At 40.1% G+C, this 72089-nt stretch overlaps 2 protein-coding genes across 7 annotated transcripts in view; one reads left to right on the top strand and one right to left on the bottom strand.

Annotated features, from left to right (window-relative positions):
• Window positions 1–1520, bottom strand: part of Zfp967 (zinc finger protein 967) — a 12818-nt gene extending 11298 nt beyond the window's left edge. For both annotated transcript variants that reach the window (NM_001177406.1, NM_001177404.1), the window contains exon 1: window positions 1409–1520. In NM_001177406.1, the coding sequence (NP_001170877.1) occupies window positions 1409–1468 (60 nt within the window). In that variant the 5' untranslated portion in view covers window positions 1469–1520. The remainder of the gene's footprint in view (window positions 1–1408) is intronic.
• Window positions 1521–35670: 34150 nt separating this feature from the next.
• Window positions 35671–52155, top strand: Gm14434 (predicted gene 14434). 5 transcript variants are annotated; one of them, XM_030251963.1, is made up of 6 exons: window positions 35680–35854; window positions 39312–39366; window positions 40672–40773; window positions 46391–46517; window positions 46723–46783; window positions 47941–52130. In XM_030251963.1, exons 4-6 carry the CDS (start codon window positions 46484–46486, stop codon window positions 49244–49246), a joined length of 1401 nt encoding a protein of 466 aa, XP_030107823.1. In that variant the 5' UTR covers window positions 35680–35854; window positions 39312–39366; window positions 40672–40773; window positions 46391–46483; the 3' UTR covers window positions 49247–52130. The 5 variants fall into 5 exon arrangements, with proteins under 5 accessions (XP_030107824.1, XP_030107823.1, XP_030107822.1 ...); XM_030251964.1 differs by having other exon boundaries at window positions 35671–35826; window positions 46723–52130; XM_030251962.1 differs by lacking the exon at window positions 40672–40773 and having other exon boundaries at window positions 35693–35826.
• Window positions 52156–72089: the final 19934 nt, after the last annotated feature.

Here is a 72089-nt window from a genome sequence, read left to right as displayed (position 1 = left end):
CTTACAGGGATAAGTGGAAAGAAATGGAGACCTCTATGAAGTCTGCAGAAACTAGCATACACTGGGAAAAACTCAGTAGAAGTCTAATAAAACAACCCTGCACAAGGGAACTGCCAAGTATCTGAAGAAAAACATTACTGACCAAGCCCCCAGTGGACTTGGGGACCCTACTCAGTGAAGGGAGGGACAGAATTATGGCATAGCACAGCAGAGACGGAGGTGGAGTTGACTGGCACAGCAGAAGCAGGTTTGCAACTTCCCCTCCTTGCCTGCATTTTTTTGTATTTGCTGGAACCCTCGCACCAAGGCTGGCCAGAAATTTCCGCGGAAAACCTTTGGTACCCAGGCCCATACGATACTAGGGCTACTGAGCTTCCCACACCCCTATTAATCCACACTCAGGAAGAGTCAAAGGACAAGGGCCTCTGCTATGATCACCACATGGACCAACAGAACCACGGTCCTTGGTACCAGCAGATCTGACTCTAATAGCTCTGCAAACTTGCTCCTTCTGGCCTGGCAAAGGAGACACTTTACAATCACCATGACATGGCTTTTGGCCTTCTTCACAGTTTGCAACAGATGGCTCTGAAGAGACTCCCATAAAGAACCGCATAGTACCTTCCACTAGGGTTCCTGATAGAGAGGCATGTACAGAGTCACTCATTAGCCTGGAAAACACAGCTGGGACTCAGACAACAGCAGCTCCTCCACTGTAAGATCACAGAGCAAATAATTCAGACAGCTGAAGCTTTCCTGGCTCAGCAAATCTGCCACAGTTGCAGACAGAGCCCTAGTCTGGGAAATTTAAATTCGATAGACTATTCCAGTCTCCCAGAGCACTTATTTTCCTTTTTAAAGTCACAGAGCCTTTCTTTGCAATTAAAGAACATTATTAAATTATACAGGCAATGTCCAGTGCAGCCATCTCTGCTTCATACTTGGGAAGATCTGCGGCCAAACTGCAATCAAATTCACACAGTAACAAAAATTAAAAAGAAAACCTCCCGCCAGAAGGCCATCCTGTACTCCAGCCCCGGACCTGACCAAGGACTCTCGCTCGCGTGGGAATCATTCAGCGACCCCTCTCCCCGACTTCTCCTCCTTTTGGCCCCGAAGCCTAGTTCCACCCCGGGGACCCCATTCTGTCTTAAGCTCTTCCGTGGTATCCCGCGTGGGATGCTGGAGGCTGGGAACCTGGTGCCTAGAGCTGCCCTTGTCCTCCACCCACCGAGTTGGGTCCGTGCCTTCCCAAGGCCAGACAGCCAACCGGGGCCATGTGGAAAGCGTCCTGCAGTCCTCCTGCTCCTGCCTGCCCAGAGCACTGGAACTCTGGCTGGAAGTGAGCTCTCCCACTCCCCTTTTTTCCCCACACCGACGGCACCGCAGGAGATTACCTGGCACTTACCATGTTTGGAGTTCTGAGCTTGACTAACCTCCTCTCACAACACCCAGTAGAGTCACGCATAACACATCACACAGAAACTCTCATGACTGCTGAGTTACAGAAAGGAGCTTGCAAGCTTGACCCGGAAGAACCGCCTCCTCTTCTGACTGGCAGGTCCATGTGGAGGTTCTGATTGGCTATTGAGTCTTGAGTGACATGAGCACCACCCTTAGGGTTAGAGTGTGTTAAAGAGACACAGCATAGAGGTTCCAGCTTTGGCCAAAAGTTTTCCAGATCTGTAGATTTGAAGTTCATTAGCACAAGAACCTCTCGTCCAATTGCTTACCGGTCTGTCCTCCCATCAAGCCCCTGGGAGAACGTAAGACTTCACATCCCTGCTATTCAACTGCCTGCTTCTACCCCCATGTGGGCAGTAACACTATGCTCACTGCTTTGCAAATTTGGAGCTTGCTTGAGCTCCAATCACAGCACTCAGAAGGTATTTCCACTTCTTCCTCCTGGATTCAAGTTGGATGGCTCTCACAGTCAATAAATCAGATTAGCTTCAAAAGATTTTGCAATGCATTTCTTCAAGTGTGGGAGCATTGAGATTTTACTCAGGGAATCTAGACACATTTACACATTGGTTTGCCAACTCCTATGAATATCAAGTTAAATCCTTTTCTGAAGATGGTCAAATATAAAAACTGAGATATTGAAGGGCATTCTTACCTCATAGTCATCCACAATCATCCATAAATTATAAAAATGTAGGATATAAATGCATCTAGAAAGTACATCTTGTAGTACAGGTCTTAGCTGTAAATCAAGGGACAGCTGAGAACTCATAATTTGAACTCCACGAAAGTGGGAGCTTGCAATATGGGCGTGGTCAGAAGATGTTAAAGCCTGAAAATGCACCCAAGTGTCACACCTCTTCCAAAAAGGCAGACCTGTGTTCCTTCCCAAACTGTTCCACAAACTAGGAAACATGTATTCAAACTTATGAGTCTACGGGAGCCATATTAATTTAACTACCATCTGTCTCCTCAAACGTGAAAACACCTGTTTATCTAACATGACTCTACCATATCCTAAAGAGAGACTATTATGCTTTCAACATACAATGTCACAAAAGAAGCCTTACCAGAAAGAATCAGAGCATATAAACAATAAACAGAACAAACAAGACCAAAATTCAACAGGGAATCCATCAAAACTTACAGTTTCTTGTTCAGCAACTTGAGATTATGATGAAATTGCCTTAGCCACAAGGTCTTAGGAATTCCCACTCTTCTAGCTCTGTCACCTGAAGCACACACAGCTTTGTTTCCTCAAAGTCACTATCTTCTTTCAGCTTTCCTCAAAGCTGGTGTTTGTATCTCAAATCTATAATGTATAGCACTCTCTCTTATTTTATTGAAAGTAGGTTAGTGGGCTACGGGGATCATTCAGTTGTTGTTAAGAGCACTGCTCAAACCCATTTCACTTCCTAGCACTCAAATGGGAGTTCACTCATCTGTAGCTACACTTCTATGAAAATACTTGAGTATAAGCTGGTACGTGGCAATGACTTGGATGGTTACATAAGTGGTACATTTGCTCTAAATCCTGACATCTAGATTTAAGATTAATGATATCAAAGTGTACCTCTGTTGCCAAGGACCAAGCCTGGGCTTGGAGAGTGGTAGAGAGAGAAGGGGTATCTGGGAGCATGAAAACAAAGGACTGGTAGTCAAGTCCTGTGACCAAGCTGTCAGTCTATGCTCTGCAGGAGACAGCTTCCCATCCTCCTTTCGCTGTATTCTGTTTTCTTTCTGATCTGCTTGCTCTGCAGGTCTCCAGACAGCTCTCTGTCTATGTTCTGCTGGAGACTCTTCACCAAGCAGCTATCTCCTGCTATTCTAAAAAATTCACTCAATAGTTCATCTCCTGCATACCATAACCAGAATCTATTATTATATCTCTCAACCCAGCCATTTACTCCAGGTTTCCTTTTGATGGTCTTAAAATAGCATCCTGTGTCCACAGGAACTTAATTCTTATGAGATAGCAAGCACACATTTTCTTTTAAACTTACAAAAGCAGATATCTGCCTGCCTCTGTGAAGCATAAAGGCTAAGCTCAAACTGGCTGGGTGCGACCCAGGCCTGAAATTACCATTTCTACCACACATGAGACTAAATTTGCTCTTTCCCAGGCTGATCCTGAAATCAGTAATCTGTCAGCCTTTCTGACCCGTCTAGCAGGTCCAGGTATTCGAGGGTCTCGAGGGGACCTCCTCCTAAGAACCAAATGGGGGGTAGAGAGGGACGAGGGCCTTGTGCGAATAACTACACGGAAACCGTTCTGGAATGCATCAAAGCCCCCAAATGTATTAGCCAGGCCCGAGGTTTAAATGCACAATCAAAAGGGGAAGTACAGATACTTATCAGTGGGAGGGGTAGGGCAATACAAGCAAAAGGAGAAGTACTTATGTGAGGGGGGCAATAGAAATTCTTTTGGCAGCTACACGGGGAAGCAGGAACTTGGTGGTATCAGGGTGTGGTCAGGACATCGGTGATGACCTAGGGCTGGAACATCCCCTGGTTCTCGGAATCCATGTGTCAGTGTCCTGCTTTTGACCCCTTTTTCTTCTCGGGGGAAGAGGCCCAATTCAGAGATCAAGAGTTGTCTTAATAGCTCCCAACATCTCCCCCATTTTAATATTTTTATAAAGGCATATTGTATAATAAATCTGTAGCCACGTTTTTAACGATCGCCTAAACGTCTGTTTGCTCACTGGGTGATTCTCTAAAACCACGAAGGACCCAAGGACAAGTCATCTATGAGGCTTGAATTAATGGTCCCAGTCTGTTGGGTATAACCTGGGCCAGCAAAGGGATTTAGGAACGAAGCAAGCTCCATGGGTAGAGGTAGAGGCCTGATCCCCAGTGTGCAATGTTAGGGGCCATATACAGGATTGACTCTCATGCCCACAGATTTTTACCCAGAGTAACCCTGACCTGCTCCTGTGCCATTTTTCTTGGGGGAAGGACCCTAGGGCACTCAACCTTCATGCAATCAGACATGCCTCTCAGAGATTAACAGCTTCCAGACTAATCTCTGTGCAGTACTTAGTCTTACAACTCTCACGGGCGACTGCTTCAAGTTCCAACTTTTCTATGTGTCTAGCCTGGGAGGACTGTTTAGTTTCCAGTGTGCCGAGAACGTATATTACCATGTCGGAAGCACAGACTACGGCAATCTATAAATGATTTGTGGCATGAGACTGATGGCCGAATTTAGGGGGAGGGGAATGATCTTACTTAAGCATTTTATGGAAATTGAGTCTCTCTCCCTTAAATGAGGGTGATGAAGCAGTATCTACGTCTGACTCTTTTCTAGTAACCTGCTTGTTATCGCCAACGTCCAGCCGATGGTAATGAACTGAAACAAATGTACTTGAAAGAGATGAATCAATTTGAGATTTAACAAATTTGGTCAATTTTTGAAATGCCCAAGGACCGAAGGAGATCAATAATAGGAGTCCCAATAGGGGCCCTAAAAGGGAGGGCAACAAGGTCAGGGGGAGGTTGAAAACCAGTTTTAGTAGTCCACCTTTCTCCTAGGGCATTGTAAATGCGTGTGTATGGGTGTAACTCAGCTATCTATAGTTCTAAGTATCTACTCTGGTTCCTCTTTAGGTCTTAAACTTCCTTCTTCGTAGGTGATAGTAGATTCCTGTGTAAGGCAGTAACCTAGCCTTTATTCAAAGTGATAGTGTAATGCCAGAGGTAATTCTGAATGTCACTGAATAGGCAACTTTCTTTCTGAATTCCAAGCCCATGGTCAGCTCAAGGACTATCTAGGATGCTATCTTTTGCCTCCAAATTTTTATCTATATAATATGTTGCTCTGACAAAGCTATGGAAATATTTCTATGCTTATCATTAACAAAATGGGCAGTACGTAGCTGCTAATCTAAAGCTGTGGTAGATACGTTTTTAAAGTTTGCATTTTCAGATTATTAAACCAAGGATCATTTTCTAACTCTAATAGGTCGCAAAACATAAGCAGGTCTCTTACAAAACCATAACAGTAGATTTCTTATCTAAATTAGGATCTACACAATAAATTGATTGACAAGAATTATAATGAATATAAAAAGACTTGCCAAGATTGGCGATCTTATCTCTTAAAGTTATCTAACAATAAGCATATAGGTAAGGTACACAAACTTTCATAGCTATAAGGATCTGGCCTGAATGGCCAAAAACAGTGTCTCTGATGAAAGCATCTTGTACATTCTCTGTACCAGTCTTTTTGCCTCATTAGTCAGCTTTTTTAGTTGTTTTTATTTTAAGTTGGCACCAGGTTGGTACCCCTTGCTGCAGCCCATGGTGGAGATATGAAGTTTCTTTATCTGTTTGTAAGTGGCTGCTCTCAGATTTCTCCTCTTTTGTGCACTCAACACAGCTTTCTGGTCATCACTGTCAGGGCACTCACAGGTCACAGGTCAGCCTGTCACATTGGAAGCTAGCATGCTCTTGTAAGCATTCTGTGGAAAAAACAGAAACATTCCCTGTTTTCCCCATATTAAGTATCTGAACAGGATCATGGCATGTGCCAATAAGTAGATCCTTATTATCTGCCCTAGACACTATTATATCCAGTTTTTCCAAAAACAAAAATGTGATCCAAATAATGTGCACGGGGATATAATTTCTCACAAAAATGTGATCCAAATAATGTGCACGGGGATATAATTTCTCACAAAAATGTGATCCAAATAATGTGCACAGGGATATAATTTCTCCCCTTCTTTGTTTTTAAAGAAGATATAGTTTTTAAAGTTTTATAATACCTTGTCTTTGAGAATCATAAAATATCTCAGTAACATGTGTAACATTAAACTGTTGACAAAACATCTCAAATCTTGGGTTGTAATAGCCAGTTTTAATTTGATTTAGAACACCAAGAAAAAAAATCAACACAGGCAATGATTAACTATACTTTTAGTTGTTTTTCTTGTTAAAGTAGTTGTAATTAGAAAGACTAAAAAGGTATCAATAGTCATGTGTATATTTTTTTTATTAAAAATGAGTATCCTTTTGCAATAATTGATGAAGTATAAATCCTCGAGAATTAACACCAATGTGTGGAACAGGTAGAAACTGAGGACACTGAGAGCAAATCTTTACAATATGACATGCATATTTATTTATTTATTTATTTACTTATTTATTTATTTAATTAATTTAAGTACCAAATTATTATTTTAAGCCATTACTATTTTGATGATGGAAAGAATGAGATTATATGGCCAATTATTTTTGTATAAGATCCATAATCTACCTGGGATATAAATCTAGCGTGGCATTGTCTTAAGAGATCTTTTACAGGCAATCTTTTACATTTTAAAACACCATCTACAGCACATAATTTAATTATCTGTGCTGAAGCAGGCAGAAACTCGAAAGAATAAACATGTGATCAATTCACATATACTTTTTTCCCATAGAAGGGTTGTTTTTAAATACAGTAAATGGGATGCATGCATGCATGAATTTATAGAAGATACAAAAGCATGTATATAAGCAATTTTTAACCTATTTTTAGGATGAGTATCAATTTTATTTAAAATGATGGTATGCAATAGGTCAAATATCAATATTTTGCAATAAACAATTGCTGTTTGGAACAAGGAATTCTTAATTAGCACCACAGCAGCTTTATAATAGGATGTTAAAACTTTAAGGTGAAGAAGAATGATTTTACTTTAATGATTTTTCCTGCCAAAGAATAGCTGTGGACACATTTAATAACAATAACTAGAATATGTAGCTAATATTTGATTACCACCAATTATAATCGATACCAATAGATTATAGACTTTTCCTCTACTTTCTCTTAAAGCCTTTTTGGTTCTCACCAGTTAATTTGAATCACACTTGATAGCACCTAACAAAGGCTTAGGTTCTCCTGTGGTGAGTTTAAGGTAAGGTCTTTAGCCAATTAACATCTCCTGGAAGCTTTTGAAAATAAAAATTTAAAGCAAATTTTACCACAATTTTCCAGTATAACTAAAACCCTAAATATTAAAAATATTGCCTCTGAATCTTATGGAGCAACAATTATTCCCCAGAACTTTAAACTTTCCTTTAGAGGCATTGGCTAATAGAGTAATTTTCATTTAAGAAACAATATATACTGAAAGAGTTAAACTTTGTTTCTTGTATTGAAGCAGACAATAAAAATTTCTTACATATTGTAAAGCTATGTTAGCCATACCTACAGGCAAAATTATCTAGTGATCACCAGTTCATTAAAAGCAAAACTCTTCGAATTTAAGCATTATTTTAAACATCTGAAAATTCCCTTGAACACAGGGCAAACTTTGTCAGGCACTGTTTGCAAGATAAAAGAAGGTTACAAGCTTTTTTTGGGCTGCCTTGAGCCCTGCATTAACTCAAACATAAAATATTTTTTAAACTGAGCATTTTGGCCTTCCTGTAATAAGGACCGATTTTAGAGGAACAATTTAACTGTCTATGCCTCTAATTTTTGATACTCTTTTTTAAAGATGATTACTCTTATAATTATCTTAATTACAATATACAGGTGAAATAAAGATCTTAAATTTGAAATTAAACTGCAAGCTGCAGTCAATGGAACACTGGCAATTTTAACCATAATTTTTAAGTTTCTGTTGCAATATTAGAATATATCTATAACTTTTGGAAAGCAAGACCCAATTTTAAACAATTTATTCTCCTTAAAATCAATACTAGAAACATCACTATCACGTTACGAAGTTTGGCTGCCAATTCATGAATGCATGACACTGTAAATTTTAATGTTCTATTAAAGAGACATTGTTTTAAAAACTTATCTCTATAAGTCTACCTTTTAGGATAAGAATTACATAAAATATTATCTCAATTTAGGAGTATCTTTAGAGGAGTAATTTTCTGGGCAGGTTTATGCCAGGTGCTTTTGTTTGAAAATGACTCTAGCCCTGAGTTACTACTTAAGCTAACTTTGTAACCAGTGTTATACCTTTTTAATCATACCCAAATAACTTATTAGCCAATTCTCTATGACCAAGATATGCAGATTATATTTATACCTTTAAGACCAGTCAAAACCCAAATGAAGTGGCTACACGAATCTTATAAATTTAGATCAATCAAAGAATTTTACTTTTTATAGCTATACTTATAAGATAAAAACACACTTTGTCATTTGCTAAACACAATACTCAGAAAATTGTAGAGAATTTTTTAGGAAAAAAAAACAACTATCAACTCATTTGCCTTAGAACTAAGAGTTTGCAGATTCCTTTTCTTTAAAAACAAATTTTTCAGCAGGACCTCTCCTGCTGTGCTTGATGTTTGGCTAAAGGGAGGGGCCTCTGATCCTCAGTTGTGCAAACTGAGAGTGATTTAGCAGGTAAAGTTTTAACCATTTTTTTTTTCTTTAACATGAAACATAAAACAGTCAGTCATTCAGACAACGAAACAATCATTCAGACAATGAAACAGAAAACTTACATGAATTGACACATGATTGGTGCACCAAACATAGACAATAGAAAGAGGGTAGAGAACTTCTCCTGTAGGGGCCAGAGAGAATAAAACAGGGCGTCCCCCGATTTCTCTCTGTCCCTGGGAGAGTTCTAAAATCCATTTTCCTCTATCCCTTCCTTTCTTTTCCTGCTTGTAAGAGGCAGCTTGTCAAACCAAGATTAAAATCCAAAATTTTCTAACAGCTCTGGCAAGCATCTAAAACTTCTAATTTATTTAATCTGAGGGCAAATTTTTGAGAAAACACACAATCTCTATACACTAAATGTCTCAAATACCCTAAAAGTTTACCATGCTAAATCTTTTTTGAAGCCATTATCAGTGCACACTTAGTCAAATATTTTATAGCCATCTGGAAAAACGCTCTCTATTTTTTGCAACCAACAAAAACACCATTGGCAAAATGAATTATATATGTTTTAGGAAATGCTTTCTTAACTTCCAATAAAACCTAATCTATGAATTTTTTGACACAATGTAGGATTGGGGAGTTGTAAATAAGGTAACAGTAATAATTGAGCTATATTTTGACCATTATGAAGTCTCTTTAAAAGCCATTTTTATTTACTCAAAACATGTTACTGCAAATCTCTAGCAAGGGCCTTGCGGAAGCATGCCTGGCCCAACACACAACTTCCTACGCCAGAGAGTTCTGTCAAGGTAAGCTGAACTGACTCAAAGGGAAGCTGCCTAGCATCTGAAAGCAGGGTAAAATTTCCAAATAAAGCTATGCCCTCATAAAAGGGCGCGGGGAAGCAGAAAAGCACATCCAGCAATCTTTAAATTCTGACGCATTATCTCTTTGTGTCTTATCCAACAAGGCTAAAGCAGAAGCATTCAATATAGACCACAGTAAATCAGTGGAAGAGCCCCCCCCCCCCCCCCCCCGCCTTTCTCCAGGCCCATGGAGGCCTCGGTTTATCCAGGTCTGCGTGCTTGGCCATGGGCGGGCCTGTGATGGCAGAGTGTTCTTGCTCAGACCCTCCGCCTTAGGCCGCAGAAGCCCCGAAGGCCCAGCCTTGGCCTTCAGGCCTACCTGTTGGCTGCCTCGAGGGCGAGGGCTCCTGGCGACTGCCAAGGTAGGGACCTAGGCTGCTCCCGGGCCCCTCGGGCTCACCTGGCACGGGCCGAGGCCATGAGAGGCTCGGGGCAAAGAAGGCCGCACTCTCGAGCTTGATGTGCTTTCTGCTGAAACCCTGCACAATCTCCCGTGGGGGGTAGGGGGTTGTCTGCAGTTGTTATTAGGGGAGACGGGCCTCGCAGGGGGGCCCTCTGGTCGTTTCCCTGGACCTTAGTTACTAGGGTGTTCTGTCTTTGTGTAGGGCATTCTCTAGCAAAATGTCCAGGTTGGTTGCATCTATAGCAAGTTTTTTCTCCTTTATTTAGTTGTAGAGCAGCCCCAATGGCCAGGTTAATAGACTTAGAATCTTGTTAAGAAAACACATCTACCTCATTACAAAGTTTGAACATATCATTTATATCTAAACTTTTACTTTTACTTCTCAGGGCAGCCCTAAACTCTGACTTCCAAGTTAAATATTTGTCTCTAGTGAGGACAGACTGAACAACTTTATTTCATTCATTGGGTATCAAGTAGCCTTCCCCTGCTAAACCTTCTAATATAGATACTGTGCGCCAGCAGCTTAGTTTAGCTTTTGGGAGATGGTGATCGGGAGTTTTCTAAAATATCTTCAGTAAGGACTAGGAGGCGAGCACCTTCTCCACCCTCTTCTGCCTGTTTAAGGAGATCTCTGATGATTCCCCAATTGCTAAAAAAAGGACTCAGGGACATCTTCTTGTTTTATCAAAGCATTAATATCTTTGCCTACTTTATTCTAAGTTAAAGGGTGTATTTCGGAACCATTCAATACCAGCCATGGACATCTCTTGTCCACAAAACAAAAAAAAACTTTATTAAATCCTTTTTTTTTTTAACTCTTATCCCTCTCTCCTTAAGAGAACCCTTCATCTCTTGAATAAAGACTGCCTCTTTGGACAGAACCTTCCCCATGGTTAATGGGACAACAACTGAATGCCTAGGCTTACCTCTCCGATGTCCGATGTCCATCCGTGACACTCTAGTGAAGTGGTGGGGGACTCTCCCACTGTCTCACTGTCTGTGTGGTACCTCTTTAATCCATTGTTTGGAGGGTGGTCGTACCTCGTGCCCCATGTCTGGGGCCACTTGACCGGTCCAGCAGGTCCACTTATTCGAGGGTCTTGAGGGGACCTTCTCCTAAAAACCAAATTGGGGGGGTGGTGGTAGAGAGAGACGAGGTTCTTGTGCAAATAACGACACGGAAACGTTCTGGATTGCATCAAGACCCCAATGTATTGAGAAAGGCCCAAGGCTTAAATGCACAAGCAAAAGGGGAAGTACAGATACTTATCAGCCGGAGGGGTGGGGCAATACAAGCAAAAGGAGAAGTACTTATCAGTGCGGGGGGAGGGGTCAATAGAATTGCACATTCTTTAGGCAGTTACTCCGGGAAGCAGGAACTTGGTGGTATCAGGGTGTGGTCAGGACATCGGCAATGGTGTGTACGTGGCCAGCTTTTGACCCCCTTTTCTTCTCGGGGGAGAGGCCCAATTTAGAGATCAGGACAATAGTGTTGTCTAAATAGCTCCCAACAGATGTGAAGTAAAATTTTTTTTATTTCCAGGCCAATCCTGCAATCTCCTCAGAATTAGGAGAGAATAGCAGCCCTGAGTGAAAAAACAGGAAATTTTATATTTAAACTCAAGGCCAAGGTTCATAGTAGGTGATTACAAAGCTAGAATTGCTTTGCAGTTAGTAATTTAGTTAAAAACCTGGCAGCTCTAAAAGCATACCATGAACACTGGAAACAATTTACACCATGTAAATCTCAAGATTATTGGGGAAAAACAAGTCAAAACGAAAAGTTGTCCTTTAACATAGAACATGATTAGAGAAAATACCATAGTAAGCATAGAAATTACTGAATGTTTTTCTTTAGGATTAATTTGGAACAGGAAAAAGAATAGTCTTCAACTGGCTGTTAAAAAATATAGTTTAGAGATAAGCGGTGGTGGCACATGCCTTTAATCCCAGCACTTGGGAGACAGAGGCAGGCAGATTTCTGAGTTCGAGGCCAGCCTGGTCTACAAAGTGAGTTCGAGGACATCCACGGATATACAGAGAAACCCTGTCTCGAAAAACCATATATATATATATGTTTGGATTGTTTATCATCCTTTTTATTTTGAGACAGGCTCTCATTTAGAATGCAGCTGACCTTGACTCAGTAAATAAACTACAATTTAAAACACCTATTGGATCTGTAATAAAGAGTAGTATATATTTAATCCTGTGTTTTGGGCCACCATTACTTAAATGAGAGTCTTCAATACAAGATGGGACTGAATCATGATTTGGTATTGGTTGGGTTAGAAGTAAAGGAGAATGTTCATAAAGGGGTTGCTTCTTCAGGGAAGTCTATAATTGTCAATCTTGGGATTATTCCTAACTTCAAAGACACAGGACAGATTATAACTGCTCTAGAGGTAAAGTTTGAACAATATCCCATCCTGGTTCCTATAGTTGGAAGGGGTGACTTTCTGGGTTCTGACCTTCCATACAACACGTGTGTATATTGACTTTTCTATTGTTATCAAAAAACACAGCATGGACAAACAAATTATAACTTAAGGTATAAAATCAGGCTTACAGTGCCAAAGTGTTAGAGTCAATCATGGCAGCATAAACACATGGCATCAGGCAGAGATGAGAATTCATATTTTGAACCACAGGCAAGAGGTAGCTAGCAATATGGGCATGGTCAGAAGATGTTAAAACCTGAAAATGCACCCATGTGCCAGACCTCTTGCAAAATGGCCACATGTATTCTCTCTGTCCCAAAGAACTCCACAAACTAAACGTAAGTTTTCAAACATATGAGTCTATGGGAACCACTCTCATTTAACTACTACAAGTTTTTTCAGAAGTAAAAACTATTTTTATCTGACCACACTGTACCATATCCTTAAGAGAGCCATTATGTTTCCAACATACAGTGTTATAATAAAACACACCTTACCAGAAAAAAGTCAGAGGATAGGAAAGAATGAACAGACCAAACAAGACCAAAATTCAGCAGGGAAAACACAAAAACTTACAGCTTCTTGTTCAGCAATTTGAGATTATGATGAAATTGCCCTGACTCTAAGGTCTTAGGTAACCCCACTCCTCTAGCTGTGTCACCTCCTGCATACATAGCTTCTTTTTTAAAAAAAATAAAAAAAGATTTATTTATTATTTTTATGTATGTACACTGTACCTGTCTTCAGACACCCCAGTAGAGGATGTCAGATGTCATTATAGAAGGCTGCAAGCCACCATGTGGTTGTTGGGATTTGAACTCAAGGCCTTCAAAAGAACAGTCAGTGTTCTTAACTGCTGGGCCATCTCTCCAGCCCCAAAATAGCTTCTTTCCTACAAATGCCACTACCTTCCTGCAGTTGTCCTCAAAGCTGGTCCTTGTATCTTGAATCTTTTTTGTATTGTATTCTCTTTTATTCTATTGAAAGGGGGTTAGTGGACTGAAAGGATCATTCAGTTCTCTTTTTTTTTTGGCCATTTTTTAAAGATTTAATTACTTATTTTATGTAAATGAGTACACCATAGTGGTCTTCAAACACACCAAAAGAGAGCATTGGATTCCATTACAGATGGTTGGGAGGCACCATGTGGTTGCTGGGAACTAAATTCAGGATGCCTGTAAGAACAGTTAGTGCTCTTAACCACTGGGCCATCTCTCCAGCCCACAAATGCCATTTTAACATTTGAAAATCTATTAAAAACAAATTAATTAAGTCATTATCTAGGCTCATATACCTCAAATTTCTGTTTATTAATTTTCTGTATTTTTCTTGAGCATTGGTCATAGTACACAATAAATAGTATTTCAATCTGACGAATGCTTATCATAGAAACACCAGCTTTCTGACAGTATGAAGTCACCGGAAAACTGAGTAATAACTAAGCAAAAGTGTTAAATAAAATAATACTCACACCTACATTAAGAACCTATTTGTTGTCAGATATTATCAAATGGATATACAGAAAATACTCATAGTGAAGAAAACGAAGTCTTCTGTGTAACATAATGTATAAAACTGAGAGACAGTCCCTAAAAACAGAAAAGCTAAACATATCCATGTAATATTAGAACTCATTTAGGCACAATTGTTTCAACAAAGAGAAAAAACAAGAAACATTGTCATATGGCAACAAAGAGAACAAAAAATTTGGATGGTGCCTCCATAAGAGACAGAGAACAGCACTTGCCATTGACACCAAAAATTGAAGGTAAAATAGCCAACCTCTCCAATACGTTCAACAGTCAATCCCTGGTGAAAGACTTTTTTTTCCTTCCAATTTTTCATTAGGTATTTACTTTATTTACATTTCAAATGCTATCCCGGAAGTCCCCTAAACGTTGCTTCCCCCCTCCCCCCATGCTCCCCTACCCACCAACTCCCATGTCTTGGCTCTGGTGTTTCCCCTGTACTGGGGCATATAAAGCTTGGAAGACCAAGGGGCCTCTCTTCCCAATGGTGGCCGACTAGGCCATCTTCTGCTACATATGCAGCTAAAGATATGAACTCTGGGGGTAGTAGTTAGTTCATTTTATTGTTCCACCTATAGGGTTGCAGACCCCTTCAGCTCCTTGGGTATTTTCTCTAGCTCTTCCATTGGGGGCCCTGTTTTCCATCTAATAGCTGACTGTGAGCATCTACTTCTGTGTTTGCCTGGCACTGGCATAGCCTCACAAGAAACAGCTATATCAGGGTCCTTTCATCAAATTCTTGCTGGCATATGCAATAGTGTCTGTGTTTGGTGGATGATTATGAGATGGACCCCCGGGTGGGGCAGTCTCTGGATGGTCCATCCTTTCATCTCATCTCCAAACTTTGTCTCTGTAACTCCTTCCATGGGTGTTTTGTTCCCAATTCTAAGGATGGGCGAAGTGTCCACACTTTGGTCTTCCTTCTTCTTGTGTTTCATGTATTTTGCAAATTCTATCTTGAGTATTCTAAGTTTCTGGGATAATATCCACTTATCAGTGAGTGCATATCAGTGAGTTCTTTTGTGATTGGGTTACCTCACTCAGGATGATTTTGTTGACAGGACCCTGACTTAGCTCTCTATTGTGAGTCTATGCCAATGCCTGGGAATACAGAAGTGTATGCTCACAGACATCTATTGGATGGAATATGGGGCCCCTACTGAAGGAGCTAGAGAAAGTACTAAAGGAGCTAAAGGCGTTTGCAACCCTATAGGAGGAACAACGATATGAACTAAACAGTAACCCCAAGAGCTCTATGCCTCTAGTTGCATATGTATTAGAGGATGGCCTAGTCGGCCATCAATGGGAGGAGACACCCTCGGTATTGTGAAGATCATATGCCCCAGTACAGGGGAATGCCAGGACCAAGAAGTGGGAGTGGGTGGGTTGGGGACCAGGACGTGGGGAATGTATAGGGTACTTTGGGGATAGCATTTGAAATGTAAATGAAGAAAATATCTATAAAAATTGTTTTTGGAAAAAAAAAGAAATGTTCAAAGCCCTTACTCATCAGAGAAATGCAAGTCAAAACAACTCTGGGGTTCCATTTTATACCCATCATAATGGTTAAGATCAAAAAACTCAAAAGATTACACATACTGGCATGAATGGGAAGCAAGGAGAACACTCCTTCATTGATGTTAGGATTATAAACTTATACAACCACTCTGAAAATCAATTTGGTGGTTTCTGAGAAAACTTGACATAGTTCTACCTCATGACCCTGCTCATGACATTGTATTTTAAATGCTTTATGTTCATCAAATACCACCAATTGTGTGCAGAATTTCATTCAAATATTTGTACTGGAAAGGAATTCCCAAAAATATTTCTAAAGAAATTCCAATGATCAAGTTTTTCTGCTCAAAATGAATCATAGAGTCAGATGAATATGTTTGATTGTCAAAGGTATTTTTGTTGCTTCCTTCTCACATCAAAATTTGGGAAGATGCTGTAACCACATGTATAACCTTCCACATGCAAAGGTTTCTCTGTGTATTAAAAAAGGCTGTTATACTAAGTGCTTTAGAAAACATCAAAATGATTAGTCATCATCATCAAGGAAGCTTGATCTCTAGATTGTACTAAAGTCCTGGTAGAGGTGAGAGAATCCCAAGACACAAAGGGAGGGACCATAGATGAAATGACCAACAATGGGGAGAGGGAACATGTAGAATCCACCTACAGTATAATGACTGGACATTACATGGACGGATGGGATTGCCATCCAAAAGTCAAACATTCTGACCCAGAATTGTTCCTTTCTAATAGAACTTCAGAGACAAAAAAGGAAAAGAGACTGAGGGGAAGGCGTTTCAGTGACCAGAACAAATTGGGATCCTTCTCATGGGGGGTCTCCAAGGCCTGACACTGTTACTGATTCTACAGTGTGCTTATAGGGTGGAGCCTAGCAAGGCTGCCTCCTGAGAGGACCAACAAGCAGCTGACTAAGCAGATACTTGCACCCATCCAATGGTTTGAAGTCAGGGACTCCTGTGGTTGAAGTAGGGAAAAGCTGAAAAAGGCTGATGACCCTGAAAAGGTCAGCTCAGGAACTTTGGGAAGGTCATGAAACACTTGCCCTTACAGAAGGGAGAGGCCATTAACATTCCTCAGACCACAGGGCAGGGACCAACCTAGGGGTGGGGACACATTCCACAGGATAGACCTTTGTACACCTTCAGATGTGGGACATTCTAGTTACCTCATTCCCTAAAGACCAATCAGTTTAAATGGTGCACTATTTTACCAATAATATTGTGCCTAGATGTTGGTGCTCAATTTTTTTAAATTTTTTTTTTTTTGAGACAGGGTTTCTATATATAGCCCTGACTGTCCTGGAACTCAGGCTGGCCTTGAACTCAGAAATTTGCCTATCTCTGGAAGGAGAAAAGAAGGAAGAAAGAAAGAAAGAATGAAAGAGAGAGAGAGAGAGAGAGAAAGAAAGAAAACAAGTCAAATCAAATCAAATCAAAACAATAATATGTACATATTCCTTTAAGGAATGTCCAATGTCCTCCCAGTTAAAGCTAATGACTGCATGGTGATCACAAGTCCAGGAGGCAAAGGTGTGGCTAATGTTTCAGCAAAATGGTAAATGCTGGGACCTTTGGGACTTCCCTTTAAAGCTTGGAAAAGACATATAAAAACATGGGTTCAAAACATGTTAATTCCTCAAAAAATAATGATGCAATTTGAATCATGAGGGTCTTCACAAATCTAAAGGAAGAAAAGCACTTGTCTTGTAGCTAACTTGTCAGAAAGATACCAAGGAAGGAGATAAAGAGATTTAGGGAGTGGTGATCACAGGAGATCCCATTCTCCCATTCAGCTTTTTTTTTTTTTTAATGTTTTTAAAGGCAGACAGATTCCTGAGTTCAGGATCAGACTGGGACAGAGCAAGCAGAGCAAGGTTAAACCCAAATGTTATAGAAAAGGTAACTTCAGAACTGTTTCAGCTAGTTTAACATCCCTGCTTAACAAATGTGGGTTCATTTCTGGGTCTTCAATTTTATTCCATTGGTCTACCTGCCTGTCACTCTACCATTACCATGCAGTTTTTATCACAATTGCTCTGTAGTACAGCTTTAGGTCAGGCATGGTGATTCCACCAGAGGTTCTTTTATCATTGAGAAGAGTTTGCTATCCTAGGTTTTGTGTTATTTCAGATGAACTTTCAAATTACCCTTTCTAATTCATTGAAGAATTGAGTTGGAATTTTGATGGGGATTGCATTGAATCTGTAGATTGCTTTTGCAAGATAGCCATTTTTACTATACTGCACCTGCCAATCTATGAGCATGGGAGATCTTTCCATCTTCTGAGATCTTCTCTGGTTTCTTTCTTCAGAGACTTGAAGTTCTTATCATACATATCTTCAGTTCCTTAGTTAGAGTTACACCAAGGTATTATTTGTGACTATTGAGAAGGGTGTTGTGTCCCTAATTTCTTTCTCAGCCTATTTATCCTTAGTGTAGAGAAAGGTCATTGATTTGTTTGAGTTAATTTTATATCCAGCTACTGAAGCTGTTTATCAGGTTTAGGAGTTCCCTGGTGAAATTTTTAGGGTCATTTATATATACTATCATATCATCTGCAAATAGTGGTATTTTGACTTCGTCCTTTCCAATTTATGTCCCGTTGATCTCCTTTTGTTGTCGAATTGCTCTGGCTAGGACTTCAAGTACATATCGAATAGGTAGGGAGAAAGTGGGCAGCCTTGTCTAGTCCCTGATTTTAGTGGGATTGGTTCAAGTTCCTCTCCATTTACTTTGATGTTGGCTACTGGTTTGCTATGTATTACTTTTATTATTTTTAAGTATGGGACTTGAATTCCTGCTCTTTCCAAGACTTTTATCATGAATGGGTGTTGGATTTTGTCAATTGATTTCTCAGCATATAATGAGATGATCATGTGGTTTTTGTCTTTGAGTTTGTTTATATAGTGGATTATGTTGATGGATTTCCATATATTAAACCATCCCTGCATCCCTGGGATGAAGCCTAATTGATCATGATGTATGATCCTCTTAGGAATGCTTTCATTGTGTCCCATAAGTTTGGTTATGTTGCGGCTTCATTTTCATTAAACTCTAAAAAGTCTTTAATGTCTTTCCTTATTTCCTCTTTGACCAAGTTATCCTTGAGTAGAGTGTTGTTTTCAGCTTCCACCTGAATGTTGGCTTCCTATTACTTATGTTGTTATTGAAGATCAACCTTAGTCCAGTGGTGATCTGATAGGATGCATGGGATAATTTCAATAATCTTGTATCTTTTGAGGCTGTTTTTGTGATTGATTATATATGGTCAATTTTGGAGAAGGTACCATGAGGTGTCAAGAAGAAGGTATATCCTTTTGTTTTGGGATAAAATGTTCTGTAGATATCTGTTAAATTCATTTCTTTCATAACTTTTGTTAGTTTCTCTGTGTCTGTTTAGTTAGTTTCCAGGATCTGTCCATTGATGAGAATGGGGTGTTGAACTCTCCCATTATTATTGTGTGAGGTGCAATGTGTGCTTGGATCTTAAGTTTCTTTAATAAATGTGGATGCCTTTGCATTTGGAGCATAGATATTCAGAATTGAGAGTTCCTCTTGGAAGATTTAACCTTTGATGTGTATGAAGTGCCCCTCTTTGTCTTTTTTGATAACTTTGGGTTGGAAGTTGATTTTATTCGATATTAGAATGGCTACTCCAGCTTGTTTCTTCAGACCATTTGCTTGGAAAATTGTTTTCCAGCCTTTCATTCTGAGGTAGTGTCTGTATTTTTCCCTGAGATGCGTTCCCTGTAAGCAGCAAAATGTTGGGTCCTGTTTATGTAGCCAGTCTGTTAGTCTATGTCTTTTTATTGGGGTATTGAGTCCATTGATTTTAAGAGATATTAAGGAACAGTAATTATGCTTCCTTATATTTTTGTTGCTAGAGTTGGCATTCTGTTCTTGTTGCTATCTTCCTTTAGGTTTGTTGAAGGATTACTTTCTTGCTTTTTATTGGGCATAATTTCCCCCTTGTGTTTGGGTTTTCCCTTTATTATCCTTTGAAGGGCTGGATTCGTGGAAAGATAATGTGTGACTTTGGTTTTGTAATGGAATACTTTGGTTTCTTCTTCTATGGTGTGATGGTTTGTATATTCTTGGACCAGGGAGTGGCACCATTTGGAGGTGTGGCCTTGTTGGAATAGGTGTGACCTGGTTGGAGTAGGTGTATCACTGTGGGTGTGGGCTTAAAACTCTCACCCCAGTTGCCTGGAAGTCATGCTTCCACTAGCAGCTTTTGGATGAAGACATAGAACTCTCAGCTCTGCCTGCGCCATGACAGCATGGATGCTGCCATGCTCCCACCTTAATGATAATGGACTGAACCTCTGAACCTGTAAGCTAGCCCCACTTAAATGATGTTTTTTATAAGACTTGCCTTGGTCATGGTGTCTGTTCAGAGCAGTAAAACCCTAACTAAGACATATGGTAATTGAGAGTTTGGCTGGGTATAGTACCCTGGGGTGTCATTTGTGTTCTCTTAGTGTTTGTATAACATCTGTCCAGGATCTTCTGGTTTTCATAGTCTCTGGTGAGAAGTCTGGTGTAATTCTACTAGGTCTGCCTTTATAGGTTACTTGACCTTTCCCCTTACTGCTTTTAAAAGTCTATCTTCATTTAGTGCATTTGCTGTTCTGATTATTATGTATCGGGAGGAATTTCTTTTCTGCTTCAGTCTATTTGGAGTTCTATAGACTTCTTGTATGTTCATGGGCATCTCTTTCCTTTGGTTAGAGACATTTTCTTCTATAATTTTGTTGAAGATATTTACTGACCTTTTAAATTGAAAATCTTCATTCTCATCTACTCCTATTATCCGTAGGTTTGGTCTTCTCACTGTGTCCTGAATTTCCTGGATGTTTTGAGTTAGCATCTTTTTGCATTTTGCATTTTCTTTGATTGTTGTGCCCATGTTCTCTATGGAATCTTCTGTCCCTGAAATTCTATCTTCCATCTCTTGTATTCTCTTGCTGATACTCCCATCTATGGTTCTAGATTTCTTTCCTAGGGTTTCTATTTCCAGCGTTGTCTCACTTTATGTTTTCCTTATTGTGTCTACTTCCCTTTTTAGGTCTAGTATGGTTTTGTTCATTTCCATCATCTGTTTGGATGTGCTTTCCTCTTTTTTTTTAAGGACTACTACCTGTTTGATTGTGTTTTCCTGTTTTTCTTTAAGGACTTGTAACTCTTTAGCAGTGTTCTCCTGTATTTCTTTAAGTGAGTTATTAAAGTCCTTCTTGATGTCCTCTACCATCATTATGAGATATGCTTTTTAATCTGGGTCTAGCTTTTCGGGTGTGCTGGGGTGCCCAGGACTGGCTGAGGTGGGAGTGCTGGGTTCTGATGATGGTGAGTGGTCTTGGTTTCTGTTAGTAAGATTCCTACGTTTGCCTTTCGACACCTGGTAATCTCTGGAGTTAGTTGTTATAGTTGTCTCTAGTTAGAGCTTATTCCTCTCGTGATTCTGTTATCGTCTATCAGCAGATCTGGGAGATTAGCTCTCTCCTGAGTTTAAGTGGGTAGAACACTCTCTGCAGGCATGCACTCCTCTTGCAGGGAAGGTGCACTGATATCTGGCATTTGAACCTGCCTCCTGGCAGAAGATGAAGGCCCAAAACAGGGCCTATCCCAGAAGCTGTTAGCTTCTGTAGTCCACACTCTCACCTACTCATACTAGTCTCGGTGGGTTATTCTGAAAGTTCCCAATACCCTTCCTCAGCTCTGCTTCCCTACCCACCCACTCCCACTTCTTTGCCCTGGCATTCCCCTGTACTGGGGCATATAAAGTTTCTAACACCAAGGGGCCTCTTTTCCCAGTGATGGCTGACTAGGCCATCTTCTGTTACATATGCAGCTAGACATATGAGCTCTGGAGGTACTTTATACAGGCACTTAGCACTATATACTTTACTCTTAGGGCTGCTTTCATTGTGTCCCATAAATTTTGGTATGTTTTGCCTTCATTTGCATTTAATTTTATACAGTCTTTAATATCTTTTTTTTTTCTTTCATTTCCAGAGATCATTGAGGTGTTCAATCTCCAAGTGTATTTAGGCTTTAGGTTTTCTGTTGTTATTGAAATCCAGCTTTATTCATATTGTCTGATATGATACTATTACTTCAATTTTTTTTCTTTTTTGAAGATTTATTTATTTTATGTATATGGGTACAATGTCGCTGTACTAATGGTTATGAGCCATCACCTGGTTGCTGGGAGTGAAGGTTGCTTACTTTGATCAGCCACGATGGCTCAGAATCTGCTTGCTCCAGCCTGAAGTTTTATTGATTATTATATGTAAGTACACTATAGTTGTATTCAGATGCAACAGAAGAGGACATCAGGTCTCATTCTGGATAGTTGTATGTTGTGGTAAATCTCCAACCCAAATATGCCCTGTCAATGATAACACAACACAGTTAATATGAATACAAGTTGTATGCTTAGACTGGGCAGATCTACTGCTACACAACCATCTTCTCCATCTATGAGACCCCATAGAACTTGGGTTTCTCTAGGCCATGTGCTTTTCTGCTCTGCTTTTCTTCTTCCTCCTCCTCTGCATCCTCTCCCTCTCAAATTTTCTCCTTCTTCTCTCTCTCACCTTCTGCTCCACCTTCCCTTTTATCTGCCCAATCATCAGCTCTCCTATATTTTACAAATGAAGGTGGGAAGCAGGTTTACAGGAAATCACCTGAGTGCTGACTCATTCCTTATTCACAACCACTCACAGGAGAATGGAATTAACATCTAATATAATTAGCTCCAGGGCTATTCACAACAGTTGGGAGCCACCAAGTGGTTGATGGGATTAGAACTCAGGACTTTCAGAAGAGCAGTTAGTGTTCTTAACTGCTGAGCCATCTCTCCAGCCCCACTTCAATTTTCTTTATCTGTTGAAACTTGCTTTGTGGGTGACTACATGGTTCTATTTGGAGAAGAATTCATGAGGTGCTGAGAAGAAGTTATATTGCATTGTGTTTGGGTGGAACATCCTATAGATGTTTGTTAAGTCTATTTGATTCATAGTGTCTGTTAGTTTCATTATCTCTCTGTTTAGTTCTTGCATGTTCACATGCATGTAGGGATCAAGGCTGGGTGCCTTCTTCATTCAGACCCCACCTTCTGTATTCAGCCAGTTCTCTCTCTGAACCTGAGTAGACTAGCTTGCAGGCAAGCCCTGAGGTTGCTCCTGTCTCTGCCTCACCAGTGCTGGGATTACAGCAAGTGCTACCACTCTCAGATTTTATGTGAGTACTTGGGATCTGAACTTGGGTCCCTGTGTTGATGCTTGTGAAAGAACCACAACGTGAGGACTCCCCCACGTTCTGACTCAGGAGAGGTGACACCCCAAATCACTCATGAGTAAAGGTCTTACTGCAAACTGCAAGAGGACTTTTATTATCAAGAGTGCTCTCGGGCTCACGGTCATAAACCACACAGGGGTAGAGAACCGTGGCTCCCCGAGTATCTGGGTAAGGGGGTATTTAAAGGAAGAAACCACAACTCAAAGGGGTGGGGAGAAAAACACCAAAAATACCAGTTAAGAATTACAAGGAAGTGGAAAGTCAAGACAGTTACAATGAACCTCTAGCAATAGCACTTTTGGATAGCGGATTCCAGCCATGGTCAGGGTGGGTCATGGTGATTTTCTTTGAATGAACACTCTCAGAACCCAGGAAGCAGGTGCGTCACAAGGAATGTTGCTATCTGTTTTATGATTAGCATACCTGGGAGCATTGAATCACAAAGGTCACATTCTCAAGCCTGGGCCTAAGGCCTAGTTTTTATGTTATGCTCTTTCAGTGCAAGAGCTTTATATAAAGAGTAAACTCTCTAGCTCCAATATACTCTGTACTGTGTAGAGAATGCCCAATCTTTGAGAAGACTTCAAGAAGGAAAAAGAAAAATTCTAAAAATTATGTTAAAACATCAACATGGAATTAATAGACAAGAATTGTAAATGTCTCCTCACCACTGGAAACAAAAGATCTTCATGTTTACCATGTGAGAAGACCAAGTTCAAAAGGAGGTCAGCATGTTTCAATGTATGGATACAGAAAAAATGGGGTTATTTGTAGGGGTAAACATGTTTGAGAAAAAGAGAGGAATTATAGACTACAGTTAAGTATGGTTTGCCCATTTATGCATGATGGGCTCTGTGGTGTTTGCATAAGCTTAGCTCAAAAAGCAGCACTGTTAGGAGGAATAGCTTTGTTGGAGGAAATTTGTTACTGTGGGAATGGGCTTTGAGAACTATCCTGACCTTCTCCCTGTTCCACAGGAAATAAACACAGGACACGCCAGGTTCTTCCATGGTTAACTTTACTTCAATAACATAGTGAGGTACACAAAGAAGGTTCAGAAAGTGTGTGGCTTAAATACTTTTTGGTGACGTGTCTAAACTAGGACTGGTAGCAACACCCACGATTCTCATGCACCCTAGGGATAGGCTAAACACCCCAGGGGTTGGGCTAGTGCCCTGGGGGATGGACTGGTGCCTGGAAATGGGCTGGTGACTTTTGGCGGGTTTTTGCTTTTAGCACATGTGCATATAGCTTGTTCTTTGTTTAGGTGGCATAAGGCACTGCGGAGCCAGCGCCATCTTAAGATGGTAAATGTTATTGCGGCTCTCCACAGAGAACATCCTCCTAGTTGTCTGGGAGACAGTCTTCTGGATAACTTTCGTACAAGATGGAGAACTCTCAGCTTCTTCTCTAGCATCATGTCTGCTTGAATCCTGACATGCCTCTTGCAATGATGATATTGGATTGAACCTCTGAACCGATTAGACACCCAAATAAATTCTGCCTTTATCAAAGTTGCCTTGGTCATGGAGCCCCTTCACAACAATGGACACCCAACTAAGACTGCCTTTATATTGAATCTGTGGAACTATTACATCGGTGATTGAGGAGGAGCCTTAGCAGCAAATGCAAAATAAGCCTTTAATAAAATGAAGCAAAAGTTCATAACTGAAAAGAGCCATGCAGCACACTGTGAATAAATGGGAAGGTGCAAAACTAAAACAAAACTTTGCATTACTTTGTAAGTAAATAGAGGCTCCCTAAATTAATAGGGCCTTTGGGTGTCAATAGGAAAGCCAGGGTACTACTCAGATGGTGACAGAGATGACAGGCTGCCCACATGAAGTGTGAGGGCATATTGGACATCTTGAAAATCACTGTGTAGACCAGAGTGGCTTCAGATTCACAGATATCCATCTGCCTCTAGCTACAAATTGGTGGGATTAAGGAATGTGCCACCATGCATGGCTAAACGATTATTTTAATACTAAAACAAGAACAGTGAGATGTGGATTAGGCAACAGGATTCAAATGTTATAAAAAATAAAGGAGAGCTGCACAGTACTTCTACTGTCCTGTTGCTATTTCATTACATGTGCCCATGATGGCTATTCCTGTTTGTCAACTAGACTATAAATGGAATGAACTAGAACCCAGAAATGGAGGCTACACATGTGACCCAGATCCTGAGGCAAGAAGGCATAGGTTTCAGATTGCATCTTGACATGAAGAGTTTGAGGCATAGTGACCATGAAAATCTTAGGCTCAGGAAAAGTAGTTCATACCTTCAATCCCAGAAGATTGAGGCAAACAGATCCCAGAGTTTAAGGCCAGCATGTTCAAAGAAAGTTCCAGATTCAAGCAGGGTCTTACATACCTCCGTGTGATCAAGACTTAAGTTATTTATTCAACTATATACTTAAATTTTCCTTTCTATAGAGATTAATGTATCTGTCACTAAATATGTCCCCTTTATGATTATATAACTTGAATTAACATAAATTTCTATCATCTGTCTGAGATAAGGTTTTTCAATTATCCCCTGTTAACATTTGACCTATAATTTAAGTTCAAAACCTTTAAATTTTTTCTCACCCATGTACTTTCATTAAATTCCTGTGTCCTTATTGTATAATCCTAATTCCCAGGTCTAAAATTGTCATATGTGCATGAACAATCCCAGAATTCTGTATGGATCACATTCAAAAGAATCTAAGTGTTTGCTCTGCCATAAATGTGTTCAAATTTTCTTTAAAGCATTTTTTTTTCATTCCATACTAGGGTTTCTCTGTATAGCCCTGACTGTCCTGGAACTCACTTTGTAGACCAGGCTGGCCTCGAACTCAGAAATCCCCCTGCCTCTGCCCCTCAAGTGCTGGGATTATAGGCATGCACTGCCAAGCCTGGCAAAAGAACACTTTCTTGCTTTTTCTAGAGTGCACTTTCCCTCCGTGTGTTGGCATTTTCCATCTATTTTCCTTTGTAGACCTGGATTTGTGGAAAGTTGATGTGTAAATTTGGTTTTGTCACAGAATATCATGGTTTCTCCATCTATTGTAATTGAGAGTTTTGCTGCGGACTGTAGACTGGGCTGGCATTTGTGTTCTCTGAGCATCTGTATGAGATTTCTAGGATCTTCTAGCTTTCATAGTCTCTGGTGAGAAGTCTAGTGTATTTCTGATAAGTCTGCCTTCATAAGTTACTTGACATTTTCTCCCTGACTGCTTTTATTACTACTTCTTGGTTTAGTGCATTTGGTGTTTTGATTACTATGTGACAGGAGGAATATCTATTTTGGTCCAATCTCTTTGGAGTTCTGTAGGCTTCTTGTATGTATATGGGCATCTATTTCTTTAGGTTAGGGGCGTTTTTTTATATAATTTTGTTGAAGATATTTACTGGCTCTTCAATTTGGGAATCTTCACTCCCTTCTATACCTACTATCTTTTTGTTTGTTTGTATGTTTGTTTGTTTGTTTTGTTTTGTTTTGTTTGGAACAGGGTTTCTCTGTGTAGCCCTGGCTGTTCTGGAACTCACTCTGTAGACCATGCTGGCCTCGAACTCAGAAATCCACCTGCCTCTGCCTCCCAAATGCTAGGATTAAAGGCGTGTGTGTGTGTCACCACTGTCCAGCTATACCTCTTATCCTTAGATTTGGTTTTCTCATTGTGTCCTAGATCTTCTGGATGTTTTGTGTTAAGAGCTTTTTGCATTTTTGCATTTTCTTGAATGTTGAATCAATGTTTTCTGTGGTATCTTCTGCACCTGTGATTCTCTTATGTATCTCTTGTATTCTGTTGGTGATGCTTATATCCATGACTCCTGATCTCTTTCCTGTTTTCTATCTCCAGGGTTGTCTCCCTTTATGATTTATTGTTTCTATTTCCCGTGTTAGATTATGGGCAGTTTTGTTCCTTTCCTTCACCTGTTTACCTGTTTGGTTGTGTTTTCCTGTAATTTTTCTTTTCTTTTCTTTTCTTTTCTTTTCTTTTCTTTTCTTTTCTTTTCTTTTCTTTTCTTTTTTCTTTTCTTTTTTCTTTTTTTTTTTTTTGGTTTTTCAAGACAGGGTTTCTCTATATAGCCCTGGCTGTCCTGGAGATCACTCTGTAGACCAGGCTGGCCTCAAACTCAGAAATCCACCTACCTCTGCCTCCCAAGTGTTGTGATTAAACGTGTGTGTCACCATGCCCGGCTTCCTGTAATTTTTTAAGGGATTTTTTTTCCTCTTTAAGGGCTTCCTGACAGATACCACAAGGCTCCTGTCCCAGGCTGCTTCTAGGTTTCTGTGTCCTGAGGCTTTCAGGAGGGTCCCTGTGACCAGTAGTAATGGTTTTACCTGTACTCACAGGTGTTTCAGTACTCCTGGGAGACTAGCTCTCTCCTGGTGCTATTTTGGTAAGGATCTTACCAAATGTGAATCTTAAAGCAGCCAGATTCTTCTGCAGGTAGCCAGAAGTTGATGGTCTTCTGTCCTGGGAAGAGCCTAAGCATAGGAGTTGATTTTTTTCTTAATTACAAATATGGGTGAATTAACACTCTTGAGCTTGTGATCAAATTGAATACTGTAGCTAATGGGACATTGGCAGTGAATCTCTATTGTTAAGTTTCTTTTTAATATTATAGCATAACCATAATTTTGGAAAGCAAAACCCAGTTTTTATCAGTGCAAACCATCTGTTCTCTTTAAAATCAATACCAAGAGCATTACTTTGCCATTACAAAGTTTGTTTTCAAGTTCATATATATGAATGCATGACAGTACAGTTTTAATACCTCATAAAAGAGATATTCTTTTTAATCCATTTTTATTAGTTTAGTTCTAGGATAAGAATTACATAATATATTACTTTCATTTAGAAGTATGTTTAGAGACCTGCTTTCCTGGGTTGGCTCATGTCATTAGTTGTTGTTTAGAATGACTCCATCCCTGAGTTACCAGTTTTAAGGTAACTTTCTCTTACCAGTGTTCCAAATTTTTAATCATACCCAATGAGTTATAAGCCAATACTCCATAATGGAGACATGGAGTAAATATATTACTATTAAAACCAGTAAGTATCAAACATGATGTGGCTACACACATCTCATATAATTAGAACAGAAAAAAAGATATTAATTCATCCCTTAAAATGACAACCAAACCATAATTTATAAAATAACCACACCCAAAAGTCAGGGATCAGCATGACAAGACTGCACAATGTCGTCCTGCTGAGTTTAAAGGGGTGAGTAGGGGTGCGAAAATTAGAAAACCTGGTTAGAATTAAGAAAGCATTTGTTTTCCAGTCTCTGCATGCTTAGAACACTCAGGTTTTGACTGAAGTTCAGTTATCTGTCTGAAAGGTTGGATGAATCAAGTCCATTTTGAATCAGCAGCAATTTCTGAAACTGTTCTGGAAGCAAGTCTCTGGAAACAGTATAAGGAGGCAGGTACCTGGAAAAAGAGGTCAACTCAACATCCCAACTAATGAATCTAGTTGGCGGGGCACATTCTGCAAATGTGAATCTTACAGTAATGATTTCAGTTCTATTAAGATATTCATATGGAATGTGAAAGGAGCACAGATCAGTTAAGAATTAATTTTTGCTCCTCGTTAGAGCAGGTGAAAGACAACTATTCTTTTATGTGTTAATTTAATCAATAATAAATCTTCATTCATGTCATAGGATGGATGACGATGAATATTAAGTGTTCCATAACCAATAATATATATGTTCTAATTTTAGCTGAAGTTTTGGCTAGCGACTTTACATGTCTAGGCTAGTTACAGGGCTGTTCCCATGTGTAGGAAACAGCAAATCATGGTGCCTGCCTGTTGGATTTTCTCAAACATTAATTTTTGGTAGCCAAGATCTTCAGGGGGTCTTCCCCTGTCACATCTGAGCTATATCACTCTGGAAGAGGTCCAAGGCAATTTCTTCCTTGCTATTAGCACAAATATAGATTCTCTCCCATAATACCATAGACTTTTAAATTTTTCTTTAAGGCAGTTTTTCGATTCATTTTCCATTGTGTAGAAATTAACACCTCTAATTATTTATTGTGGTAAGTTATCACTCTATCTTCATGCCTTTGTTTCCTACATTTGAGATCAAAGCCTGGATTACCTTATTCCATGTATACTCAACCACTTTTTTTATTAGATATTTTTTCATTTACATTTCAAATGCCATCCCCAAAGTCCCCTATACCCCCCCCCCGCCCTGTTCCTCAACCCACCCACACCTGCTTCCTGGCCCTGGCATTCCCCTGTAATGGGGCATATGATCTTCACAATACCAAGGGGGCTCTTCTCCCATTGATAGCCAACTAGGTCATCCTTTGCTACATATGCAACTAGAGGCATAGCTCTGGGTAGGGGGTACTGGTTAGTTCATATTGTTGTTCTGCCTATAGTTTTGCAAACACCTTTAGCTCCTTGGGTACTTTCTCTAAATCCTTCATTATGGGGCCTGTGTTCCATCCAATAGATGACTGTGAGCATCCCCTTTTGTATTTGCCAGGCATTGTCATAGACTCAGAAGAGAGAGCTATGTTAGGGTCCTGTCAGCAAAAGCTATGTAGGGGCTGGTGAGATGGTTCAGCGGTTAAGAACACTGACTGTTCTTTTGAAGGTCTTGAGTTCAAATCTCAACAACCACAAGGTGGCTTAGAACCTTCTATAATGACATCTGACATCCTCTACGGGTGTGTCTGAAGACAGCTATAGTGTACTTACATATAAGTAATAAATAAATCTTTTTTATTTATGTTTTTTAGAAAGGAAGCTATGTATGCAGGAGGTGACACAGCTAGAGGAGTGGGAATACCTAAGACCTTAGAGTCAGGGCAATTTCATCATAATCTCAAATTGCTGAACAAGAAGCTATAAGTTTTGGTGTTTTCCCTGCTGAATTTTGGTCTTGTTTGGTCTGTTCATTCTTTCCTATCTTCTGACTTTTTTCTGGTAAGCTGTGTTTCTATTATAACACTGTATGTTGGAAACATAATGTCTCTCTTAAGGATATGGTACAGTGTGGTCAGATAAAAACAGTTTTTACTTCTGAAAAAACTTGTAGTAGTTAAATGAGAGTGGTTCCCATAGACTCATATGTTTGAAAACTTACGTTTAGTTTGTGGAGTTCTTTGGGACAGAGAGCATACATGTGGCCCTTTTGTAAGAGGTCTGTCACATGGGTACATTTTCAGGTTTTAGCATCTTCTGACCATGACCATATTGCTAGCTACCTCTTGCCTGTGGATCAAAATATGAATTCTCATCTCTGCCTGATGCTATGTGTTTTTGCTGCTATAATTGACTCTAACACTTTGGAACTGTAAACCCGATTTTATGCCTTCAATTATAATTTGTCCATGGTGTGTTTTATAATAACAATAGAAAAGTAAATATATACACATGTTGTGTGGAAGGTCAGAACCCAGAAAATCCTCCCCTTCCAACTATAGGAACCAGGATGGAATACTGTTCAAACTTTATCTCTGTCCTGTGTCTTTGAAGTTAGGCATGATCCCAAGATTGACAATTATAGACTTCCCTGGAGAAGCAACCCCTTTATGAACATTCTCCTTTACTTCTAACCCAACCAATACCAAATCATGAATCAGGTCCATCTTGTATTGAAGACTCTCATTTAAGTAATGGTGGCCCAAAACACAGGATGAAATAAATACTACTCTTTATTACAGATCCAATAAGTGTTGTAAATAGTAGTTTATTTAGTGAGTAAAGGTCAGCTGCATTATAAATGAGAACCAGTCTCAAAAAAAAAAAAGGATGATAAACAATCTAAACTATATTTTAAGGGCCAGTTAAAGACTATTCTTTTTCCTGTTCCAAATTAATCCTAAAGAAAAAAATACAGTAATTTCTATATTGTTTAATACGGTATTTTCTCTACTCATGTTCTATGTTAAAGGACAACTTTTCATTTTGACTTGTTTTTCCCCAATAATCTTAAGATTTACATGGTGTAAATTGTTTCCAGTGTTCGTGGTATGGTTTTAGAGCTGCCAGGTTTTTAACTAAATTACTGACTGCACAGCAATTCTAGTTTTGTAATCACCTACTATGAACCTTGGCCTTGAGTTTAAATAGAAAATTTCCTGTGTTTTTACTCGGGACTGCTATTCTCTCCTAATTCAGAGGAGACTGCAGGATTGGCCTGGAAATAAAATAACTTTTAACTTCACATCATTTAGGTCATTTCTCCTTTGTTCTTGACAGTGCAACCATAACTATTTTTTAAAAATATGGACATGACTATGTAGAACAGTGTGTCCTCAAATTCATGGATGTGAATTTGCCTCCAAACTGCTGGAATTGATAGAACATGCTATTATGTTTGGCTATATTCATTTTTGAAAATGATTGTGTGGCATTGGATCCAAACATCTTAAATGACTTTAAGGGTTATAGTACTGTCCCAATTCCCCAATGCTCTTTTTATCATGTTATTAAATTTGTTTTTCTTTTCCTGTGAGTGTGTGAGTGAGTGTGTGTGTGTTTCTGTGTGTGTGTGTGTGTGTGTGTGTGTGTGTGTGTGTGTGTGTGTGTGTGTTGATATGTAACAATGGCTATCCAAAATCTCAGGGATCTCTTCTGAGTTCTGAGTGCCTGGACTGAAGAAATGCATTGCATGCTACTGAAAAGTTGAGCTCAACAACTTTGGGAAATTCCACCACACCTGAAAAGACAATTTCCTCCTAAAAGACAATGGTCATAGAACATGTAGGCACCCCTGTGCTCCAGAAGGGAGAAGCTAATTTAATTAAATTCTGCAGACCATAGGGGGGACCTACTGCTGACCACATGCAGATAAGGGAAACCCAGAGCACATAGACACACTCCTCAAGGTGAAGAGACAGGTCGCATCCCCCCACCACCTCTCCTCCTCTGAACTCCCCCCTGCCGCCGCAGCCACGAAAAGCCCTTGCTACCTCAGCCCATAAAGACCAAACTCTTTAAAGGGTACACTCTTCCACTAGTCACATTGTGTCTACTTGCTGCTGCTCTGAAAACTGTATAAAAAAATTAATGAATGGGCTGCACGAGGTCACCACCTCTCCTTCAGGTGTAGTATAATCCCAAAACATTCAAACAATAAATTCCTCTTGCTTTTTGCATTGATTTTCTGCTCTGCATTGTTCACTCAGGGGTTTCCCTGTAAGCTGATGCTTGCCAGAGTCTTACTTTATCCACAGCTTCGCAATAAGGTCTCTTGAAAAGGTCACCTCAGGAACTTTGCGAAGGTCATGAAACACTTGCCCCTCCATAAGGGAGAGGGTAATTAACATTTCTCAGACCACAGGGCAGGAACCAACCTGTGGGTGGGGACACATTCCACAGGATGGACCATTGCCCCCTTTCAGACAAGGGAAGTTCCTGGTCACCTCATTCCCTAAAGACCAGTTTAAAGGGTGCACTGTTCCACCAATCATATTGTGCCTAGTTGCTGATGCTCTATTCTGCCCCTGGAAACCATATAAAAACTTGGTTACTACAGAATGGCATGGTTTCTGCCCCTCTCACAGGACCAGTGGATGTGGGCGTCTGAAAGTGCTAATGACTACCATGAGCTTAAGGCTTGTTTACAGAATAATGCACATATTTTACAATCTCCTTTAAGGAATGTTCTCCCTGTTAACATTAATGAGTGCATGAAGATCAGAGACAGCACAAGTCCAAAAGCAAAAGTGTGGCTCATGTCTCAGCCAAATGGTAAATGCTGGGACTTTCAAGACAGCCCTTAAGACTGTGGAACAGACCCCTAAAACATCGATTAAAAATATATTATTTCTCAATAAATAATAATGTATATAAATTATGAGGGACATCAAGATCTAAAGGAATGAAAGCCAACTTCTCAGAAAGATACTAAGGAAGGAGATAAAGAGATTTGTAATTGGTGATCACAGAAGATCTCACCCAGCTAATGTTTTTGTTGTTGTTGATGATGATGATGCTTAGAAAGGCTCACAGTTTACTGATTTCAGTATCAGCCTGGGAAAGAGCAAATTTAGTCTCATGTGTGGTAGAAATGGTAATTTAAGGCCTGGGTCCCACCCAGCCAGTTTGATCTTAGCCTTTATGCTTCACAGAGGCAGGCAAAGATCTCCTTTTGTAAGGTTAAAAGAAAATGTGTGCTTCCTGTCTCATAAGAATTAAGTTCCTGTGGACACAGGATCTATTTCTTAAGACAATCAAAAGGAAAACTGGAGTAAATGGCAGGTTTGAGAGATATAATAGATTCTGGTTATGGTATGCAGGAGATGAACTATTGAGTGAATTTTTTAGAATAGCAGGAGATAGCTGCTTGGTGAAGAGTCTCCAGCAGAACATAAACAGAGAGCTGTCTGGAGACCTGCAGAGCAAGCAGATCAGAAAGAAAACAGAATACAGCGAAAGGAGGATGGGAAGCTGTCTCCTGCAGAGCATAGACTGACAGCTTGGACACAGGACTTGACTACCAGTCCTTTGTTTTCATGCTCCCAGACACCCCTTCTCTCTCTACCAGTCTCCAAGCCCAGGCTTGGTCCTTGGCAACAGAGGTATACTTTGATATCATTAATCTTACATCTAGATGTCAGGACTTAGAGCAAATGTATCACTTATGTAACCATCCAAGTCAATTCCAGGTACCAGCTTATACTCAAGTATTTTCATAGAAGTGTAGCTACAGATGAGTGAACTCCCATTTGAGTGCTAGGAAGTGAAATGGGTTTGAGCAGTGCTCTTAATAACAACTGAATGATCCCTGTAGCCCACTAACCTACTTTCAATAAAATAAGAGAGAGTGCTATACATTATAGATTTGAGATAAAAACACAAGCTTTGAGGAAAGCTGAAAGAAGACAGCGACTTTGAGAAAACAAAGCTGTGTGTGCTTCAGGTGACAGACCTAGAAGAGTGGGAGTTCCTAAGACCTTGTGGCTAAGGCAATTTCATCATAATCTCAAGTTGCTGAACAAGAAACTTTTAGTTTTGATGGATTCCCTGTTGAATTTTGGTCTTGTTTGTTCTGTTTATTGTTTATAATGCTCTGATTCTTTCTGGTAAGGCTTCTTTTGTGACATTGTGTGTTGAAAGCATAATAGGCTCTCTTTAGGATATGGTACAGTGATGTTAGGTAAACAGGTGTTTTTACTTTCAAGGAGACAGATGGTAGTTAAATTAATATGGCTCCCATAGACTCATAGGTTAAATTAATATGGCTCCCATAGACTTCCTAGTTTGTGGAACTGTTTGGGAAGGAACACAGGTCTGCCTTTTTGGAAGAGGTGTGACACTTGGGTGCATTTTCAGGCTTTATCCTCTTCTTAACACGCCGATATTGCAAGCTCCCACTTTCGTGGAGTTCAAATTATGAGTTCTCACCTTTCCCTTGATTTACAGCTAAGACCTGTACTACAAGATGTACTTTCCAGATGCATTTATGTCCAACATTTTTATAATTTATGGATGATTCTGGATGACTATGAGGTAAGAATACCCTTCAATATCTCAGCTTTTACATTTGATCATCTTCAGAAAAGAATTTAACTTAACATTCATAGGAGTAGGCAGATCTATGTGTAAATGTGTCTAGATTCCCTGAGTAAAATCTCAATGCTCCCACACTTGAAGAAAGGCGTTGCTTTGGAAATGGCTCCTGTGCTCTCCTTACCCATCACCGGAAAAATCTTTTGAAGCTGTTCTGTCTTGTCTGCTGTGCTAGGTATTCTTGTCAGTCAAATTGAACACATCTGGAATTAGCTGAAACAGAAAGAGTTGGGTACTGTGAGGGATTTTTCTTAATTGTAGTTTTCAATCTGGGAAAAGTATTTTTAATCTGGGTCTTTTGGGGTGATAAGATCCACCTTGGATCTAGGCAACAGTTTATGGTGACAGCCTACATATATAAAGGACATTGAAGATGGTAGCTCTATCTCTTTGCCTTAATGCCCTACCTCTTTCTAACAACTTTTTGTTGTTGTTGTTATTGTGTGTGTTTGTTTGTTTTTGTTTGTTTGTTTGTTTTTTGGCAGTAGTGCATAATTTTGAAAATTTAGGTATATAATGAAGACTAGTTGAGACGTCAAGCCACATGAACTGAACCACTATTGGAAATTTTAAATGTGTAGACAGCCATTTTTGGACTGGTTGAATGGCATCCTGTGAGTCATTCTAATACATGCATTAACTATATAATAGAGATTCATTCTATCAGCTCTGTTCATCAGAAGAATCTTTGATAGCACAGCTGTGGGTTTGTGGTTGTTGTTTCCTGCTTTGCTCTGAGGCTTGTCTCAGAAACACCAGGTGAACAGTCCTTGCATTGTAGCTGAACCCAGCCTGAAGGCACCAAACAAATATTGCTTTCTAAAATCTTTCTTAATTGTTAATATTCTGGGCACATTTCCACATTTGGGACAGATTTAACTCCATTGTAATCTGATTTATTGACTGTGAGAGCCATCCAACTTGAATCCAGGAGGAAGAAGTGGAAATATCTTCTGAGTGCTGTGATTGGAGCTTAAGCAAGCTCCAAATTTGCAAAGCAGGGAAGCATAGAGTTACTGCCCATAAGGGGGTAGAAGCAGGCAGTTGAATAGCAGGGATGTGAAGTCTTACATTCTGCCAGGGGCTTGATGGGAGGACAGACCGGTAAGCAATTGGATGAGAGGCACTTGTGCAAATGAACTTCAAATCTGCAGATCTGGAAAAGGTTTGGCCAAAGCTGGAACCTCTGTGCCCTGTCTCTTTAACATACTCTAACCCTAAGGGTGGTGCTCATGTCACTCAAGACTCAATAGCCAATCAGAACCTCCACATGGACCTGCCAGTCAGAAGAGGAGGCGGCTCTTCCAGGTCAAGCTTGCAAGCTCCTTTCTGTAACTCAGCGATCATGAGAGTTTCTGTGTGATGTGTTCTGCGTGATTCTACTGGGTGTTGTGAGAGAAGGTTAGTCAAGCTCAGAACTCCAAACGTGGTAAGTGCCAGGTCATCTCCTGCGGTGCCGTCGGTGTGGGGAAAAGAGGGGAGTGGGAGAGAACTCGCTTCTGGCCAGAGTTCCATTGCCCTGGGCAGGCAGGAGCGGGAGGACTGCAGGACGCTTTCCACATGGCCCCGGGTGGCTGCTTGGCCCTGAGAAGGCACAACTCGGTGGGTGGTGGACAAGGGCAGCTCTAAGCACCGGGTTCCCAGTCTCCAGCATCCCATGCTGGATACCCCGGAAGAGCTTAGGACAGAATGGGGTCCCCGGGGTGGCACTGGCTTCGGGGCCAAAGGGAGGAGAAGTTGGGGGATAGGGGCCACTGAATGGTTCCCACGCGAGCGAGCGTCCTTGGTCAGGTCCGGGGCTGGAGCACAGGATGGCCTTCTGGCCGGAGGTTTTCTTTTTAATTTTTGTTACTGTGTGAATTTGATTGCAGTTTGGCTGCAGGGCTTCCCAAGTATGAAGCAGAGATGGCTGCACTGGACATTGCCTGTATAATTTAATAATGCTCTTTAATTGCAAAGAAAGGCTCTGTGCCTTTAAAAAGGAAAATAAGTGGAGTCTGGAAAATTCTAGTGAATGCAAATTTCCCAGACTAGAGCTCTGTCTGCAACTGTGGCGGAATTGCTGAGCCAGGAAAGCTTCAGCTGTCTGAATCATTTGCTCTGTGATCTTACAGTGGAGGAGCTGCTGTTGTCCCAGTCCCAGCTGTGTTTTCCAGGCTAATGAGGGACTCTGTCCATGCCTCTCTATCAGGAACCCTAGTGGAAGGTAGCTTGGGGTTCTTTATGGGAGTCTCTTCAGAGCCATCTGTTGCAAACTGTGAAGAAGGCCAAAAGCCATGTCATGGTGATTGTAATTGTCTCCTTTGCCAGGCCAGGAGGAGCAAGTTTCCTGAGTTATCTGAGTCAGTTCTGCTATTTCCAAGGACTGTGGTTCTGTTGGTCCATGTGGTGATCATAGCAGAGGCCCTTGTCCTTTGCCCCTTCCTGAGTGTGGATTAATGGGGATGAGGGAAGCTCAGTAGCCCTAGTAGCTTGTGGACTTGGGTACCAAAGGTTTTCCACGGAGATCTCTTGCCAGCCTTGGTGCGAGGGTTCCAGCAAATACAAAGGAATGCAGGCAGGGAGGGGAAGTTGCAAACCTGCTTCTGCAGTGCCAGTCAATTCCACCTCTGTCTCTGCTGTGCCATGCAGTAATTCTGTGCCACCCTGCACTGAGTAGGGTCCCCAAGTCCACTGGGGGCTTGGTCAGTAATGTTTTTTTTAGATACTTGGCAGTTCCCTTGTGCAGGGTTGTTTTATTAGACTTCTCCTGAATTTGTCCCAGTGTATTCTAGCTTCTGCAAACTTCATAGAGGTCTCCATTTCTTTCCACTTATCCCTGTAAGTAGGATACAAGATGCTACTCTTCTTTTTTTTTTTTTTTTTTTTTTTTTTGATTTTATTTTTGAGACAGGGTTTCTCTGTATAGCCCTGGCTGTCCTGGAACTCACTCTGTAGACCAGGCTGGCCTCGATCTCAGAAATCCGCCTGCCTCTGCCTCCCAAGTGCTGGGGTTAAAGGCGTGCGCCACCACGCCCGGCTGATGCTACTCTTAAAAAGTTTACTTGGCATAAGACATAGCTTGTGTAAGCTGTCCCCACTGCAGCTGTTGTAAATTCTACCTTCTACTTTTGCTATTTTTCTCATCTCCTGCGACCTCCAACTCAGGAACCCATCTCTGAGAAATGGCTTGCTATTTCAGGGCTCTGAGACACTTAATAAGTGATTCTGGGGGTCTTTGCTGTGTAAATCTCCTAGCAGTCTTAAGTAGGACTTGTAATCTCCAGTCCATATTAAAATTGTTCAAAATAACCTGGGGACTGAACAGGAAAGAAACTTATGGGTGAGAGCATGTGTGGAATCCAAAACCTGTTTTTGGCTGCCTGGTCTTTGAGCATTAGCCGCAGCTGAATCCATGCTGTCATTAAGACATTTTTCCTAATTAATATTTTAGTTGTATATGGAGAGATTTTTTCTGGGGTGACATGTTAGTTCTGGGAGAGCTGTCTCTTCTTCCCCATATAGAGATGTTTCTAAGACAAGCTATTTTGACTCAGGTAGCCTTGATCCTGGTCTGCTGCTACCCAGGACAATGGCCTTGCTTTCCTCTTGATATAAATTCCTAAATTCTTGAGTTAAAGAATGTAGCAAAAAAGTGTTTTATAATTGCTCATTTGAGTCATATAATGAACCCTCCATTTCTTCCACCTTTAGATAAGAACGGGAGCAATGGTTTACTGTTATCTCTGTCAGGTGAAACAGGGCAGGAGATAGCTTGATCATAGATAAAACCATAAGAGAATCTGCTCCAGGTGTCACCATTCTAGAGAAGGATAAGAGTCAGGCAGGGTGAATAATTTTGTAATTTAACAGCATGTATTAAATAATGCATGATATTAAATAAAACTAGATTGGTGGGTGCTTAGTTTGTGCAGGTTAGCTTGAGCCAGTGATAATGAATTTCTGTTTTAGGATCTGTACTATATAGATAAAATGTATCAGAAATGTAAAACACATGCCATTAGCTGGAGCTGTGTGTGTCAGATTATAGATCTCAGTAGTTAACAAAGCACATAGGAACAAGGTCAAACACTATCTTATTAATGCCATTCCTTCTACCAAGAAAGGCCTGATCTTTTTCGAATCAGTACAGTGATATATTTTTCCCAATATAGGTGTGGGTTTGTTGTTGTTATGTTTGTTTTACCAACCCACTGAGGACAATGAGTTGATTAACAAGAGTGCTCCACAGTGTCTGACATGTGTCCTGCTTTGCTCTGAGCCTTGTCTCATAGCCATTAGGTGGAAAGTACTTGCAATTTACCTGAACCCAGCCTGAAGCCACAAAACAAAGTTTGTGTCCAAAAATCCCTCTTCAGTTGCTAATATTCTGGCACTGACCACCTGTGGACAGTTTGGTAACTCCAGTGTCAGCTGATTAATGGGATATGCAAGCTATCCAGCTTGATTCCAGGAGGAAGAAGGGAAATTGCCTCCTGAGTCCTGTCATTGGAGCTCAGGCAAGCTCCAAGCAGTGAACCCAGGGTCACTGCCCAGAAAGGTGGAGAGGCAGGCAGGTGAGCAGCAGGGATCAGGAGTCTTAGCCCCTCCCAAGGGTTTGGCGGGAGAACAGACAGGTAGGCTATTGGAGGAGACACATTGGTGCTACTGAACTGGAAATCTGCAGATATGGAAAAGGATTGGCCCAGGCTGGAAACTCTATATTGTGTCCCTTCAGCAAACTCTAAACCTAAGGGTGTTGCTCATGTCACTCAAGATTCAATAGCCAATCAGAACCTCCACATGGAGCTGCCAGTTAGAAGAGGCAGTGACTTCCGGGTACCAAGCCTGCAAGTTTCTCTGTGTAACTCAGCTGATCTCAGTGTTTCTGTGTGATCTGTTCTTAGTGTCTTCGCTGGATGCTGTGAATTTAGCTCAAGCAAGCTCAGAACTTCACACATGGTAAGTGCAGTGTCATGTCCCACAAAGAGGAGGAGCTAGCATCTTAGCAAAGGATGCCTGTGTACTAGGTCTTCCCAGAGCCAGGATGGTAAGCATCAGCCAGACAGATGGGGCCACCTGTGAGGTCTTTTGTGGACCTAGTCTCTCCTTTTGGACCAGGCTGTGGCCTCTGAGTAACTTTATTATAAGACTGCACTGGAAAAAACTTTTGTGGCAGGGGCTTGTGTGTGGAAATACACTTGGCAGGATGAGAACCAGAGGAACAGCTTACTGTGTACACTGTCAGGTAAAACAGTGCAGACAAGAGCTAGGTCACAGACCAAAGAAAAGGGGAGTATGCTGCAGGGGCCACTGTTATCGAGAAGGGCCTGATTAGGGCAGTGAGAATGATTTTGTAATTTCACAGATTGTATTAATTATGCATGGACGTATATAAAACTAGATTCGTGGGTGTTTAATTTGGGCAGGTTAGCTTGAACCAGTGGGTAATGAATTCCCTTTTTAGGATCTGTATTATGAGATATGTGCAATCCTTGGGTGACATATTTAAGTGAGCCCACAAATATTAAACACATGACATTATCTGTAGCTGTGTGTGTCACATTGTAGACATCAGTAGTTAACAAAGCACTTAGGGGCAAGGTCAAACACTATCTTATTAATGCCATTCCTTCTACCAAGAAGGGCCTGGTCTTTTTCAAATCAGAACAGTGATATATTTTACTAATATAGGTGTGGGTTTGTTGTTGTTATGTTTGTTTTACCAACCCAGTGAGGACAATTGTTCTGATTAATGCACTGAGTGCTCCTCAGTGACATGTGTCCTGCTTTGCTCTGAGCCTTGTCTCATAGCCATTAGGTAGAAAGTACTTGCAATTTACCTGAACCCAGCCTGAAGCCACAAAACAAAATCTTGTGTCCTAAAATCCCTCTTCAGTTGCTAATATTCTGGCACTGACCACCTGTGGACAGTTTGGTAACTCCAGTGTCAGCTGATTGATGGGGTATGCAAGCTACCCAGCTTGATTCCAGGAGGAAGAAGGGGAAATGCCTCCTGAGCGCTGGATTTGGAGCTCAGGCAAGCTCCAACCTTTCAAAGCAGTGAACCCAGGGTCACTGACCAGAAAGGTGGAGAGGCAGGCAGGTAAGCAGCAGGGATCAAGAATCTTAGCCCCTCAGAAGGGCTTGGCAGGGGATCAGACAGGTAGGCCATTGGAGGAGACACACTAGTGCTACTGAACTGGAAATCTGCAGATATGGAAAAGGATTTGCCCAGGCTCGAACCATTGTGCTGTGTCCCTACAGACACTCTGACCCTAAGCATGGTCCTCATGTCACTCAAGACTCAATGGCCAATCAAAACCTCCACATGGAGTTGCCAGGCAGAAGAGGAGGTGACTCTTCCAGGTACTAAGCCTGCAAGTTTCTCTGTGTAACTCAGCTGCTCTCAGATTTTCTGTGGAATCGGTTCTTATTATTTTTACTGAATGCTGTGAGATTAGCTCAGGCAAGCTTAGAACTTCAGACATGGTAAGTGCAACTTCATCTCCAACGAAGTGGGGTGAGCAAACATCTTAGCAAAGGATGCCTGTATAATAGGTCTTCCCAGAGGCAGGATGGTAAGCCTCAGCCAGACAGATGGGGCCACCTGTGAGGTCCCTTGTGGACTTAGTCTCTCCTTTTGGACCAGGCTGTGGCCTCTGAGTAACTTTATTATAAGCCTGCATCTGGACAAAACCTTTGTGGCAGGGGCTTGTGTGTGGAAATACACTTGGCAGGATGAGAACCAGAGAAACAGCTTACTGTGTACACTGTCAGATAAAACAGTGCTGACAAGAGCTAGGTCACAGACCAGAGGGGAGTATGCTGCAGGGGTCACTGTTATGGAGAAGGACCTGATTAGGGCAGTGAGAATAATTTGATAACTTCACAGATTATATTAATTTATGGATATAGTTTAGTAAAATCTGATTGGTGGGTGTTTAATTTGGGCAGGTTAGCTAGAACCAATTAGTAATGAATTCCCATTTCAGGATCTGTATTAGATAAACATGTGCAATCCTTGGGTGACATATTTAAGTGAGCTCAAAAATGTAAAACACATGCCATTACTTGTAACTGTGTGTGTCACATTATAGGTCTCAGTAGTTAACAAAGCACATAGGGGCAAGGTCAAATGCTATCTTATTAATGACATTCCTTCTACCAGGAAGGGCCTGATCTTTTTCAAATCAGTACAGGAATATATTTTTTCAATTATATTGATCTTTTTAAATATTAAATTTTGGTATTACTTTTCTGAATTTCATTTTCATTATGCATAGGTGATTTGACGTCTTACGTGTTTCTATTCTCCAATATTTCCCCTAATTAAGAATTTCATTCCTATTTTTAAAGAGATTTCACATCTGTCTGTTTAGAGAAACATCTCCTGTAGCTCCTACTTTCTTTATGTCATGTAGTTAAAACTTGCTTTGAACTCCTCTTCCAGCCTCTGCTGCCCAGGGCTTGGAAAACAGTCCTACAACTGCTTTCAGGCTGGGTTCTGACTGATCAGTGAGACAAAAGACACCAGGGAATGAGTGTTGTCTAACCTCCCTGGGTTACAGGGTTACAAATTAGGGGGTTACAAATAAAGAGGGACAGGTATAAGGTTGAGTTCACTGACCAACTTTGAAGCTGGTCTACTTGCAGCACAGAAATGGAGGAGGAATAAGGTAGGTGTCTTAGTCAGGGTTTCTATTCCTGCACAAACATGCTGACCAAGAAGCAAGTTGGGGAGGAAAGGGTTTATTCGGCTTACACTTCCACCCTGCTGTTCATCACCAAAGGAAGTCAGGACTGGAACTCAAGCAGGTCAGAAAGCAGGAGCTGATGCAGAGGCCATGGAGGGATGTTCTTTACTGGCTTGCTTCCCCTGGCTTGCTCAGCCTGCTCTCTTATAGAACCCAAGACTACCAGCCCAGGGATGGTCCCACCCACAAGGGGCCTTTCCCCCTTGATCACTAATTGAGAAAATGCCTTACAGTTGGACCTCATGGAGGCATTTCCTCAACTGAAGCTCCTTTCTCTGTGATAACTCCAGCTGTGTCAAGTTGACACAAAACTAGCCAGTACAATTGACACCTTGTCAACTTGACACACAAACACATCACTAGTAAGCCTCAACCCTTACATTCTTATTCATCCCCAAGATCTAAATAACTTTAAATGTCCCACAGTCTTTACATATGCTTAAAATTTCAATCTCTTTAAAATATCCATCTCTTTTAAAATCCAAAGTCTATTTACAATTAAAAGTCTCTTAACTGTGGGCTCCACTAAAACAGTTTCTTCCTTCAAGAGGAAAAATATCAGGGCACAGTCACAATCAAAAGCAAAAGTCAATCTCCAACAGTCCAATGTCTGGGATCCAACTCACGATCTTCTGGGGTCCTCCAAGGGCTTGGGTCACTTCTCCAGCCAGGCCCTTTGTAGCACAGGCGTCATCCTCTAGGCTCCAGATGCCTGTACTCAACTGCTGCTGCTGCTCTTGGTGGTCATCTCATGGTACTGGCATCTCCAAAATACTGCATGACCCTTTCAATCCTGGGCCTTCAATTGCAACTGAGGCTGCACCTTCACCAATGGCCTTCCATGGCCTCTCACAGTGCCGAGCCTCAGCTGCTTTGCGTGACCCCTTCATGCCTTCAAAACCAGTACCACCTGGGTGACCCTTACATATTACTAAGTCCTGCTGCAGCAGGAGTACAACCTTGGCCATCTCTGGAACACAGCCTCTTTGTGCTTTCAGAAAACACTTCCCAGAAGATGTCACCTCAATGATGCTGGTCTCTTCTTAATCACCGCTAATTTCTTAGCTCCAGCTAACCAGCATCAATAGTCCCAGTAATGCAAAGTTTTTGCTTTAGTAGTTCTGGTATCTTGTTAATGACAGCTGATTCTTCAGCCCCAGCTAACCAGAACTACAGAATCTTCACATTCAAAACAGCAATGGCCCTGAAAAGAGTCTTTAATTTCCCTCTGAAATTTCACAAACCAGACCTCCATCTTCTGCAGTGTTCTCAACACTATCTTCCAAGCTCCTACACAACATCCGACAGAGCTCTTAACAACGGATGGATCTTCAAGCCCGGAGTTCCAAAGTCCTTCCACAGTCCTCCCCAAAACATGGTCAGGTTGTCACAGGAATACCCCACTCTGCTGGTACCAATTTGTCTTAGTCAGGGTTTCTATTCCTGCACAAACATGATGACCAAGAAGCAAGTTGGGGAGGAAAGGGTTTATTCGGCTTACACTTCCACCCTGCTGTTCATCACCAAAGGAAGTCAGGACTGGAACTCAAGCAGGTCAGAAAGCAGGAGCTGATGCAGAGGCCATGGAGGGATGTTCTTTACTGGCTTGCTTCCCCTGGCTTGCTCAGCCTGCTCTCTTATAGAACCCAAGACTACCAGCCCAGGGATGGTCCCACCCACAAGGGGCCTTTCCCCCTTGATCACTAATTGAGAAAATGCCTTACAGTTGGACCTCATGGAGGCATTTCCTCAACTGAAGCTCCTTTCTCTGTGATAACTCCAGCTGTGTCAAGTTGACACAAAACTAGCCAGTACAGTAGGTGAGGTCTTTCTGCTTTGGCAGTAGTTGACATTCACCGTGAGGAGTCAAGTAATCAATTTTACACAATCAGTAAAATTCCATACTGGTCATCTTCAGGCATTTTTCAGATTAGGGCAATGTCAAATGAGATCACAGGCCCTCGTTGTGACACCATATTGCTGGCATACCTCACCATCTACCCCAGCAGTAGGACTGCCAATCTCCCAGCTGCCATTCCTTATGCAATTCAATCATTTAGGAACTGGACTTTTCATCTATCATTAATCATCCTGATCTGACTCTTGCTTCTGCCCTCCTTCCTCTCTCCACAAGGTCCCAGGTCATGTCTACTCTGTATTATCCCAGGTATAACTGGGTCTGGCTATGTTCACTCTTTTGTGTATAATATACTTTCTCCTCTACCATACCTAGGAGCAGTGATGTCTTTACATTTTATTTCTTCATTTTCTTCCTTTTTTTTTTTTTTGCCCATTAAAAGTTTCTATCTTTAAAATTCATAGCCACTTTTACTTTTAATATTGTTAATGTATGAATTTGATCCCAGTTTGTCTGCAGGACCTCCCCACTATGAAGAAGAGTTGGCTGCATGCATAATTGAATATACAAAGAAAGGACCCTAGGCCTTTTAAATGGAAAATACTTGGTCTGCAGGACTAGAATATTCTTTTCAATGTAAATTTTCCAGACTAGGGCTATGTCTGCTTGTAGGGTGTAACAGTTGAGCTTGGAAGGTTTCAGCTGTCTGAGTCTTTTGCTCAGTGATCCCACAGTAGAGGAGCTGCTGTTGCCCTGAGGCCCTGCTGGCTTTTCCAAGTTAATGAGGGACTTTGGGCAGGACTAACAATCAGGAACACTAGGGGAAGGTAGCTTACAGGTTCTTTACAAGATTCTCCTCAGATGCATGTGTTACAAGCTGCCTGGAAGACTACAAGCCATCCCCTGGTTATTATAGTAATCTCCACTGAGAATACAGGAGGAGCAAGTCTGCGAGCTATTTGAGTCTGATCTGCTGGTTCTAAATGGACTGTGGGTCAGAGTGTGGTTCTGTTGGTCCATGTGGTGATCATAACAGAGCTCCTCGTCCTTTGACTCTTCCTAAGTGTGGATTTACAGGGCTCCCAGAGGCTCGGTAGCCCTGGGAGTGGCAAGGTATGAAACTTAAATGTCACTATGCAGTGTGTATATACAGGAATTGCCTTTGGTGTGTAGTAGGACAACATTGGAAAAGCAATGGTTTGATTTCTAGAATTTCTGACCCTTCTGTATTCAGTTTTGTGTGACTAGTTTTATAAATACTTTAGAAGTTAGTAGTAAAGAGCTGATCACGATCATCCTTCAGAAATATTTGATTAGATTCCTTTTATCTTTCTGTTAACTATTGTCAAAATGCAATGATTCACAGAACTTCAATTCTTGGTTACAAAAAAAAGCTTCTGACATGCAGAAGTTTCTCAGGTGTTGATGGTGCTGGGTGGGTGGATAGGACAGATTGGAACATAATGCATATGGCAGGAAGCAGACATTAAATTATCATTCAGCATTGTTTTGTATACTTCGGTGGGGCTGGTTTAACATGAAATTACTAAGGGTCATGAACAGCTATTGAGCCATAGTCCAACTTTCTCATCATCAACAATTTCAATGAGAACTCTAGAGCATGGGGCCTCTCTGTTTGAAGACAGATCAGTAGTATCTGGAGGGTCAGATTTATAACAGTTTCAGGGTCACTTATTTATGTTATTTTTATCGGAGTCAGGAAATATGATTTTATTTCTATACACATACTAGCACAGGTAACATTGGTCAAGTTCACATTGTTCCTGGTGTAGTTGTATTAGTTATTGAAGAAAAGTTGAAAATTGGCCACATGGAAATGGGCAGAGGAAGCTTTCCCTGATATTGTGTTGCAGTTCTGTGGGCTACTATGAGAATTATGTCTAGGATAACAGATAATGGTCTTGGTCTTTAGACAGATTGCTTGTTCTTCGGGAGTACTGGCTATGGTTGAGAAGGGTGTGTCTGCCCATACTTGGGGGCTAAGACACAGACATGTGGCAAGAAAGGAAGGGGAGATGGAAAAGGTCTTTTGTATCTGCAGGTAGCATGGACAGGTGAGAGGAAACTGCAGTCCTAAGGGCACTCTTGCATATTGGGTCTCAGGGAACAAAATATGGGTGAAGGTCTAGCAGCATTCTACATGGTTCCATGTATTAACATCTTAATACTAAGGCATCAGGTTCCCAGAGATCATTTATTTACTTAAGTTTTTGTTGTCCAACTGTGAAAGACTGGATAAAAAGTACTATGTGGGTGGGCAGGGCAGTCAGCGAATACTCATTTTGAAGTACACCTTTACACTGTTGTCTGTATCATATTTTTTAATATTCACACGTATCGAATCTTTTAGGATTTAGTCACCTATGATGACGTGCATGTGAACTTCACTCAGGATGAGTGGGCTTTGCTGGATCCTTCTCAGAAGAGTCTCTACAAGGGTGTGATGCTAGAGACCTATAAGAATCTCACAGCTATAGGTAATATTATGATTTTTTTATTTACTTTATAACATGTATGCACAACTGTTTCTTTGTTATTTTATTTGTTTTTATAATTTCAATTGAGAATGAGGAAGAATATGATGAATAAATCACTCATGGTTTTAAAGTTCAATGGAGTTAATAACTTAAATACTGTTTAATTGCCAATAATGTAACATACTTTCTCTGGTACTGGGTTTAGGTTACATTTGGGAAGAACATACGATTGAAGACCATTTTCAAACTTCTAGAAGTCATGGAAGGTAATTTTACTCTGCAAGCTGAGGAGAAAATGCCTATGAAGAAAGTTTAACTTGTGCTACAAGTAGTAAAGAAAACCAATAGGGTACAATAAGCACTGCTTTCAGTGATGGATGTTTACTGACTTTCATAAAAATCATATATGTTTATGGCAGATATGTAACTGTTGTTTGCAAGACATTCCATTAGGTCAAAGACAGAGAAATAATGGCTTAACACATATGTTACTGTTTAAATCAAGCCTAGTACAGCCATGCTATACAAGTGTGAGTGTCTTCAGTCTCATATCGCTTAGCTATTGCAAAAGGAACACACAGTGATTAGGTGACAAGTATATGTCTAAAACCTAGTAATGAGCAAATAATCCATAGTGTATCTGAGCTCAATGATATACTTGTAATAACATTGCTAAATTTAGTGAGATGAACAGTTCATAAGATTCAAAAATGGTTTTGTGGAAAAACCTTAATCTCTGTACCACATCTCTGTGACAAAAAAAAGTCAGCTGTGAATGTAATGTGGAATTTTCACTTGTTATTCTTCTTTTGATGTGGATGTCATAGGTTACGATTGATACAAGCCTTGTGATCACTGGGGCATTGAAAGAAGCCACATACCTTTCACTTTTCCAGAACAATTAGAGGATATGCAGTATAACATATTTTGAACAACATACTAAATGTGCTATATAAGTTTATAAAAAATTTGTTTCCGAACATTGCTGGGGACATTTACCAACTCTAACTGCTGAAAATAGTAATGAGAATTAAGGCAGTAGAATTTTTTTTTTCTTTTGCATTTGTTCATATTCCAAATGTAGTATTACTCTCATGATAACAAAATTTGTGAATGCAATAATTGTGCAAACACTGTGAGTTCTTCCTGTTTTTTTTCAAATATGTGAGTAACCTTTTATAGAAAAAGTATGTTATAAATGTGAGCCAGATAATCAATACTGTTCCCATTTCATATATCCTCGAAGATGTAAAACAATTCATAATTTAGTAGAACTCCTTTGAATATAAACAAAGTAATATTATGTTAACATTAGATTGCTCTGTTCAATGAAACCAAAATTTAAAACAATTCATACAGATAAAAAGACTCATCAGTATAATCAGTGTAAGAAAGATTTCACGTGTGCAAATTTTATTTGCAGGCATGAAAGAAGTTGTTCTGCAGAGCAACCCTCTGAGTTTATTCAATGTGGTAAAGCCTTTGCATATGAGAGTGGTAGACAAAGGCATCAAATTAAACATAATGGAGAGAAACACCATGACTGTAACCAATGTGGTAAGGACTTTAGAACATGGAATGTCCTGCAAATACATAAGCGAACACATACAGGAGAGAAACCCTATGACTGTAAACAATGTGGTAAAGTCTTTGCAAGAAGCTGTCATCTCCAAATACATAATCGAACACATGCAGGAGAGAAACAGTATGAATGTAACCAATGTGGTAAAGCTTTTAAAAGAAGGATTAACCTCCAAATACATAAGCGAACACATACAGGAGAGAAACCCTATGAATGTAACCAATGTGGAAAAGCCTTTGCAAGTAGTGGTGAACTCCAAAAACATAAACGAACACATACAGGAGAGAAACCCTATGAATGTAAACAATGTGGTAAAGCCTTTTCACAAAGCAGTCATCTCCGAATACATAAGCGAACACATACAGGAGAGAAACCCTATGAATGTAACCAATGTGGAAAAGCCTTTGCAAGAAGTGGTGACCTCCAAAAACATAAACGAACACATACAGGAGAGAAACCCTATGAATGTAAACAATGTGGTAAAGCCTTTGCACATAGCAGTCATCTCCACAAACATGAGCGAACACATACAGGAGACAAACCCTATGAATGTAAACAGTGTGGTAAAGCCTTTGCAGTAATCTATACTCTCCAAATGCATAAGCGAACACATACAGGAGACAAACCCTATGAATGTAAACAATGTGGTAAAGCCTTTGCAGTAATCTATACTCTCCAAATGCATAAGCGAACACATACAGGAGAGAAACCCTATAAATGTAAACAATGTGGTAAAGCCTTTGCAAGAAGCTGTCATCTCCGAATACATAAGCGAACACATACAGGAGAGAAACCCTATGAATGTAACCAATGTGGTAAAGCCTTTGCAGAAAGCAGTACTCTCCAAATCCATAACCGAACACATACAGGAGAGAAACCCTATGAATGTAACCAATGTGGTAAAGCTTTTATAACAAGGAGAGTCCTCCAAATACATAAGCGAACACATACCGGAGAGAAACCCTATGAATGTAACCAATGTGGAAAAGCTTTTGCAAGAAGTTGTGACCTCCAAAAACATAAACGAACTCATACAGGAGAGAAACCCTATGAATGTAACCACTGTGGTAAAGCCTTTGCACAAAGCAGTTCTCTCCGAATCCATAAGCGAACATATACAGGAGAGAGACAATATGAATGTAACTAGTATGGTAAAGCCTTTGCAGGAAGCAGTGGTCTCCAATGCCATAAAAGATCACATACACGAAAGACACCATATGAATGAAACCAAGGTGGTAAATCCTTTGAAGGAAGCAGTGGTCTTGAATATCATAATCGAACACACACAGCTGAAAAACCCAGGAATGTAACCAATGTGGTAAAGTCTTTGCAGAAAGGAGTGACCTTTAAAGAGAAAAGACCATACAGGAGAGAAACTCTATGTAGGTATCTGATGTTATAAAGCCTTTGCAGCAAGCATTGATCTCCAAGTACATAAATGAACATATACCAGAGAGGAACCTTTTAAACGTAACCAATGTGTTTAACCTTTTTCGAAAACCAATAGTCTTTACACACATAAAAGCACATATAGTTGAGAGAAATGCTTTGATTTTAACCAATGTGGTTAAACTTTTTCAAAAAGCAGTCATCAACAAAATCATGAAAGAGCACGTATAGGAGAGAGATTTTTGAATGTTAGCAATGGTGCTTTTATAGCTTTTTCACAAAGCAGTGGCCTCCAAATATATAAAGGAACACATACAGGAGAGAAACCCTATGAATATTGGCAATGTTTTAAAACACTTCTACATCACAATCATCTTCAAATCTGTAAGGAACATGAGGTTTTGAGAAATCCTCTGAATAACACCAATTAGGGAAAGCAATTGTACAAAAGAGTCATCTCCCAACACAAAAGTATACACACTAGATAGAAACCCTATGAATATAGGCAATGTGGTAAACATTTTATAAGTCACAGTAGTCTCTAAGTAAATAAAAAGAGACACAGTTGAGAAAAACACTATGAAATGAACAAGTGAACAGAGCCTTGTGCATTAAAATCTTCAAATACATAAAAGAAGACATAGAGGTGAGAAATCCGATGTCTACAAGCCATGTGGTATTGCTTTCACTTGTCAGTCATATTCAAAGACACAAAAGAAAACAAAATGTAACAAAAGGCTGAGTGTGTTTAATATGGTGAAACTTTTTGAATATTTTAGAGTCTTCACAATGAAACAATTCATACTGCAAATAAATTTAGGAATATAATATGGTGAAACCTTTTCAGATTTCCCAAATCTTCATCATTATGAATGGGAAACCCATAAATGCATTCAATATGGGGAAGCCTTTAAACATTTCTAATTCTTTATAATCCTGAAAATAATCATACAAAGTTCAAGGGGATACAAGAAATGTTTCTTATTGTCTTGCTTGAGTTACAGTCCTGACATCCTTTGGTATGAATATCAATGTGGAAATTGTGAGTGGATTCCCTTTCCTCCCCAACTGCTTCTTGGTCATAATGTTTATGCAGGAATAGAAACCCTGACTAAGACAAATTGGTATCAGGAGTGGGGAATTCCTGTGACAACCTGACCATGTTTTGGGAGGACTGTGGAAGGACTTTGGAACTTTGGGTTAGAAGATCCATTCTGTGTTAAGAACGCTGTGGGATGTTGTGTAGGAGCTTGGAAGATAATGTTGAGAATCGTGCAGAAGATGGAAGCCTGGCTTGTGAAATTTCAGAGGGAAAATTAAAGCCTCTTTTCAGGGCCATTGTTACTTTGTGAAGATTCTGTGGTTCTGGTTAACTGGGGCTGAAGAATCAGCTGTGATTAACAAGATAATAGAATTTCTAGAGTGAAAACTTTGCATTACTGGGACTGTTGATGCTGGTTAGCTGGAGCTAAGAAATTAGCAGTGATTAAGAAGAAACCAGCATTATTGAAGTGGCATCATCTGTGAAGTGTTTTCTGAGAGCACAGAGGAAGTGTTCTAGAGATAATCAAGGTGGTACCTTGTGCTGTGGCTGGACTTGGTAGTGTGTAAGTCTTACCCTCGTGGTACTGGTTTTGAAGGCATGAAGGGATAATGCAGATCAGCTAAGGCCCAGCAGTTTGAGAGGCCATGGAAGGCCACTGGTGAAGGTGCAGACTCAGGTGAAATTGATGGCCCAGTACTGAAGAGATCATGCAGTGTGTTGGAGTTGACAGGTCCATGATTGACCACGAAGAACAGCAGCAGCAGTAAAGTACATGCATCTGGAGCATAGAGGACAAGTTGTGTGCTACAAAGGACAGGGTTGGAAAAGTGACCCAAGCCCTTGGTTCTTTTGGAGTTGTCCAAAAGATTGTGAGTTGGATCCCAGACATTGGACAGTTGGAGTTTAATTTTTACTTTTGATTGTGACTGTGCCCTGATGTTTTTCCCTCTTGAAGGAAACAAGTATTTTAGTGGATTCCATTGTAAAAGGCTTTGGATTTTGAAGGATATTGGATATTTTAAAAGCATTGAACTTTTAATATGTAAAGTCTGTGGGGCTTTCAAAGTTGTGTATATCTTGGGCATGAATAAGAAACTAAGAGTTGAGCATTACTAGTGATGTGTTTGCGTGTCAAATTGACAAGGTGTCAATTATACTGGCTAATTTTGTGTCAACTTGACACAAGCTGAAGTTATCACAGAGAAAGGAGCTTCAGTTGGGAAATGCCTCCATGAGATCCAGATGTAAGACATTTTCTCAATTAGTGATCAAGGGGAAAGGCCCCTTGTGGGTGGGACCATCTCTCTGCACTGGTAGTCTTGGGTTCTCTAAGACAGCAGTCTGAGCAAGCCAGGTGAAGCAAGCTAGTAAAGAAACATCCTTCTGTGGCCTCTGCATCAGTTCCTGCTTCTTGACCTGCTTGAGTTCCAGTCCCGACTTCCTTGGTGATGAACAGTAAGCAGTATGAAAGTGTAAGCCAAATAAACCCTTTCCTCCCCAACTTGCTTCTTGGTCATGATGTTTGTGTAGGAATAGAAACCATGAATAAGACAAGGGGTATAAGGTATGGATTGTAAAAAAAAGGTTAGACAATAAAGAAATGAAGAAATAAAATTAATTTTTTTTTAAAAAAGGAGGATCAGACAGAAACATTCCTTCCAAATTATACCTTTATTTTCACACCAATCAGGATTTAGGGATAGGGGCTTATGTAGTTTACAGTGTCATCTGTTATATATTATGGGTGTTATAGCTTAACTAATCATATGGATTTGTTCTTTGGTGGTAAAGTACAGGTCTTATGTTTTGAGGGGCACAATGAAAAGCAGAAAGCATTGTTAGAGACAGTCATTATGTTTTAAAAAGAAAATATGAGTAAAGTGAGGTTGGATCTCCACAATACCTAATCCTTGGAAACGAACTTAGTTTCACCATATGATTAAATTCAGGATAATAACAAAAAGGCAATACTTAGGGCCTGGTGTTTGGATTTGATTTGTTTTTCTGCTAATTCCCAATTGTGTATTGATTCTTATGCTACTCCTGTTAAATTCTTCCCAAATTTCATGATAATCCTGTACTGGGACACTGAGATTCCCTGCCCCAAGCTGATTATAAATGGGTAACAAAAGTGCCAGCAGCCAATGGCTAGGCAGGCAACAAAGGCAGAACTTTTGGATTCATGGCAAGGGAAACAAAGAGGATCTCCATGCCAGTAAAGGATTTGGATGCCAGCTTCAGAGCTGGGAAAGACTCAATACCAGCCACATAAAAGCTAGGAAAGAGTGACCCCAGTGTTCCCTCCTCTGATTGGTTCTGGAGAAGCAAAGATGGCCTCTAGATTTAGGAAATTAGGTGTATCACAGGGGAACCAATAGCAATGTGGATGTTTGGTAGTGTCCCAGCCAATGAGCTGATTTGGCATATTACATAATGCTGTTTGTCTTTCATTTCAGACTCCAAAGTACTTGTATGCTGAGCTAAGAACTTAAACAAGTGGCATTTTATAGTAGAGCAGAGTAACCAACTGAGTCTACAGAAGGCATCACACCTATAGGATGGAATGCAATATTAAAAACTAATTGGGGATTCTCAAATGAAAAACAAATGCTAAGATGTGAAATTAAGGGATGAGGAAAATTGGTTTCTTAGTGGATTCGCTTGTTTTGCTGAGCCATTTGAGTCCTCACTAGCTGTGCAGGTTCACAACTAAAACAAAAGTTGAGCTAAAATGGTATGCATAATTCTTGGATTTGTGGAATGAGCTGGGACTCAGAAAAATGTCCCAAGCTGATCCAGACGTCCTTGTTGGTCTGGATTTTCCATGAGCCCTCTTCCACCATGAGCCCTTCTAAAAGATTTCTGTCTGCCTCAAATAGTTTAAGCTTGGAGGTGCAGTACAAAGAGACAGGCTGCTCAGAAAGCAACAACAGAGGTAGATGGTAGAGGCTGCCCAGAGCTATAATCAGAAAAAAAGAATAGAGAGAAATCGATGAGATTTGTTTTAACTTCTTTTAAGGAAAAATGAGCAGGTGGTGATTGTGTAAGAGTGTTTGAGGCAATCTCTGTGAAGGGCCCTAATGTCTGCAGAGGATTCTTCACATGGCTGGCACCCTAGCACACCCAGGTCCTTGAGATCACTGGTAAGTGGAATGCAAGATAAGTTCCAAAAAATACAGAGGGTCTTGTAATAGTAGGAACAGGGACAAAGGACAGCAGCATGACCAGCGACTGAGGTTAACTTCTGGTTGGAGCCACCCTCTCCCACCCCCATGCAATCTTTGGCCAGATCTCAGCAGAGGGCCCAAAGGTCCCCAGAGGACTCTTTATGCTGAAGGCCCCCTAGCACACTCTGGTCCTTGAGATCACTGGTGAGTGGAATGCAACATCACTTCCAAAAAATCCAGTGGGTCTTGTGCTAGCAGCAACAGGGTCAAAGAACAAAGGCAGGCTCTAGCACATCCAGAATCTTGGGATCACTGAGAACTGTTTATGCAGGAGAGTAAGTGGGCAGCAGAAGTAACTAAGCTTCTTGAACAAGGTCCCTACAGGCCTTCATCCTCAGCCAGAAGACAGACCTAACACCCAGAACCCTAGACACTTTCCCTGCGAGAGGGGAGTCGGCCTCCAGGGAGGGCTCTGACCCCAGGAATCAGGAGGTGGATCTGAACTCCAGACTTCTGTGCACCTTCTCTGTTGGCACTTTCTCTTTATGTTACCTAGGTCACATTATATTTAGTGGATAGGATTATAGACAATTAAGACTGTAGTTAAGATTAAGGGAGAGTTTCCCTTAGAATTTAAGACATATTTCAAACAACCAGAATGGAGATTTTTTAATTATGTTTATTCTTTAATTATACTCCAGTCATTATCACCCCCCAATTCCAACCACTTACAGTTTCTCATCCCATATCCCGACCCCTCTGTACATCTCCATGAGGGTGTCCTCACACCCACAACCATTCAACAACATCCTGCCAGGCCTCCCCAATCCTTGGGACTTCAAGTCTCTCAAGGATTAGGTGTGTCTTCCCTCCCTGAGTCCGGGCCAGGCAGTCCTCCTCTGTATATATGTTGGGGACTTTGGACCAACAAGTGTATGCTGCCTGGTTGCTGGCTCAGAGTCTGAGAGATTTCCAAGGTCAAGGTTTCTTGAGACTGTTGGTCTTGTTGGGTTGTAAGACTCCCGGGAGCCTTAGCTTACTGGGGACCTGTGAGTGAACCATGTGGGGCTGGAATCAATGGAAAAAGCAAGAGGAATTTATTGTTCCACTAAACTGGGGTCATCCCAGACCCTAAGGAGAGGTGGTGACCCGCGTGCCTGTTCGGCGAGCTTTTATATGGTTGTCAGGGGCAAAATAGAGCAGTCAACCTATAATCAACCTGGCAGTGGTGGCATACACCTTACATTTAAAAGCTCATAGTGGATTGCCCAGACCCCTTAATGAGGGCAATGCTGCAGCAGGTTTGCATATCAGGCAGAGTATAGGCATTACACAGGAATAGTTCAGCCAAACACTCACTTTCTTTACATCATTAAAAAACAATAGGTTGAGACAACAATTTGGTATTTCTTGAGAATGTGCATGTCAAATTGTAAAGACTTTCATCAGTGTCCTCAATTTCTTCCTGTATCACACAAAGGTGTTAATCCTCTAGGAGTTAATCCTCTAGGACTGGTACCTACTCAGTTATGGCAAATAGACGTTACTTATATATCTGAATTTTAAAAATGTTAAACAATGTACATATGTGCTACATCCAATCCAGTAGTGAGAAGCGCGACAGGCCCCGAAAACCTGTGTGCTGTCCTGAGGCGAGAAGTTCACGGAAACTTAGTCTCCTGGAATCTTGCCATCACGTATAAAGAATGCTCCAATGTCCTTGCTTTAGTTGGTAAACGGATCTTGGGCTTTCCCTTAATGTTGCTTTATTATAAGTCCTCCTAAGGGGGCTGGAGAGATGGCTCAGTGGTTAAGAACATTGACTGCTGTTCTGAAGGTCCTGAGTTCAAAGCCCAGCAACCACATTGTGGCTCACAACCACCCATTATGACATCTGATGCCCTCTTCTGGTGTATCTGAAGACAGCTATAGTGGACTTAAACATAATAAATAAATCTTTAAATCACATAATTATAAAAAAAAATAAGTGCTCCTAAGTATTGATTTTTTTTTTTTTTACATATAGCTAAGTTAGATTCTAGGCAGTCGTTGATCCGACCCTGGGCATGGATAGCTAAGTCATTGCCCTATGTAGGAATTTACCAATATCTAGGAAGAGGGAAGTTAGTGACCTAAGGAGGAACCAGAGTAGATACTTAGAACTATAGATAGCTGAGTTACACCCATATACAAGTGTTTACAATGGCCTAGGGGGAACAGGAACCCAGACCCCTTAATGAGGGCAATGCCACAGCAGGTTTGCATATCAGGCAGAGTATAGGCATTACACAGGAATAGTTCCGCCACACACTCTCATTCTTTTTGTTTGTTTGGTTTTTTTCATTTTTAAAATTCTATTTATTTATTTATTTGTTTGTTTATTGTATGTAAGTACACTGTAGCTGTCTTCAGACACTCCAGAAGAGGGCATCAGATCTCAGTACAGATGGTTGTGAGCCACCATGTGGATGCTGGGATTTGAACTCAGGACCTCCGGAAGACCAGTCAGTGCTCTTTTTTAAAAATATTTTTTATTGGGTATTTTCCTCATTTACATTTCCAATGCTATCCCAAAAGTCCCCCATTCCCTCCCCCCACTCCCCTACCGACCCACTCCCACTTTTTGGCCATGGCGTTCCCCTGTACTGGGACATATAAAATTTGCATGACCAATGGACCTCTCTTTCCAGTGATGGCCGACTAGGCCATCTTTTGATACATATGCATCTAGAGACAAGAGCTCCGGGGTACTGGTTCATTCATATTGTTGTCCCACCTATAGGGTTGCAGTTCCCTTTAGCTCCTTGGGTGCTTTCTCTAGCTGCTCCATTGGGGGCCCTGTGATCCATCTAATAGCTGACTGTGAGCATCCACTTTTGTGTGTGCTAGGCCCCGGCATAGTCAGATGCACTAAAAGAAACACTCTCATTCTTTACATCATTAAAATACTAATAGGTTGAGACAACAATTTGGTATTTCTAGAAAATGTGCATGTCAATTTATAAAAACTTGTCTTCAGTGTCCTCAATTTCTTCCTGTACTACATAATGGTGTTAATCCTTGAGAACACATACCTAATCAAGTATGGCAAATGGATGTTACTTATATATCAGAATTTAAGAAAGGTTAAACAATGTACATATGACTATTGATATCTTCTCATGCTTTCTATTTGCAACTGCTTTAACAGGATAAGCAACTAAATAAGGAACTAGTCATTGCCTACATTGTTTTTCTATTCTTGATGTTCAAAATGACAGGAAGACATAAAGTTACTGGCCATTACAGTCAGGCATTTGTGATGTTTTGTTAACAATTTAATATTTGTCATATTACTGGGATTCCTTATTATTCTCAAAGACTAGGTATTGTGGAGCACACCCATGGAACTTTAAAACAATTCTCAATTTAGCACAATCTTCAATCATATGGTAGGAAAGTCTCAAGGAGGCATCATCTGAATCAGGTTAGCCTTTCACAATAGCTGTGGGATACTGACATAGTTATATTAATTAAGATGAAGAGACTTAGCACGGTTAAGTTGCTCCATTTCCTAAGCAGGGACCCTGGTTGTAAAAGAATGGAGAAAGTGAACTGTGCACTAGCAAAAATGCTCTGAGACTCCTGCTCTTGACTGTCGATAGGTGTGCACTCTTGCTGCAGGCTCTTGACATTGCAACATTTTACCACCATGAACCATACTACGGAACTATGAGCTAAAATGACCCTTTCTTTCCCATTTGCTTTTCCTAGGGTATTTTATTGTAAGAATAGCATTGAGATGTACCAATAAATTTAAACATTTTGTTTCTCTTTTGAGGATTTTTAAAAATGAAACATAAAGTATATATGGCATGAAAGGCATTGTCCAAAGAATGCCAAGTGCACACATCTCACTAGTCTATCTCTTGATGGACAGCCTCCCTCAGTCTCACTCTCTGTCAGGCATCATTCATTTCTCCAGCCAGGAAACAGTAGATTCCTACTATGCTATCCCTGGCTTGACCTACAGCTGTATATTACCTCCAATCTGAAACTAACTCAGAAGGAGGTTATGGGACTCACAGTGTTCCCAATGGGGTTGTATAAGCAAGAACCAGTTCATGAGGGAGAGATGACTCCCTGGTAGCACTGCCTGCAAGCAGTATAGCAAACTTCAGGGATTCAGCTCCTTCAAGGCATCACCCATGTTGGGTTGCTTTGTTAATGACTCAGCTAGCTGACTATATCAACCATAATCCGAAAAGCTCAATAATAATTTCTCTCCCATTCACTGGGCTTGAAATCACTTCAGAGATAAAGTTTTGGTTGTTTTGGGGAGTTTGAGAGAAGCAAAAAAAAAAGCCACCCAGAATGAAATGACTCCAAATGTTGGCCCAGCTAAGGTGGAAAATCATGGGCCAAGATAAACCTTTCCTTCCCATAATCCTAAAATTTTTTTGTTGGGTATTTATTTGCAGCAACAAGAAAACCCACTGATGCTCCAAAACAATACTTGGGTGGAGCCATCTCCTATCTCTCAACATGCTCTATCTGGAAGGAAAGGAAGTTCCTTCACATCTCCCCAGGATACATTTAACAACAAACACCCCATTAAGAACTTGCTATAATCATTGTCCAGGGTCAGTGCCTTGGGTAGTTGACACATGAGAAGCTCCTGTGACATCTTGTGAACTGTCACTGCCATGGAGCCAGGAACCCACCTCAGTGTTGGGACATCATTGCTGGTGCTAATGTACAGACTTCAAGAATGTGCCTGTCTAAGATGAAAAGTGGATGGAGGAAGGACAAGGGCAAAAGTGACAGAGTTTGTTCAAAGAAAAACAAAGCAGGGGCTTCTCAAAAAGCTAGCTTGCCATTCCCCCATCACCCTCAACTCTCCCATTCCCTGAGAATCCCACAAGTCAGGAAGGTTTCGGTGGCCCTCTTGTGGCGACCTCAAATATTGCTCAATGTTTTTTGGTTGCATCATGCAAGTGGTACCAGCTAGAAACAAGGTGTGAAATAAAACTGTTGTAAAGGTTTCTGTGTTTTCAAATAATTCATTTACCTTAATAATAAGAAAATCTACCAGTGATTTTATTTGTTTGAAATACCCTGTGTTCGGACATATTGCAGGTCATCACCATACTTAATTTCAAATTATGCTACAAAACTGAAGTAATAAAAGTCAGAATGGTACTGACACATAACCAGGCACAGATTTAACAACTGGAATAGAAGATCCAGATATAACTGCATAAGGTCACATTATCTCTGACAAAGACACACACACACTCAAACACACACACACACATCCATACATGAACCCCACTCACATGCTCACACACACAAATACAAGCACATGCTTATGCACCTGTCACATGCAGAAACATACACACTTGCATCTCCCATTCTCGGTCACAAGCTCACACCCACATATGCACACATACTTCCACATAAACATGCTAACACACAAATGCACACCACATACCTGACCCTCACTTGCACACATGCTCCCTTCCACACACATACAAACACATACACACAAGAAACTCTTTCCCCCACATGCTCACACAAACACAAATGCAACCCCAAAACAACTTTACAGACAGACATTCAGACATGCACTGCCCCATATTCTCATACACACATTCACACATGTAACCCAAGCACATTTGCTCACACTCACATGCACAAACCCCCACGAACACTGGATGACACACATACATGCATACATGTACACACACACACACACACACACACACGCATATGCATGTGCAAACCCTGTGCTCACACATACACATGCACCTTACCTACATGCTCAAACACAAACAGGACCACATACATCTCCACACACATGCAAAAACATCCCCAAAGTCATACACATTCCTACATGTATCCCTACATCTGACAATCAATATTCAGGAAAAAGAAGCCAATCTTTTCATCCTGCACAGAACTTAATTCCAATTGGATCAAGGACATCAACACAGGACTTTGTACTCCAAGGCTCACCAGAAACATCAACGAGTCTGCATCAACATAGAAGTACAAGAGAGGAATTTCTAAACAGGACCCTGGTGCTGCCGAGGATGAGAGCAATTACTGACAAAGGGGACCATATGCAGCTGTACAATGAAGTGTCAGGTGAGTGAAGAGGAGAGGCTCACAAGACAGGGGAGGCCTCTCTGCCAGATGCTCATCTGAAAGAGAATCATAGATAGAATGTACAAAGAACTAAAAAGAAAGTCTAACCATTAAGAACCTTTAAAAATAAATGAAAAAACGGGCCCTGAGTGGTTAAAGAGATGACTCAAAGAGTACTTTGGGGACAAAATTTTGTTGACTATATATGCCTGCATTGATTTTTGGGCTCTCTTTTTACTAGGCTATCTTCTCCTGGTTTGTAGAAATGCTATTGCTAATTTTCTATCCAGGGTGTCTTTGAGGCGGGTCCACACAGGAGAGCACGTGGGTTACAGAAGGAACAGATTCTTGGACAGGATCCCTTCAGTCCTTCTTCCTCAGCCAGGAGGTGGAGCTGATCCTCAGTCCTCTGTGCACCTTTCCTGACAGAGGAGAGTTGGCCTATAGGGAGTGCTCTGACCCAGGAACTCAGGAGAGAGCTGGTCTCCCAGGAGTACTGACAGAGGCTAACAGACACACAGAAGGAACAAGCTCCAGCCAGAGACAGCTAGAACATCTAACACCAGAGATTACCAGATGGCAAAAGGCAAACATAAGAATCTTACCAACAGAAACCAAAAACACTTGGCATCACCAGAAACCTGTAATCCCACCACAGCAAACCCTGGATAACCCAAAAAAACATATCTCGTGATGCTGGTAAAGGATTTTAAGAAGGACATTAATAATTCCCGTAAAGAAAAACAGGACAACAGAGTTAAACCGCAAGAAGTACTTAAATAAGAAACACAAAAATCCCTTAAGGAAATACAGGAAAATGCAAATAAACAGGAGAAGGAATTGAATAAAACCATCCAAGACCTAAAAATGGGAGTAGAAACAATAAAGAAAACCCAAAGGGAGACAGCTCTGGAGATAGAAATCATAGGAAAGAAATCATGAGTCATAGATTTGAGCATCACCAACAGAAAACAAGTGATGGAAGTGAGAATCTCAGGTGTAGAAGATTCCTTAGAAAACATGGATACAAAAATAAAAGGATGTGTAAAATGCAAAAAGATCCTAACCCAAAACATCCAGGAAATCCAGGACACAATTAAAAAACCAAACCTAAGGATAATAGGTATAGATGCGAATGAAGATTTTCAACTTAATGGGCCAGTAAACATCTTCAACAAAATTATAGAAGAAAACATCCCTAACCTGAAGAAAGAGATGCCCATGAACATACAAGAAGCCTACAGAACTCATAATACACTGGACCGGAAAAGAAATTCCTCCCTACACGTAATAATCAGAACAAATGCACTAAATAGAGACAGAATATTAAAAGCAGTAAGGGAAAAGTGTCAAGTAACATAAAGACAGACCTATTAGAATTACACCAGAGTTCTCAGCAGAGACTATGAAAGCAACAAGATCCTGGACAGATGTTATACAGACCATAAGAGAAAACATGTGCCAGCCCAGGCTACTATACCCAGCAAAACTCTCAATTACCATAGATGGAGAAATCAAAGTATTCCATGACAAAACCAAATTCACACAATATCTCTCCACAAATTCAGCCCTTCAAAGGATAATAAAGAGAAAACTCCAACACAAGGACAGAAACTACACCCTAGAAAAAGCAAGAAAGTAGTCCTTCAACAAACCTAAAAGAACATAGCCACAAGGACAGAATACCAATTCTAACAACAAAAATAACAGGAAAAAACAATTACTTTTCTTTAATATCTCTTAATACCTAACAGACAGGTTACATAAACAGGACCCAACGTATTGCTGCATACAGGAAACCCACCTCCAGGACAAAGACAGACACTACCTTAGAGTAAAAGGCTGCAAAAAAATTTTCCAAGCAAATGGTCCCAAGAAACAAGCTGGGACCATTTGAATAAAATTGACTTTTAACTTATAGTTCTCAAAAATGATAAGGAGGGACACTTCTAACTCATCAAAGGTAAAATTTACCAAGATGAACACTCAAGTATGAACATCTATGCTCCAAATGCAGGAGCATCCACATTCATTAAAGAAACTTTGCTAAAACTCAAAGCACACATCACACCTCACACAATAATAGTGGGAGACTTTAATACCCGACTCTCATCAATGAACAGATCCTGGAAATGGAAACTAAACAGAGAAACAGTGAAACTATCAGACGTTATGAACCAATTTTAACAATTGTCTGTAGAACATTTCATCCTAAAACAAAAGGATTTATCTTCTTCTCAGCACCTCATGGTACCTTCTCCAAAACTGTCCATAAACTTATCAAAACTGACTGGCCTGGTCACAAAACAGGCCTCAACAGAACAAAAATATTGAAATAATTCCATGCATCCTATCAGAACACCACAGATGAAGGCTGATCTTCAGTAACAACATAAATAATAGAAAGCCAACATTCATGTGGAACCTAAACAACACTCTACTCAATAACTTGGTCAAGGAAGAATTAAAGAAATTAAAGACGTTTTAGAGTTTAATGAAAATGAAGCCACAACATACCCAAACTTATGAGGCACAATGAAAGCAGTCCTAAGAGGAAATCTCACAGCTCTGAGTGCCAACAAAAAGAAACTAGAGAGAGCACACCCTAGCAGCTTGACTGCACATCTAAAAGCTCTAGAACAAAATGAAACAAATTCACCAAAGAGGAGTAGATGGCAGGAAATAATCAAACTCAGGGCTGAAATCAACCAAGTGGAAATGAAGAGAACTATACAAAGAATCAACCAAACCAGGAGCTGGTTCTTTGAGGGAATCATCAATATAGATAAACCCTTAGCCAGAATCCAAGAACATCAACATGATCATCCCTCATGATCAAGTAGACTTCACACCAGAGATGCAGGGATGGTTTAATATATGGAAATTCATCAACAAAATACACTATATAAACAAACTCAAAGACAAAAACCACATTATCATCTCATTAGATGCTGAGAAAGCAATTGACAAAATCCAACATCCATTCATGATAAAAGTCTTGGAAAGATCAAGAATTCAAGGCCCATACCTAAAGATAATAAAAGCAATATACAGCAAACCAGTAGCCAACATCAAACTAAATGGAGAGAAACTTGAAGCAATCTCACTGAAATCAGGGACTAGACAATGCTGCCCACTCTCTCCCTATCTATTCAACATAGTACGTGAAATCCTAGCTAGAGCAATTAGGCAACAAAAGGAGATTAAGGGGATTCATACTGGAAAGGAGGAAGTCACTTGATCTTTGACAAAGGAGCAAAAACCATCCAGTGGAAAAAGGAAAGCATTTTCAACAAATGGTGCTACCTCAAGTGGTGGGTAGAATGTAGAAGAATGCAAACTTATCCATTCTCATCTCCTTGTACAAAACTCAGGTGTAAGTGGATCAAGGAACTCCACATAACACCAGAGACACTGACACTTATAGAAAGGAACATGTGCAAGAGCCTCAAAGATATGGGCATAGGGGAAAAATTCCTGAACAGATCAGCAATGGCTTGTGCTGTGAGATCGCAAATCAACAAATGGGACCTCATAAAATTGCAAAGCTTCTGTAAGGCAAAGGACACTGTCAATAAGACAGAAAGGCTAACAACAGATTGAGAAAAGATATTTACCAATATTAAATCAGATAGGGGAATAATATCCAGTATATGTAAAGAACTCATGAAGGTGGACTCCAGAAAACTAAATAACCCTATTAAAAAATGGGGTACAAAGCTAAACAAAGAATTCTCAACTGAGGAATACAGAATATCTGATAAGCACCTGAAAAAGTGTTCAACATCCTTAATCATCAGGGAAATGCAAATCAAAACAACCCTGAGATTCCACCTCACACCGGTCAGAATGGCTAAGATCAAAAATTCAGGAGATAGCATATGCTTTTGAGGGTGTTGAGAAAGAGGAACACTCCTCCATTGCTGGTGGGCTATCAAGCATTTACAACCACTCTGGAAATCAGTTTGGTGGTTCCCCATAAAAGTGGACATAGTACTACCATAAGATCCAATAATACTACTCCTGGGCATATATCCAGAAGATGTTCCAATTTGTAATAAGGACACAAACTCCACTATGTTCATAGCAGTCTTATTTATAGTAACCAGAGCTGGAAAGAACCTAGATGTTCCTCAACAGTGAAATGGATACAGAAAATGTGGTGCATTTACACAACTGAGTACTACTCAGCTATTAAAAACAGTGACTTTATGAAATTCTTAGGCAAATGGATGGGTCTGGAGGATATCATCCTGAGTGAGGTAACCCAATCACAAAAGAACACACAGGATATGCACTCAATGATAAGTGGATATTAGCCCAGAATCTCAGAGTACCTAAGATACTATTTGCAAAACACTTAAAACTCAAGAAGAAGGAAGACCAAAGTGTGGATACTTCAATTGTTCTTAGAAGGGAGAACAAAATAACCGTGGAAGGATTTACAGACAAAGTTTGGAGCAGAGACTGAAGGATCCTGTCAGCAAACTCTTGTTGGCATCTACAGCAGTGTCTGATTTTGGTGGTTGTTTATGGGATGGATCCCTAGATTGGGCAGTCTTGGATGGTCATCCTTTCAGCCTCTGCTCCAAACTTTGTCTCTGTAAATACTTCCATTCAGGAGAACACAAGATGTCTTAGTCAGGGTTTTAATGCTATGAACAGACAACATGACCAAGGAAGTCTTATAAAAAAACAAACAAACAAACAAACAAAAGAACAACATTTAATTGGGGCTAGCTTATGGGTTAAGAGATTCAGTCCATTATCATCAAGGTGGGAGCATGGTGGCATCCAGGCAGTCATGGTGCAGGCAGAGCTGAGAGTTCTATGTCTTCATCCAACAGCTGCTAGTGGAAGACTGCCTTCCAGGCACATAGCTTGAGAGTATTAAGCCCACACCCAACGTGACACACATACTCCAAACAGGTCATACCTATTTTAACAAGGCCACACCTCCAAATGGTGCCACTCTGTGGTCCAAAAATATACAGACCATTACAATATTGCTTTAAAGAATGTCTTCCCTGTTAATATTAATGATTCCATTATGGCTACAAGACCAGGAGGCAAAGGGGTGGCTAATGTCTCAGTAAAATGGTAAATGCTGCAAACTTCAGGACAGCCCTTAGGGCTGTGGAAAAGACCTTTAAAGTCTTAGGTTCCAAATATGTAATTCCTCAAAAAAACAATGATGCAAATTGAATTATGAGGGGCTTCACAAATCTAAAGGAAAGAAAGTAGGTGTGCTGTGAGCCAACTTATCAGACAGATACTAAGGAAGGATATAGAAGATAATGAGACTTAGAGAGTGGTGATCACAAGAGATTTAACCAAGATAAGTTTTTGTTGTTATAGCTGTTTTTTATATTTACAAAGCCAAATAGATTCCTGAGTTCAATATCAGTCTGGAACAGATCAAGGTTAAGTCCAGGTGTTTTGGAAATGGAATTTCAGAACTGGGTTGCACTCAACTAGTTTAGTATCTGTGCTTAACAGAGAGGCATGAAGACCTCTAAATTCTTCTGCAATATTAAAAGAAAATGTGTACTTGCTTTCTGCTAAGAATCAGGTGTGTGCTCAGGGATGCACATTCTTAAGATAATCAAACGGAAACTTGGAGTAAATGACTGGATTGGTATGTAAAATAAAAGACTGGACTCTGATCTCCAAGAGATGACCTACTAAGAGAATTTTTTAGAATAGCAAAAGAGAATTTCTTGTAGAAGATTCTCATGGAGAGCTGCTTGAAGATCTCCAGAGAGGCAGATCAGACAAAATGAGCACAGAACAGAATGAACGCAGGGTAGAAGACTGTTTCCAGCAGAGCATAGGTTGTTACCCTGTAGTGATGATTCAACTGCCTTCCCTTTATTTTTGATGCTCCCAGATACCCCTTCTCTCAGAACACTCCTTTTAGCCCAGGATTGGAACTTGGCAACAGAGGAATATTTTTATGCCACTAAGTTTTTAATCTATATCAGGACTTATAGGAAAGGTCTCATTTATGTTAACATAAATGTTCCTTAGTATCTGTCTGATAAGTTGGCTCACAGCACACCTACTTTCTTTCCTTTAGATTTGTGAAGCCCCTCATAGTTCAATTTGCATCATTGTTTTTTGAGGAATTACATATTTGGAACCTAAGATTTTAAAGGTCTTTTCCAATGCCAATAGTAGCTTATACCCAACTATTTTGATTTATGGTTCTTATGGAAGTGTAATTAAAGACCATGTTGATCAGCTGTGTGAGACCTAGGAAAAGTAATGGGTTTGAACAGTGCTCTTAACCACTGAATGATCCCTGCGTGCCAAGTAACCCACTTTCAATAAAATAAAATAAAATAAAATAAAATAAAATAAAATAAAATAAAATAAAATAAAATACTGAACACGAGATATTAGATCTTCAAGGACCAGCTTTGAGGAAAGCTACAAATGGTTAATGGAGCTTGCTGAAAAGAAGCTATGTTTGCTGCAAGTGACAGAGCTGGAGAAGTGGGAGTACCTAAAACCTTGTGGTTAAGGCAATTTCACCATAATCCCAAGATGCTGAACTGGAAGTTATAAGTTTTGTTGTTTTCACTGTTAAATTTTGGTCTCATTTGGTCAGTTCATTTTTTCCTATGTTCTGATTATTTCTGCTAAGGATTGTTTCTTTTGTGACATTGGATTTATGAAAGATAACAATCTCTCTTAAGCATATGGTACAGTGTGGACAGAAAAAAGTAGTTTTGGCTTTTGAAAAAACATGTGACAGTTAAATGAGAATGGCTCCCATAGACTTATATGTTTCAATACTTATTTTTTAGTTGGTGGGACTGTTTTCAAAGAAGCATAGGTGTGGCCTTTTGGAAAGATGTGTCATATGGGTGCATATTCAGGTTTTAATATCTTCTGACCATGCTCACTTTGCTAGCTACCTCTTGTCTCAGGTTCAAAATATGAGCTCTCAGCTCTACTGGATGTCATGTGTTTACGCTGCCACTAGTGACTCTAATGCTTTGGAACTCTAAGCCCAAAATGATGCCTTCAATTATAATTTCTTTTTTCTGTGGTGTGTTTTATGATATCAATAGAAATAAATATACAAAAGAGTGCATGGAAAATCAGAACACAGAAAACAATCACTTCTAACTTCAGAAAACAGGGAGGAACACTATTCCAACTATCTCTAGGGCACTATGATCTGTTCCATGCCGTTGAAATTATCAGTGATTCCAAGATTGGCAATTATATATTTCTCTTAAAAAGCAACCATTTTAAGGACATTCTCCTTTACTTATAACTCAACCAATACCAAATAACGTCTCAACTCCATCTTGTGTTGAAGATTCATGTAAAGAATTGAGGTCCAAAAGCATAGGATTACATACATACTACTCCTTCTTTTTCTGACAGTTTCTTATTTTTTATTGAATATTTTCTTTATTTACATTTCAAATGTTATCCCCTCTCTCAGTTCTCTCCTCCCAATTCACTATTCCCTACCTCTACCCCTGCTTCTTTGAGGGTGTTCCGCCAACCACTCACTCCTGCCTCCCTGCCCTGGCACTCACTTACACTGGGGCATTATACTAATCTTTATTACACATACAATAAATGTTGTAAATTATGGTATATTTAGTGAATCAAGTTGGGATGACATTCTAAATAAGGCACTCTCTCAAGAACAACAACAACGATAAACATCACAATTATATTTTTAAGGGCCTGTAAAGAACTATTTTTTATTTTCTGTTCCAAATTAATCCTAAAGATAAAGTTTGATTAATTCTATATTGTTAATAATGGTGTTTTCTCTAATCATGTCCCAAGTTAAAGGCCAACTTGTCATTTTGACTTGTTTTTCCTCTATAATCTTGAGATTTACACAGTATAAATTGCTTCGACTGTTCATGGTATGTTTTTAAAACTTCAGATTTTAATTGTATTACTAACTGCAAAGCAATTCCAGTTTGTGATAATTAGTATGCATCTTACCCTTGAATTTGACTACAAAAAGTTTCTCTGTTTGTACTCTAGGCTGAATATCTCTCCTAATTCAGAGGAGAATCCAAGATTGACCTGGAAATAAAATACATTTTTACTTCACATCATTTTGGTCATTTCTTCCTGGTTCTTGACAGTGTAAACATATCTACCCTTTTAAAAACTAGGCCTTTTTGAAATGGGTTATATTATGGAAGTGACTATGGAAACCAGTGTGGCTGGAAATTCAGGAATATGAATTTGCCTCCAAACTTCTGGGATTGATAGCACATACTACCATGCTTGGCAATATTCATTTTGAACATGATTGTAAGGTACTGATTCTAAACACCTGAAATGATTGTAAGAATTATTGTATTGTCCCAATTCTTCAGTGCTTTCATTATCTAATTATTCATTTTGTTTTTCTTTTCCTCTTTATCTTCTCTCTTACCTCTACTCTCTTTATTCTCCTTCTTCTTTTCCTCCCCCCCTCTCCCTCCCTCTCCCTCCCTCCCGCTCTCTCTCTCTCTCTCTCTCCCTCTCTCTGTCTCTCAAAGAATTTTATTTGTATGGTTATTCTGCCTCTGTATTTTGGTTCTCGATCCATGCCTTATACACACGAAGACAAGGAAAGCGAGCAAAGCCACCGTGTCTGTTATATGCTTCCTGCTCTGTTCTGAAGCTTGCTCATAGCCTTCACGTGGAACATACATGCAGTGGACCTGAACCCAGTGGGAAGCCACAGAACAAAATCTTGTTTCCTAAAATCGCTCTTTAATTTCTTTAATTGCTAATATCCTGGCCAACTGTCCACTTGTGGGACAAATTGTTAACTCCAATGTAAGCTGACTGATGGGCTATGCAAGATATTCAGCTTGATTCTAGGAGGAAGAAGAAGTGCCTCCTATCTATCTATCTATCTATCTATCTATCTATCTATCTATCTATCTATGTATGTATGTATGTATGTATGTATGTATATTAGTGTTTAAATCAAGCCTAGTAGAGTCATGCTGTAAAAGTGTCTCTACAGTCTCATATCACTTACCTATTGCAAAGGAACACAAAGTGATTAGGTGACACGTATATGTCTAAAATCTAGTAATAAGCAAATAATCCATAGTATATCTGAGCTTAATGAAATACTTGTAATAACATTGCTAAATTTAGTGAGATGGACAGTTTATAAGATTCAAGAATGGTTTTGTGGTAAAGCCTTTGCTCTGTACCACATCTCTGTGGCGAAAAAAGTCCGCTGTGTGAATATAAAATGGAACTTATTCACTTGTTATTCTCTTTTGATATGGATGTCATAGGTTAGGATGGATACAAGCCTTGTGAGCATTGGGGCATTGAAAGAAGCCACACACCTTTCACTTTTCCAGAACGATTAGAGGATATGCAGTATACCACACTTTGAGTAGACATTCTAAATGTGCTATAAGTTTATAAATAATTAGTTTTCCAACATTATTGGGGACAAATACCAACTCAAACTGCTGAAAATCACAATAAGAATTAGGGTAGTAGAAATTTTCTTCTGTTTGCAGTTGTTCATGTTCCAAATGTAGTATTACTCTCATTATAAAAAAATTTGTGAATGCAGAGTTCTTCCTGTTTTTTTCAAATATGTGAATAACCTTTTAAAAGTATGCTATAAATGTGAGCCAGATAATCAGTACTGTTCCCATTTCATGTATCCTCAAAGATGTAAAACAATCCATAATGAAGGAGAACACCTTTGAATGTAAAAGTCATATTATGATAACATTAGATAGCTCTTTTCAATGAAACCAAATTACAAAAGAATTCATACAGATAAAAAGACTCATCAGTACACTCAATGTGAGAAAGATTTCACGTGTGCTAATTGTATTTGCAGGCATGAAAGAAGTTGTATTGCAGTGCAACACTCTGAATTTATTCAATGTGGTAAAGCCTTTGCATATCATAGTCTTAGACAAAGGCATGAAAGAACACATAATGGGGAGAAAGACTATTACTGTAACCAATGTGGTAAAGCCTTTGTAATAAGCAGTCATCTCCGAATACATAAACGAAGAAATACAGGAGAGAAACCCTATGAATGTAACCAAAGTCTACATTCTTGAGTTCTTTATATATATTGGATATTAGTCCCCTATCTGATTTAGGATTGGTAAAGATTCTTTTCCAATCTGTTGTTGGCCTTTTTGTCTTTTTTACGGTGTCTTTGCCTTACAGAAGCTTTGCAATTTTATGAGGTCCCATTTGCAAATTCTCAACCTTACAGCACAAGCCATGGCTGTTCTATTCAGGAACTTTTCTCCATATCTTCAAGGCTTTTCCCCACTTTCTCCTAGATAAGTTTCAGTGTCTCTGGTTTTATGTGGAGTTCCTTGGTCCACTTAGGTTTGACCTTAGAACAAGGAGATGAGAATGAATCAATTCGCATTCTTCTACATGATAACTGCCAATTTTGCCAACACCATTTGATGAAAATGCTGTCTCTTTTCCACTGAATGGTTTTAGCTCCCTTGTCAAAGATCAAGTTACTATAGGTGTGTGGGTTCATTTCTGGGTCTTCAATTCTATTCCATTGGTCTACCTGACTGTCGCTATACCAGTACCATGCAGTTTTCATCACAATTGCTCTGTAGTACAGCTTTAGGTCAGGCATGGTGATTCCACCAGAGATTCTTTTATCATTGAAAAGAATTTTTCCTATCCTAGGTCTTTTGTTAATACAGATGAATTTGCAAATTGCCCTTTCTAATTCGATGAAGAATTGAGTTGGAATTTTGATGGGGATTGCATTGGATCTGTAGATTGCTTTTGGCAAGATAGCTAATTTCACTATATTGATCCTGCCAACCCATGTGCATCAGAGATCTTTCCATCTTCTGAGATTTTCTTTGATTTCTTTCTTCAGAGACTTGAGGTTCTTATCATACAGAGCTTTCACTTCCTTAGTGTCACTCCAAGGTATTTTATATTTTTTGTGACTATTGTGAAGGGTACTCTTTCCCTAATTTCTTTCTCAGCCTGTGTATCCTTTGTGTAGAGAAAGGCCAATGATTTGTTTGAGTTAATTTTATATGCAGCTAGTTCACTGAAGCTGTTTATCAGGTTTAGGAGTTCTCTGGTGGAATTTTTAGGATCACTTATATATACTATCATATCATTTGCAAATAGTGATATTTTGACTTCTTCCTTTCCAATTTTATCCCATTGACCTCCTTTTGTTGTCTAATTCTTCTGGCTAGGACTTTGAGTACTATATTGAATAGAAAGGGAGAAAGTGGGCAGCCTTGTGTAGTCCCTGATTTTAGTGGGATTGCTTCCAGCTTCTCTCCATTTACTTGGTTGTTGGCTACTGGTTTGATGTAGATTGATTTTATTATGTTTAGATATGGGCCTTGAATTCCTGCTCTTTCCAAGACTTTTATCATGAATGAGTGTTAGATTTTGTCAACTGCTTTCTGAGCATCTAACAAGATGATCATGTGAGTTTTGTCTTTGAGTTTGTTTATATAGTGGATTATGTTGATGGATTTCCGTATATTAAACCATCCCTGATTCCCTGGGATGAAGCCCTCTTGGTCATGATGGATGATCCTTTTGATGTGTTCTTGGATTCGGTTACCAAGCATTTTATGGAGTATTTTTGCATTGATATTCATGAGGTAAATTGGTCTGAATTTCTCTATTTTTTTCCTTTTTTTAATTACGTATTTTCTTCAATTACATTTCCAATGCTATCCCAAAAGTGTCCCCCCACTCCCCTACCCACCCATTCCCATTTTTTGGCCCTGGCATTCCCCTTTACTGGGGCATATAACGTTTTCCTGACCAATGGGCCTCTCTTTCCAGGGATGGCCTACTAGGTCATCTTTTGATACATATGCAGCTAGATTCAAGAGCTCTGGGGTACTGGTTAGTTCATAATATTGTTCCTCCGATAGGGTTGCAGATCTCTTTAGCTCCTTGGATACTTTCTCTAGCTCCTCCATTGGGGGCCCTGTGATCCATGCAATAGTTGACTGTGAGCATCCACTTCTGTGTTTGCTAGGCCCCGGCCTAGTCTCACAAGGGACAGCTATATCACTGTCCTTTTAACAAAGGCTTGCTAGTGTATGCAATGGTGTCATCGCTTGGAGGCTAATTATGGGATGGATCCCTGGATATGGCAGTCTCTAAATGGACCATCCTTTTGTCTCAGCTCCAAACTTTGTCTCTGTAACTCCTTCCATGGGTGATTGTTTCCAATTCTAAGAATGAGCAAAGTGTCCACACTTTTGTCTTCG

This window comes from Mus musculus, chromosome 2, assembly GCF_000001635.26.
Source record: "Mus musculus strain C57BL/6J chromosome 2, GRCm38.p6 C57BL/6J".
NCBI lineage: Eukaryota > Metazoa > Chordata > Mammalia > Rodentia > Muridae > Mus > Mus musculus.
This window is presented reverse-complemented; position numbering and strand designations above follow the sequence as displayed.

Coding starts and splice junctions, on each gene's coding strand:
- Gm14434 (NM_001101804.1), top strand. Junction 46,518..46,722: donor TAAGAATCTCACAGCTATAG/GTAATATTATGA, acceptor TACTGGGTTTAG/GTTACATTTGGGAAGAACAT. Junction 46,784..47,940: donor ACTTCTAGAAGTCATGGAAG/GTAATTTTACTC, acceptor TTTTATTTGCAG/GCATGAAAGAAGTTGTTCTG.